The sequence below is a fragment of the Pipistrellus kuhlii genome, unplaced genomic scaffold, assembly GCF_014108245.1.
Source record: "Pipistrellus kuhlii isolate mPipKuh1 unplaced genomic scaffold, mPipKuh1.p scaffold_m20_p_117, whole genome shotgun sequence".
NCBI lineage: Eukaryota > Metazoa > Chordata > Mammalia > Chiroptera > Vespertilionidae > Pipistrellus > Pipistrellus kuhlii.
The window spans coordinates 55,803-123,891 of NW_023425424.1; the positions used below are offsets into that span (position 1 = coordinate 55,803).

The window sequence follows — 68,089 nt, forward strand, 5'->3', positions numbered from 1 at the left end:
CTGAGGAGAATCATGGACCAGCCGCCTCTTGCACGCTCGCACTGGGGGCCAATCCCACAACCCGGGCCTGTGCCCTGACAGGAATGGACCCGTGACCTCCTGGGTCATGGGTCGACCCTCAAGCTCTGAGCCACGCTGCCTGGGCCCCGTGACATTCCCCCAGATCACGGGTCCCCCACAGTAGATGTTAGTAACAATGTAACTAACCACCCAGCAATGTTGACAATGTAATAACTAATTAACCACCCTTGATGCCAGCAACAATGTCACACATGACTTGCAGGGGCCCTGCCCTTGGAGCACCTTTCCCATCGCAGTTACGTGGCCCGTGTGGGTGCTGGTAGGTGTAGGCCCACACACACGGCCCCCCGTGCTGTGGCTGCGGGTCACACCCTGACACGCCGGGCAGGCGCGTGGTCCGGGAGCCAGTGCATCCGGGCGTGTGCACATCACACAGCTGCCCGGCCACGCGTGTCCGGAGTGCGTGCCCACGTCAGTGACGCCGGCTGCACAGCTGTGCAGTCTCCACCGCGTTCTGGAGCTGCCATCAGCGCACACAGAACTGCTGGTAATTGGTGTCTAAAACGCGATAAACAGAGGGCAGTACACGCCCATGGGACCATCAGCACCGCCGAGGCCACCAGTACCTGTCAGCTCTAGCGGTTCCCTGCTGCCCGCTCTGATATAAGAGAGAGTGTGACTCAGCGGTGAGAGCGTTAGTCCTTGGGCTGCAGGGCCGGGCTTGTAATAGAGAGTGTGACTCAGCGGTGAGAGCGTTAGTCCTCGGGCTGCAGGGCCGGGCTTGTAATAGAGAGTGTGACTCAGCGGTGAGAGCGTTAGTCCTCAGGCTGAAGGACCGGGCTTTGATTTCCATCAGGGGCAGGGACGTCAGTTTCAGGATCGATGTCTAGCCCCAATAAGGTGGGAGGCAACCAGGTGATGTGTGTCTCCTTTCACCCTATCTCTCCCCCTCCCTTCTACTCTCTCTCAAAATCAATGGGAAGAAAATACACCTGAGTGAGGATTTACAAAAATAAAAATAAAGGACCTGCGGGCTGGATGCTGCCAGCACTCCATACATGTTTCCGTGCCCGAAACCCTCCCCTCATCACTGACCCTTCTACTCCCCCCCCCCCCCCCCCGTCCCCCTACAGGGAGGGCCTGAAGCATTAGCCGGGGCTCCCCTGCCCCAGGGGCAGACCCCTGCGCCCCTAACGGGAGCTTCAGCTTGAGTTGGGGTGACAGGCTGCGGCCTAGCCCAGGCTGGGGAGAGCCCAGCTCCGGGATGGGGAGGGGAGCCCAGGCTTGGGCCTGGGAGAGGTTCTGTTTCTCTGCGGGCAGCGCCCCCTGGCGGCCCATGAAGTCCCCGCGGCTCACTCCTTCCCTGGAGACTGGGGAGACGGAGGAGAGGGGGGGAACCAGGAGGGGAAGAGGCTTCTAGGTGGATCTGGGGGAAGGGAGGGGAGGGAAGCAGGAGGGGAGGAGGAAGGGGAGGGGGAGAGCGGTGAGGATCACGCACACCTGCCGCCCTCAGGTCTGAGGCCCTGAGACGCTGTGACCGGGGACCGCCCTCCCCCTGGCGGGGCCTCCCGCGTGGGGTCCCCACCACAGCCATGCTCAGCCCTGAGGCCTGCCCGGGCGTCACTCCGGGCCCGGCCTCGGGCTCCTCATTTGGGAAAGGGCCGGAGGGTGCTGGTGCCCTGGGACTGCCCCGGAGGCCCCAGAGGCCGAGCGGAGGGTCCCGATGGTTCTGCTTGTCCTGTCGGGTGTGGCTCAGTGGATAGAGCCTCCACCTGTGGACTGAAGGGTCCAGGTTCGATTCTGGTCAAGGGCACGTACCTCGGCTTCAGTTTCGGTGCCGGTTCCGCTCAGGTTGTAGCCAGGAGAATAAACATAAGTGGCTCTCTGCACTGCCATGTTTCTCTCTCTCTCACTTCTTCCTTCCACTCCGTCTAAAATCAACGGGAAAATGCCCTCAGGTGCGAATTAACCAAAAAATGGGAAGAAACAGAGGTGCCTGCTGTGGGTCAGTCGCAGGCTGTGAGAGGAACAGCTCCAGGTGAGCGGCAGGCAGCCAGGGGGCCAGGAGGCCGACCCCACACCTGCACCCCCAGCCCCGGCCCCACAGCAGCCCTGAGGGCGAGGCTGTGTTCCCGGACTCACATGGGGTCCCCCGAGGCCAGCACCCCACCCCACCCCACCTGCTTCCCAGAGGCTGAGGGAGCCAACCCCTACCTCACTGGCTCTTTTGGGAGAAACTCAGCCAGACCCAAGGCTGGGTGACCCCAGGCACAGGCCGCCCCGCACCCTCACCGCCCTCAGCCTCTCCTGGAGCGCATGGCAGAGCTTCACCTCCCTGTGAAAGCTGAGATGCTAGGCCCGGCGGCGGGGCTCAGGGGCTGAGCATCCATCCCTGGCCCAGCAGGTCAGGGTTCGATTCCCGCTCAGGCACATGGCCTGGCGGCGGCTCAGTTCTCAGAAGGGAGTGCAAGAGCCGCCGATGAGTGCTCCCCTCTCATCACTGATGTTTCTCCTCTCCCTCACCTGCCTCTGACATCAGTGGGGATCTATGTAAAAGGAACAAATAAACGGAGAAGAGAGCCTGCAGCCGCCGCGGTGGCCAGAGCCAGGCCCGGGCCGCTGCGCTGGGTCCTGGCAGGGACTGGAGGGAGGAGGGCCTCGGGGTCCTGAGGAGGCCCAGGGGGAGGTCACCGTGGGCCGCGTCCCGCTGTGCCCGCTGAGCGCTGGGCCTGAGCTGTGGCTTATGTTTCTCTTTCCCGTTCCTGGGGGGGGGGGGGGGGTCTGGGAAGCCGGGGCCGGGCTGAGAGGCGGCCTGAGGGGTGGGGTGGGGGGAGGCTTGTTTAGGGGGAGCACTTGGACAGACAGGAGGACCCCCCTCACCCACACCCCCTCACCCACCTGTGAGCCAAGCTCCCCACACTGTGGCCGAGGAGACACCCTGGGAACTGGGCCAGCGGGCGGAGGGGTCCGGCAGAGGTGCTCCCACTGGGACCTGGGCTGCAGCTCTCCCGAAGGGAAGTCTGTTCAGGTTTTATTTCCTCAGCGGCCTGCCCTCTCTCTGCCCTGATTGGTCAGGGCTCAGTGGAGCGGGAGGGAGGGGAGACCCTGGCAGAGACCACCCCTGGTGTCCCCGGGTGCTCCGGTCCCGGACTGTGGGAATCTTTTCTCCTCTGGCAGGTGTGGCTTCCGGCCAGCCCAGGAGCGGAGGCAGGTTGTCTTTTCCAGCGGTTGTTTTTTCCCCAGAGGTTTTTTTTCTTTTGTTTCCTCTTGGTTTCAGAGAAGAAAGGAGTAGGAAGAAGCCTTCCCCTCACACCCCACCCCTCACAGGGGCCACCTCGCCCCGGCTTCCCAGAAGCACCCCCTCTTCCCAGAACCACACTGTTCTCTCACAGCCTGCGACTGACTCACAGCAATACTTTCTGTTTCTTCTCATTTGGGGGTTATTCCCCACCTGAGGACATTTTCCCTTTGATTTTAGAGGGAGTGGCAGGGAGCGGAGAGACAAAGAGAGAAACATCCCAGTGGGAGAGACACATTGATTGTTTTTTCCAGTCTTTGCCCTGACCAGAACCCGGATCAAAACTGAAACAGGGATACAGAGACAGTAAAGCAACAGACTGTGAAATTCCAGTGTGGAGGGTAGTGAGATATGGGGGAGATAAGAGATCAACTTGTACGCATGCATATAAGCATAACCAATGGACAGAAAAACTCTGGGGAGGGAGGGCATGTTTGGGAGGGGGGGCAATGGTAAGATGTGTACACATATAATACCTGAATAAAAAAAGGAACTGAAACCGAGGTACGTGCCTTTGACCAGAATTGAACCCGTGACCCTTCAGTCCATGGGTGGAGGCTCAATCTGTTGTGCCCAGATTTTGTGATCCCCAAAGACGACCAGGGAGCCGAGCCAATGCAATTGCAGAAAGCCTGTATTTCGGACTAGTCCGAGCTCGGTCCCACTTACACAGACAACGGTGCTGTGGGCGAGAGAAGGAATTGAACATATCCCTGGGTTTTATAAGGGTGGTGATGTCACTGCTTTGGCTGACCCTGATTGGTTGGGTGAGGACTAGGGTCAGTTACACAAAATGGAGGATAGCCCCGCCCTGCCCCACAGTGCAACATGGAGTCAGGAGTTGCCCCGTCTGCCCTGCCTTCTCATTCCCCTCTGGTCTTGAGACTTGGGGGCCCAATCACGGGACCGCTTGCACTTCTGAAGGGTGCATAAAGTCCCTCCTTCCCGGTGCCCTGATCTGACATTTTGGGGAGTCCACTAGACATGTCCAGTGGAGACACAAGACTCCACAGTGGGGTCGGGAGTGTCCAGGGCAGAAGTGAGTCTTTCCCCCCCGAACCAGTGTGTGGGGTGTGGGGCTCCTGCAGCCGGAGCGGCCGCAAACAGAATTTCCAGTATCAGGCAGGTTGAGTATGCAGTAACTTGAGCTTGAGGGGGTTGTCTCGGTCTCCGTCGATGCTCCATCGGTTGGCAAAGTCTTCCCGGATCGCAGAGGAGTCAGCTGGCCGAACATGGGTGTGGCGGACCCAGGTCGCAATGCTGTCCACTTTGAGGGCGGTGGGCGTGGTCAGCACCACGATGTATGGTCCTTTCAAACGTGGTTCAAGCGTCTCCCGGCGGCGTCTTTTGACAAAGACCCAGTCTCCTGGCCGATACTGGTGGGGCGTCGGGATCGGGTCAGCCTCGTAGATGGCCTGTAGGTGTGGCCAAATGTCCTCATGTGCCCTCTGGAGCCTTCTTAAAGAAAAAGACATTTCTTGGTTGTCAAATTCAGTTAGCAGTTCTGCCTTAAGATGGGGACTGATAGGCAGGGGCCTACCACACATAATTTCATAGGGAGTGAAGCCTAGGGTATAGGGTGAGTTCCTCTCCCGGTAAAGAGCATAGGGAAGGAGAGCCACCCAGTCCCCGCCAGTCTCCATGGTTAGTTTAGAAAGGGTCTCTTTTAATGTTCTATTCATTCTTTCTACCTGTCCTGAGCTCTGGGGCCTATACGCACAAAGTAATTTCCAATTTGCCCCTATGGCCTTGGCTACTGCCGGTGTTACCTGTGAGATGAAAGCCAGGCCGTTGCCCGATCCTATCACAGCTGGTAGAATGTCCTCCAGTAGCTTCTTAGCGACCGTCTGGGCTGTTTCATGCTTCGTTGGGTATGCTTCTGCCCATCCAGAAAAGGTGTCTACAAAAACTAGAAGGTATTTATAGCCATACTTTCCCAGCCTTACCTCAGTGAAGTCAATCTCCCAGTGCACCCCGGGCTTTGTTCCTCTGAGCCGGGTTCCTTTTCCACTTGACCCGGCCCTTGCTTTTGTAAGCTGGCAAGTTTTACAAGCTGATACAATTTGATCTATTCTGGCGTCCAGCTGGTGAATTTTGATCTTAGCATGCCTGACCAGATCCTTTAGTTTCCGGGACCCTAGGTGAGTCGATCGGTGTATGTGTTTCAACATCGGGATCCCGAGCTGGTCTGGTAGCAGGAACTTCCCGTCTGGAGCATCCATACCACCAGCCTCTGACGTCCTCGTTCGAGGGGTGGCTTTTGATTCACTGTAGTTCTTCCTGGGAGTATCCGGGCTGATCTGGCAGAACTGGGTTCCCTGGCCTGGCAGTTGCAGGGCCAGTGCGGGGACTGCAGTGAGGGCTACTTCCTTGGCCACTTGCTCAGCCTTCTGGTTGCCCCTCGCTCCAGGATTGTTGGCTGTCTGGTGTCCTGGGCAGTGGATGATGGCTAACTTGGCTGGGAGCCATAAGGCAGCTAGCAAGTCGAGTATTTCTTGTTTATTTCTTATAGTCTTTCCTTCTGCAGTCAACAGCCCTCTCTCCTGATAGATTGCCCCATGGATGTGAGCTGTGGCAAACGCGTATCGGCTATCTGTGAAGACACTGAGTCGTTTCCCGGCCCCTATGTCAATGCCTTTGTCAGAGCGATGAGTTCTGCCCGCTGGGCTGACATTCCAGACGGCAGAGCCTCTGCCATAAGGTGCCAGTCTCAGTTACTACAGCTGCGCTGGCGAACCTGTGCCCCTTTCTCATGAAGCTGCTCCCGCTGGTGAGTCATGTGACCTCTGCGTCTGAGAGGAGCCCAGGCTTGGGCCTGGAAGAGGTTCTGTTTCTCTGCCGGCAGCGCCCCCTGGCGGCCCATGAAGTCCCCGCGGCTCACTCCTTCCCTGGAGACTGGGGGAGGGAGGAGAGGGGGGAGGACCAGGAGGGGAAGAGGCTTCTAGGTGGATCTGGGGGAAGGGAGGGGAGGGAAGCAGGAGGGGAGGAGGAAGGGGAAGGGGAGAGCAGTGAGGATCACGCACACCTGCAGCCCTCAGGTCTGAGGCCGTGAGACACTGTGACCGGGGACCGCCCTCCCCCTGGCGGGGCCTCCGCGTGGGGTCCCCACCACAGCCATGCTCAGCCCTGAGGCCTGCCCGGCGTCACTCCGGGTCCCGGCCTCGGGCTCCTCATTTGGGAAAGGGCCGGATGGTGCTGGTGCCCTGGGACTGCCCCGGAGGCCCCAGAGGCCGAGCGGAGGGTCCCGATGGTTCTGCTTGTCCTGTCGGGTGTGGCTCAGTGGATAGAGCCTCCACCTGTGGACTGAAGGGTCCGGGTTCGATTCTGGTCAAGGGCACGTACCTCGGCTTCAGTTTCGGTCCCGGTTCCGCTCAGGTTGTAGCCAGGAGAATAAACGTAAGTGGCTCTCTGCACTGCCATGTTTCTCTCTCTCTCACTTCTTCCTTCCGCTCCTCTAAAGTCAACGGGAAAATGTCCTCAGGTGCGGATGAACTGCGGTGGGCATTTTCTCTGTTTTCTGCGTCCCCCACGGAAAAGCAACAGGTTCCTGAGTGGAGGAGCTGGAGATGAAGAAATTAGAGAAAGAAAGAGACAAGAGGCAGAAATAGATTCATAAAGCTGGGCGCTAGGTGGGCGCCATCCCTCTGATGGAGGCATCCCCCACACTCACCACAGACAACACAGCATATTGATTGGTTTCTAAGGGGGAGTTTAAGGTCAATAGGAGTTTTGGGTGTGCCCAGGTCCTATTCCTCAAGATCTGGGTAAGCTCCTTATTTTTTTTTAAATATATTTTACAGAAAGGAGGAAGGGAGAGAGATAGAGAGCTAGAAACGTAGATGAGAGAGAAACACTGACCAGCTGCCTCTTGCACACCCCCTACTGGGGATGTGCCCGCAACCAATGTACATGCCCCTGACCGGAATCGAACCTGGGACCTTTCATTCAGCAGTCCGACGCTCTACCACCGAGCCAAACCGGTTTTGGCAGCTCCTTATTTTTTGGTACAAGATTTAGCATATCAAGTCCTGGGTGAGTCAAGGTCCTATTTGTACCTCATTCAAAGCACAGGGATAAAGATAAGAAATCAGTACTGATAACTTGATTGTGCCAGTGCTCTCGGGATCAGCTGATAAGAATTAAAAGAATGTCCATTTGTCTTCTCAGGCAGATTAACCAAAAAATGGGAAGAAACAGAGGTGCCTGCTGTGGGTCAGTCGCAGGCTGTGAGAGGAACAGCCTCAGTAATGCCCCAGGTGAGCGGCAGGCAGCCAGGGGGCCAGGAGGCCGACCCCACACCTGCACCCCAGCCCCGGCCCCACAGCAGCCCTGAGGGCGAGGCTGTGTTCACAGGCTCACATGGGGTCCCCCGAGGCCAGCACCCCACCCCACCCGCTTCCCAGAGGCTGAGGGAGCCAGCCCCTACCTCACTGGCTCTTTTGGGAGAAACTCAGCCAGACCCAAGGCTGGGTGACCCCAGGCACAGGCCGCCCCGCACCCTCACCGCCCTCAGCCTCTCCTGGAGCGCATGGCAGAGCTTCACCTCCCTGTGAAAGCCGAGATGCTAGGCCTGGCGGCGGGGCTCAGGGGCTGAGCATCCATCCCTGGCCCAGCAGGTCAGGGTTCGATTCCCGCTCAGGCACATGGCCTGGCGGCGGCTCAGTTCTCAGAAGGGAGTGCAAGAGCCGCCGATGAGTGCTCCCCTCTCACCACTGATGTTTCTCTCCTCCCTCACCTGCCTCTGACATCAGTGGGGATCTATGTAAAAGGAACAAATAAACGGAGAAGAGAGCCTGCAGCCGCCGCGGTGGGAGAGCCGGGCCCGGGCCACTGCGCTGGGTCCTGGCAGGGACTGGAGGGAGGAGGGCCTCGGGGTCCTGAGGAGGCCCAGGGGGAGGTCACCGTGGGCCGCGTCCCGCTGTGCCCGCTGAGCGCTGGGCCTGAGCTGTGGCTTATGTTTCTCTTTCCCGTTCCTGGGGGGGGGGGGGGTCTGGGAAGCCGGGGCCGGGCTGAGAGGCGGCCTGAGGGGTGGGGGTGCGGGGAAGGCTTCTTGCTTCTCCTTTCCTCCCTGAAATCAAGAGGAAACAAAAGAAAAAACAACATCTGGGAAAGTCAACCTGCCTCCACTCCTGGGCCGGCCGCCACGGGAAGACGCACCGGCCAAGAGGAGAAAAGATTCCAACATTCCCGGGACCCTACAGAGCAGGCCCTGGTGTCAGGGCAGATGGGACAGAGCGGGGCGGGCGGGCTCTGCCCAGGGTTACCCCTCCCTCCCTTATCCCCCTTCTCTTCCACCCTCCTCCCTCCCTCCCTCCCCTCCCTCCCATTATCCCCCTTCTTTTCCACCCTCCTCCCTCCCTCCCCTCCCTTCTCTCCGACCCTTCCCTTCCTCCCTTCCCTCCCTCCCTCTCTCCCTCCCTCTTTCCCTCCTTCCCTCTGTCCCGCTCCACTGAGCCCTGACCAATCAGGGCAGAGAGAGGGCAGGCCCCTGAGGAAATAAAACCTGAACAGACTTCCCTTCGGGAGAGCTGCAGCCCAGGTCCCAGGTGTCTCCTCGGCCACAGTGTGGGGAGCTTGGCTCACAGGTGGGTGAGGGGGTGTGGGTGAGGGGGGTCCTCCTGTCTGTCCAAGTGCTCCCCCTAAACAAGCCTCCCCCCACCCCACCCCTCAGGCCGCCTCTCAGCCCGGCCCCGGCTTCCCAGACCCCCCCCCCCCCCCCCCCCGGAACGGGAAAGAGAAACATAAGCCACAGCTCAGGCCCAGCGCTCAGCGGGCACAGCGGGACGCGGCCCACGGTGACCTCCCCCTGGGCCTCCTCAGGACCCCGAGGCCCTCCTCCCTCCAGTCCCTGCCAGGACCCAGCGCAGCGGCCCGGGCCCGGCTCTCCCACCGCGGCGGCTGCAGGCTCTCTTCTCCGTTTATTTGTTCCTTTTACATAGATCCCCACTGATGTCAGAGGCAGGTGAGGGAGGAGAGAAACATCAGTGATGAGAGGGGAGCACTCATCGGCGGCTCTTGCACTCCCTTCTGAGAACTGAGCCGCCGCCAGGCCATGTGCCTGAGCGGGAATCGAACCCTGACCTCCTGGCCAGGGATGGATGCTCAGCCCCTGAGCCCCGCCGCCGGGCCCAGCATCTCAGCTTTCACAGGGAGGTGAAGCTCTGCCATGCGCTCCAGGAGAGGCTGAGGGCGGTGAGGGTGCGGGGCGGCCTGTGCCTGGGGTCACCCAGCCTTGGGTCTGGCTGAGTTTCTCCCAAAAGAGCCAGTGAGGTAGGGGCTGGCTCCCTCAGCCTCTGGGGAGCGGGTGGGGTGGGCGTGGGGTGCTGGCCTCGGGGGACCCCATGTGAGTCCGGGAACACACCTCACCCCCTCAGGGGCACTGTGGGGAAGGGGTCAGGCTTGGGGTGCAGGTGTGGGGTCGGCCTCCTGGCCCTCTGGCTGCCTGCCGCTCACCTGGGGCTGTTCCTCTCACAGCCTGCGACTGACCCACAGCAGGCACCTCTGTTTCTTCCCATTTTTTGGTGAATCAGCACCTGAGGACATTTTAGAGGGAGTGGCAGGGAGGAGGGAGACAGAGAAACATCGATGTGGGAGAGACACTTGGGCTGGTTGTCTCCTGCCTTCGCCCTGACCAGGGCCGGGATCGATCCTGCAGCTGAGGTACGTGCCCTTGACCAGAATCGAACCCGGACCCTTCAGTCCACAGGTGGAGGCTCCCTCCCCCAGAACCTTCTCCAGATCCACCTAGAAGCCTCTTCCCCTCCTGGTCCTCCCCCCTCTCCTCCCTCTCCCCAGTCTCCAGGGAAGGAGTGAGCCGCGGGGACTTCATGGGCCGCCAGGGGGCGCTGCCCGCAGAGAAACAGAACCTCTCCCAGGCCCAAGCCTGGGCTCCCCTCCCCATCCCGGAGCTGGGCTCTCCCCAGCCTGGGCTAGGCCGCAGCCTCAGTCACCCCAACTCAAGCTGAAGCTCCCGTTAGGGGCGCAGGGGTCTGCCCCTGGGGCAGGGGAGCCCCGGCTAATGCTTCAGGCCCTCCCTGTAGGGGGATGGGGGGGGGAGCAGAAGGGTCAGTCATGACCGGACAATTTCAGAATCACGTCTAGAGTGCTGGGCAGCTTCCCGCCCGCAACTGGCTCTGCTGCTCCAGGCACTGAGACTGGAAAGGGGGGGGAACAGAGAGAAATGTGGATGTGAGAGACGTGGACTGCTTGCACACGCCCGGAGTGCACTGTGGCTCCCGGGCCACGCGCCTGCCCTGCGTGTCAGGGTGCGGACCCCGCAGCCGCCGCAGCACGGGGGGCCGTGTGTGTGGGCCTACACCTACCAGCACCCAGCACAGGCCACGTAACTGCGATGGGAAAGGTGCTCAAAGGGCAGGGCCCGGGGCAAGTCATGTGTGACATTGTTGCTGGAATCACGGGTGGTTAGTTAGTTGTTACATTGTTACATTGTTGCTGACATGCACTGTGTGGTTAGTTACATTGTGGCTGACATCAGTGTGTAGTTAGTTACATTGTTACATTGTGGCTGACATGCACTGTGTGGTTAGTTACATTGTTACATTATTGCTAACATGCACTGTGTGGTTAGTTACATTGTTACATTGTTGCTAACAGGCACTGTGTGGTTAGTTACATTGTTACATTGTTGCTAACATGCACTGTGTGTGGTTGGTTACATTGTTACATTGTTTGCTAACGTGCATTTGTGGTTAGTTACATTGTTACATTATTGCTAACATGCACTGTGTGGTTAGTTACATTGTTACATTGTTGCTGACATGCACTGTGTGGTTAGTTACATTGTTGCTGATATTCACTGTGTGTGGTTAGTTACATTGTTACATTGTTGCTGACATGCACTGTGTGGTTAGTTACATTGTTACATTGTGGCTGACATGCACTGTGTGGTTAGTTACATTGTTGCTAACAGGCAGTTCAATTCTTTTCCAGATGGAGCCTCTGAGCGTGAGGACAGCGGTCCTCCAGAAAGAGGAGGAAGTGCCATTGAGGGCGGTCCCCCGGGAGCAGGGGGAAGAACTGGCCTTTCGCAGGGCACACAGAGCCCGGCCCAAAACCAGCCGCTGCCCCAGAGGGGAGAGCCTGAATGAGGACGGCTTCCTTTTCGAATTCAGGTGCCTGTGTCCACACACACCACCCCCCCCCGCCCCCAGTTCACCTCAAACCCCTCCTGGCAGGCAGACTCATCCGCCTGATGCCGTTTTGCAATTTCTGACTCGAGGACGGAGTCATGGACGCCGGGTCCAGGTCAGGCCCTTGGGTCTTGTCTCCCCGGTGCTGCTGGAGACCCCCTGGCTCCTGCGAAGGCAGCGACCCCCGCCAGGCTGCTGGCTGACCTGACCTTCAGGGGCTGTGCCCTTGGGGACCCTGATCTGGGGAATGTCCCGGGGCCCGGCCGGCGTGGCTCCAGTTGGAGGGTCGACCATGACCCAGGAGGTCTCGCTGAGCGGGTCCGCCTGGACACGGGGAAGAGCGAGCTTCGGGCGGGAGCACTGACCCGTGGGCACCCTCCTCCCGCAGGCCGGCCACCCCCGCTCCGTCCGCATCCCAGGAGGAGGCTGTCCACCTGCTTTTCTACTCCGTGTGGAGAGTGGCCAGTGTCTCCTGGGACAACCTGCAGTGGATCATAGCCCTGATGGTTATCAAAGCCAGGGGTGCAGGCCCTTGGCGGCTGGCCGTCGGTGAGTGCAGGGCCTGGGGGAGGGGGAGGGGCGGGCACAAAGGCCTCTGTCCACAGGGGCCTCGCGGGAGGGCTGGGAGCTGAGTGAGACACGGCCTCTGGACAGACGTGTGCGGGCACACACATGTCCTGTCTCAGCAGCACGGGCTCCTCCTGCGGGGCTGTGGGTGCGGCCTGGGGGGCGCCCTGCCCGAGGTGTGTGCCTTTGCCCCCCTGGGTGGGCCGCTCCTGTCTGATTGCAGGGACAGGGGAGCTTGGACCCAGGCCTCTGGCTGTCACGTTAGCTGCTCAGAGAGCGCCCCCTGCCCCCCACTCCCACCCCGGGCCCCAGGCTGTGCAGGAGAAGCTGCCCCTCGTCTCCCACAATGCACCTGCCCTGGGCACAGCCCTCCTCCCATCTGGGGACCAGAGTGTGGCAATGGGGGAGGTGTGGCCGCTTCCTGTGGTCCCTGGGAGGTCGAGTGAGTTGCTCCCTCTAGTCTGGGAGCAGGAGGGTGCCCGGGTGACCCCAACCTGGGGCCGGGACCCAGACCAGCGTTAGAATCCATGGCTGTGGCACGGGCCCTAAATCCTCTGAGGAGCTCCCAGCGACCTCCGAGTCCAGCACTGTGGACAGCCTCACTCACCGAACCTCCCATCCTACAGGGGGCGCCGTCGGACTTTTTCTACTGGCATGGATGTGTTGGAGGGCATTTTAAGTCTGTCCCTCAGAGGGTCAAGGAGCTGATGCCCACTGAGCAGGAGCAGCTACGCAGCCAGGTCATGGCCATCGCCATCAAGCCCCTGACAAGCAGGCCATGGCCAGCAAAGCCGAGCAGAGCAGGAGAAGCTGCTGGAGCTGACCATGGGCTTGGTCACCAAGAAGCTGGAGACCGTCCCGCCTTCGATTCCGGTCAAGGGCATGTACCTTGACTGTGGGGACATCCATCCCCAGTGGGCTGTGTGCAGGAGGCCCTTGATCAATGATTCTAACTATCCCTCTGCCTTCTACTCTGTAAAAAAAAAAAAAAAAAAAAGAATGAAATGGAATTAAAAACAAAAGCAGCAGCTGGGGACCGGAGTGAGGTGCGGAGACCAGGCTGGGCAGGTGGGCGGGCACAGGACTCGGGGCGGCCGGGTGCTGGTCCCGCTCTGGAAAGGGAGAGGGTAGAGAACAGAACGGTTAGAGACACTTCCTGTGCTGAGCAGATCCCTGCAGGCAGCCTGCGGCCTTGAGGCCCGCCCAGCCCAGGTCACCAGAGGCCACGCCACCATCTTGGCGGGCTGTGGGGGGCGCAGAGGGCACCCGGGAGGGACCACACTGCCCGCCCACCTCCGTCCCCTCCGTGCCCAGAGGCAGAGCCTTAGAGGAGGCCTCACTGGGAGGCGAGGGGAGTGGGGAGTCAGCTGGGAGGATGGGGACGTGGGGAGCATCCTGGGGTCAGAACAAGGGTCACGTGAGCTCCCTCCTACGTGGCATCTAAGGGACAAAATAAAGGGATGCCCGGTGGGCGTGGCTGAGCATCCGCCTGCGGACCAGGAGGCCACGGGGTGTTTCTGGGTCAGCACTGGGGGTCCCCTCGGGCCAACGGGAAGCGGGGGCTGGGGCACCGCCCCGCAAGAGGCTCAGCCCAGTCCCTGAGCGCTGGCCACCCGCCCGCAGCCTGTGTGTGCCGCACGCAGACCTCGCTGCTGCTCCGACAGCCCTGCCGGGGCCTTCGCTGAGCCTGCCAGCGCCCTGGCCACCAGCCGACGCCACCCCACAGCCTTTCAGCTGAGCTGGGGCCCTGGGTGGGAGGCGGCAAGCCCTTGGGGAGCTCAGGGAGCAGCTGAGGAGACACGCCAGCCAGTGACCAGGTGCCCACAGCGAGGCCCAGGGTGCTGCCTGGCAGGGGAGGGCGTGAGGACGGGCTCACAGGTGGGATGGTGTCTGCGGCTGCCCCTGCCCTGACCTCGCAGGTCAGCAGGAAGGACACCAAGTGCTGAGAGGCCCGGGGGTGGGCACAGTGGTTAGGTGTCATCCTAGGATCCAGGAGGTCACGGTTCGATTCCTGGTCAGGACACAGGCCCGGGTTGTGGGCTGGACCCCCACTGGGGGGCGTGCAGGAGGCAGCCAATCCGTGATCCCATCATTATGTTTCTACTCTCCCTTCCTCTCTGGAATCAATAAAAAGATGTTTATCCTGCGGAAACCGGGTTGGCTCAGTGGTAGAGCGTCGGTCTGCGGACTGAAAGGTCCCAGGTTCGATTCCAGTCGAGGGCATGTGCGTTTGTTGCGGGCACATCCCCTGTGAGGGGTGTGCAAGAGGCAGCTGGTCGGTTTCTCTCTCATCAACGTTTCTGGCTCTCTATCCCTCTCCCTTCCTCTCTGTAAAAAATCAATAAAATATATTTTAAAAAAAAAGATTTATCCTAAAATCACTGCCACTTCTGAACCCAACAGCTTCACTTGGAGGGATCTCCCTGGAGACTGTCTCTCAGGAGCCAGAACCCAATTGGATATGAAAGCAAAAAGCCTGCGCGGCCTGTGTGATGCTGAGACTGTCCGGAGGCAGCCGCTGGGCGGGGCCCGAGCCCAGGACCGTCACTGACGCCACACACGTGGGCGGAACTCCAGCTCCAGCCCAGGCTCATCCGGGGAAGGGTTCTAAGTGCCTAACAGCAACGATGGAAACAGGATAGAAACACACACACGCATGCACACATGCGCACATGGGCACACGGCATGACAAGGTGTGCATGCAATATACCACGTGTCATGTTGCGTGCTGGAATTCGTAGTTTATTACACACCCAAGTCTTCGGCAATCGTTGACAAATGAAGGGGAAGGAATCCTTTACAAAGACCATGGTTAAACCGTTAACTGAGTGGATGCACATGACATTGATTGACAAGAGGGGCGGGGCAGGGGCAGCCGAGGGGAAGGCCTCTTAGGCTGGTACCTGGTTGAGGACCAGCTGGGGAGGCCTCTTCAGACATAACCAAGTGGAGGTTTTTACGAGATGAGCCCAGGGGCTGAGCAGCTTCAGGCCCGAGGGGGCCTCTGGGGCCCAAAGCCACTGCCCCCTCCCAGGACTGGGCTGGTCATGGGCGACAGCTCAGCACTGGGTGGTCCTCCAGCCCCAGGGTCAGGGGTGGGGCCTCCCGCCCCTGAGGTCAGGGGTGGGGCCGTCTCCTCCCCATGCTCTTTCCCCAGAGAAAGGCAGGCCGGCCCAGGAGAGGGGACCTTCGGTGGGGTGGGACCTCTGACCCCTGGGCCCTGACAGCTGCAGGGCAATGTCTCTGAGACCAAAGGCTCCGTCCTTCCTGACGCACCAGGTTCCATCCACCCAGTTTTCTGTGCACATGGAAGTGGGGCTCTGACATCCTGAGCAGGAGAACTCCCCTCCCTGGAGGCGGAGCAGCGCCCCCTGGAGGCACGGGGAGGCCGAGCAGTCAGCGCCCCCTGGAGGCACGGGGAGGCGGAGCAGCCTGGAAAGGGGCCTCAGGCAGGCAATCCCAGCTTCCTTCCACGCTGACAGCCCCAGGCCCTGCCTTCCCTTTGTCCCTGGCGGTGGGTGAGCCATCCTTTCCGGAACCCGAGGGGTAAAGACTGGTCAGAAGCGTGTGGGGCCGCGGACGGGCCGTGCGGTTCAGGAGGCAGGACAGTGTGGGCCTTTGGGGCGGTCGCTGCTCAGAGGTCGTCCTGACCCCCAGGCCACCAGGAGCACAGCTCTTCCCGCCACAGGGCTCCTCCCGGCTGCTGGGCCGGTGCCCCTGGCGCCCCCCTGCCCCCGTGGGGCCCCCGGAAGGGACTGGGGGACAGGGGGTGGTCTCAGGGGCTGCGTGATTCCAGCAGTGCCGGCGGCCAGGCCCCGAGGGGTCCCAGTCCTGCCGGGGCCGCCAGAGCCACCTCCACAGCCCAGGGGCCGCCCCCTCCGCCCTGCGCGTCAGGAGCGCGGACGCAGAGCCTGTCCCCGCGGCCGCCTCAGGCCTCTGCTCGGCAGCTTCCCGCGGCGTCTTCGTCAGCATCTCCAGACCATCAGGACCAGCCGGGCCGCGAGGAGCCCCAGGCAGGAGCCCCCCCTAGTGCCTAGTCTCCGTACTGCACCTCGGCCTGCAGCTCCTTGGTGACGTAGCCCACCAGCAGCGCCAGCAGCTGCTCCTGCAGCGCCTGGCTGCCCATGACCAGCATGGTGAGCTGCACAGCGTCCGTCCACTCCAGGTGCCTGACGATGGCCGTGACCTGGCTGAGCAGCTTCTCCTGCTCGGCCGGCGGCAGCTCCATGAGGATCTGGGGGACCGGCTTAAACTGCCCGCTGGTCATCCAGGCCCCGAGGAGCCCCCCGACGGCGCCCCCTGGGGGACAGGACGTTCCGGTTAGGGGGGCTGTTCACAGGATTTAGGTGGCAGCCCATGACCCGGCCCATAGCCCACTGTTCAGGCCACGCCCGTGGTCTGGGTCCCGGCCCGAGGTTGGGGTCACCCGGGCATCCTCCTGCTCCCAGACTAGAGGGAGCAACTCACTCGACCTCCCAGGGACCACGGGAAGCGGCCAAACCTCCCCCATTGCCACACTCTGGTCCCCAGATGGGAGGAGGGCTGTGCCCAGGGCAGGTGCATTGTGGGAGACGAGGGGCAGCTTCTCCTGCACAGCCTGGGGCCCGGGGTGGGAGTGGGGGGCAGGGGGTGCTCTCTGAGCAGCTAACGTGACGGCCAGAGGCCTGGGTCCAAGCTCCCCCCCCCCATCCCTGCAGTCAGACAGGAGCAGCCCACCCAGAGGTCACAGGGCACATCCCTTGGGCAGGGCGCCCCCCAGGCCGCACCCACAGCCCCGCAGGAGGAGCCCGTGCTGCTGAGACAGGACACGTGTGTGCCCGCACACGTCTGTCCAGAGGCCGTGTCTCACTCAGCTCCCAGCCCTCCGTGGTGGCAGCTCCCGTGAGGGCGCTGTGGACAGAGGCCTTCGTGTCCCCCGTCCCCCCCCCCCAAGCCCCCCCCCCCCCGGCCCTGCACTCACCGACGGCCAGTCCCGGCGGGCCCCCGACCAGGCCCCCGACAAAGGCCACAGCGCCGGTGAGCAGGGCGCCCCGGCCCGCGTGCTTGACGGCCGCCTTCATCTTCCTGGCCTCCGAGAGGGAGCACAGCAGCCGCATGGCCTCGTCCACCATCAGGGGCATGGCGCGCCCGCCGCCCGAGGGAGGGTGCCCACGGGTCAGCGCTCCCGCCCGAAGCTCGCTCTTCGCCGTGTCCAGGGCGGACGGACCTGCTCCGGGAGGACCGTCAGGTGACCAGCCCTCCGTCACCGAGAAAGCAGCGGCCGGAAGTCAGTAAACAAACAGGCCCGGCCCGTCACTCAGGGATTGAGCGTCGACCTAGGAACCAGGAAGTCAGGGTTCGATTCCCCGTCAGGGCACACACCTGGGTTGCGGGCTCCATCCCCAGTGAAGGAGGCAGCCAGTCCATGATTCTCTCATCACTGATGTTCCTCTTGCTCCCTCCCTCCTTCTCCTTTCCGCTCTGAAGTCAAGAGAAAAAAAACAACCCCGGGGAAAGACAACCTGCCTCCACTCCTGGGCCGGCCACGGTGGGAAGACGCACCGGCCAGAGGAGAAGAGACTCCAGCATTCCCGGGACCCGGGCACACGGGTCCCCACGGAGCAGGCCCTGGCCTTTGGACCGGGTGACAGCGCCTCTGGGGTCAGGAGGCTGGTTGCCCAGCTGGCAGGGCAGGGAGAGGTGGGGCGGGGCAGGGCGGGCTCTGGGAAATAAAACCAAAGCTGAGCTATTTCCAGCTGGAGCTGAGGCCAAGCCCAGCTGGCACCTCCTTCCCGCCCCCTCCAGGGGCACTTCCCCCCCCCCCCCCCCCCCCCCCCCCCCCCCCCCCCCCCCCCCCCCTCTCCCTCCCCCTCCCCCTCTCCAGGGCTGACTCATGCTGACAGCTGCCAAGGAGGCCACAGGGCATAGGGCAGCCTCCAGCTCCGCCTGTGGGTCGATGACGGTTTTTGAACCCCGGGCAATGCGGACCCGTCTCCAATGTGCAACTGTCCTCCCGGTCCCGGGGGAAAACGGGGAGTCCTCAGATCAAACTCGGACCTGCCCCCCCCCCCCCCCCCCCCGGCAGGGTTTCGGAACTTCTCGCAGGCCCAGGAGAGCCGAGTCCCTGTGCCAGTGCCTGGGACCTTCTGTGTGTTTTATATTCATGTACTTTCCATCGGTGTCCGAGGGGAAGCGGAGGGAGCCAGAGAGACACCCTGAGAGAATCATGGACCAGCCGCCTCCTGCACGCCCTCACCGGGACCTGTCCCACAACCCGGGCCTGTGCCCTGACAGGAATGGACCGTGACCTCCAGCTGGAGCCACGCCCGCGGGCCCGGGACATTCCCCAGATCAGGGTCCCCCAGGGCACAGCAGCTGGCGGGGGACGCTGCCTTCACAGGAGCCAGGGGGTCTCCAGCCGCACCCGGGAGGCAAGACCCAAGGGCCTGACCCGGCCCCGGCGTCCATGGCTCCGTCCTCGAGGCAGAAATTGCAAAGTGGCATCAGCCCGAGGAGCCTGCCTGCCAGGTGGGGCTTGAGGCAGCGGAGGGGGGCCCTGGGGCTGGCCAGGAGCTGGGGGAGGGTCCTGGACTCCCCTGCGGCCCAGAGAGCTGTGCGTGTGCGGAGAGAACAGAAAGCAGTCTGTCCTGGCGGGGGACCAGGGGCTGGGAACGGAAACGGGGGTCCCGGGACCAGTGCCCTGCACCAGCGACAGCGTGCCCTCCCGGCTCAAAGCTGCCCGACCCTGGTCCCTCATCGCAACGCCATCTGGGGTTCTGCCGGAGCCGGGCCTCCCCGGGAGCTACCTGTCCCGCGCAGACCCTGCCTGGTGCTCCCCGTGAACGGCCGTTCCTTTCTAGGGGGACAGCTGCTGGCGTTTACAGGGGGGTGGCCCGGCCCCTCGGAGCCGTGTCTGGAAAGCCAGGAGGGAAGGCCGCAGGGAAGGACCTGCCTTCCCCGAAACCCGGGCCGCAGCTGAGCATGCCCTCCCAGCCCTCTTTTTTTTTCTTTTTTCTATATTTTATTGATTTTTTTAACAGAGAGGAAGGGAGAGGGATAGAGAGAAACATCGATGAGAGAGAAGCATCCATCAGCCGCCTCCTGCACACCCACTCCTGGGGATGTGCCCGCCACCAAGGCACATGCCCTTGACCGGAATCAAACCCGGGACCCTTCAGTCCGCAGGCCGGCGCTCTAACCACTGAGCCACACCGGCTTCGGCCCGGCTCTCAAGAAGCTTCCAGGCCCGGCCCCACCGCACCCTCCTCCGGCGCTGACAGACCTCGGGGTCCCCCTCCCGGGTCCCCCCCAGCCCTCCTGGGGGCCCCGCCGCGGAGCTGGCCCGGGCCGCGCCGGTTCGCAGGTGCCGCCGGGACCCCGCGCCCGCGCCCCCACTCGCACCCGGGGCCGGGCCCGGACCCGGTACCTGGGCTGCGGCAGGAAGAGGCGCCGGTGTCCCGGGAGGTCACAGCCGCCTCCCCGGCCCGTGACGGGCGTGGCGCCGGTCCCGCGGGCCGGGGTCAGGGCCGGGGTCAGCCACCCGCCGGCGCTTCCGCTTCCTCCGGCGCCGCCCGCCGGCCCCTCCCGCCGGAGCCCGAGCCGGAGCCGCCGCCTCCCGGACCGGGGTCACCCGGCGGAGCGCTCCGCGCAGGCCCCGCCCCGCCCTCCCCCTTCCGCTCGGGGCGCGGGACCTTCCGGTCGCCCCGGAGCGCGGAGCTGCGGGACCCGGTCCTCAGCCGCAGTCGCCGCAATCGGGGCCCTGGTCGCCGGCCTCCCGGGAGGACCGCCTGCCCTTCGACCCGGCCCGGCCCCCGTCCGCTGTGAGGCCCCAGGCCCCCGCCCTTCGGCCCGCCCCACACGGCGCCCCTGTCCCCCTGGGCTTGGGCCTCGGGCCCAGGGACCCACCTCCTCCCAGCCCCACGCACAGAGCACAGGGCCTGGGAGGGAGGGAAGGGGCTATGGTAGCGTTTGGTGACTTCCAGGCCGGAGCCTGAGGCCAGGGGCTGGGGACCTGGGGGCGTCAAAGGCCAAGGGCGGCTTCACTCCTGGGCCCCAGGACCAGGTGATGTCGGGGAGCCTGGAGCAGGCAAGGGGCCTGAGGGTTGTGGGGTGACAGGGCCCCCCAGATCCCCTAATCCCCAAATAGAGATTGCTCGTCATACCAGCACCCCTCAGTGCTGGGTGAACAGCGGTCACATTGTTCCCTCAGGGAATCCTGGCAGGAAAACCAGGTCTGCACCTGCTCCGTTGGGGCTGGTTTAGGATCAACTACACATTACAAGTCAGCAACAATGTAACTAACTACACAGTACATGCCAGCAACCATGTAACAACTACACAGTAATGCCAGCAACAACGTAACCAACCACACAGTGCATGTCAGCAACAATAATGTTAGCAGCAATGTAACAACTAGCCACCCGTGATGCCAGCAACAATGTCACACATGACTTGCAGGGGCCCTGCCCTTTGAGCACCTTTCCCATCGCAGTTACGTGGCCCGTGTGGGTGCTGGTAGGTGTAGGCCCACACACACGGCCCCCCGTGCTGCGGCGGCTGCGGGTCCGCACCCTGACACGCCGGGCAGGCGCGTGGCCCGGGAGCCACAGTGCACTCCGGGCGTGTGCACACCACACAGCTGCCCGGCCACACGTGTCCGGAGTGCGTGCCCACGTCAGTGACGCCGGCTGCACAGCTGTGCACAGTCTCCACCGCGTTCTGGAGCTGCCATCAGCGCACAACAGGCTCGGTTTCTCTGCGGGCAGCGCCCCCTGGCGGCCCATGAAGTCCCCGCGGCTCACTCCTTCCCTGGAGACTGGGGAGACGGAGGAGAGGGGGGGAACCAGGAGGGGAAGAGGCTTCTAGGTGGATCTGGGGGAAGGGAGGGGAGGGAAGCAGGAGGGGAGGAGGAAGGGGAGGGGGAGAGCGGTGAGGATCACGCACACCTGCCGCCCTCAGGTCTGAGGCCCTGAGACGCTGTGACCGGGGACCGCCCTCCCCCTGGCGGGGCCTCCGTGTGGGGTCCCCACCACAGCCATGCTCAGCCCTGAGGCCTGCCCGGCGTCACTCCGGGCCCGGCCTCGGGCTCCTCATTTGGGAAAGGGCCGGATGGTGCTGGTGCCCTGGGACTGCCCCGGAGGCCCCAGAGGCCGAGCGGAGGGTCCTGATGGTTCTGCTTGTCCTGTCGGGTGTGGCTCAGTGGATAGAGCCTCCACCTGTGGACTGAAGGGTCCGGGTTCGATTCTGGTCAAGGGCACGTACCTCGGTTGCAGGATCGATCCCGGCCCTGGTCAGGGCGAAGGCAGGAGACAACCAGCCCATGTGTCTCTCCCACATCGATGTTTCTCTCTCCCTCCCTCTCCCTCCCTCTCTGAAATCAATCATATTTGTTCTGGAGGCTCCAGGCACAGTATTCGTGCCAGAGCAGGCTTCCTGCCCCGGCTGCGGGCACGGCTTCCCTCCGGCCCCTGGGACCCGGGCTCCCTCCCAGCCCCGTCTCCCAGGAAGGTCGTCCGGTCTAATGAGCAGGTTACACTTTTATTACTATAGATTATTATTACAGGTAATCTACTGTTAGGTTGGAGGTGGCAAATAAAGTGTGGGTCTCAGGGGGCCGCGCGGCCACGCTGCTGCAAAAGAAACTGTAAAAGTCTGCGGGTGCCGCCGAAGCCGGTGTGGCTCAGTGGGTAGAGCGTCGGCCTGCGGACTGAAAGTTTCCAGGTTCGATTCCGGTCAAGGGCATGTACCTTGGTTGTGGGCACATCCCCAGTAGGGGGCGTGCAAGAGGCAGCTGACTGATGTTTCTCTCTCATCGATGTTTCTAACTCTCTATCCCTCTCCCCTCCTCTCTGTAAAAAATCAATAAAATACATTAAAAAAAAAAAAAAAAGGTCCGCGGGTCCCGAGGGAGGGCTGGCCGCGCCGGGAAGCCTGGGTCTCGGGCGGAGAGAAGCCGTGTCCGTGGGTGCGTGGAACACGCCATTCTCACGCGAGTATGTCTGTGTCTGCCCCGTGTCCCGCATACCGCAGTGCTGGGACCATGGCTTTCACCAAATGGCGGTGTCTGCCCTGGGAGGCTGCACACAGGACCTCGCGGAGCCGCGGCTGTGATTCCGGAAGGTTCTTTCCAGCCACGGGGGGCGGGCCGCACCTCCGGGGTTGGGGTCCCTGTGGGGAGTGGGGGGCTGCGGTCAGTTAGGGGTTTGGTTCAGGGGGTGGGTTTCCTTGGCTGAGGCCCCCCCCCCATGCTCCTTGCTGTAGGCACCAGTCTAGCAGGTCCCTGCTTACCGGCCTGTGGGCTCACACCACCGACATCGCCCCTCATCCCCGGGCTCTGGAGGGGTGAGCTCCCGAGGCCGCCTCCGGGGCCTGCGGGCGGCCCCCTCTTCTCTGTGCGCGGGGAGCAGGGTGTAGGGGCTCCGGCGTGTGAACTGGGGGCAGGCAGTTCAGTCCAGAGGGCTGCAGAGCGTCTGCTGAGATTGCCGAGGCCCGGCCGGTGGCCCAGTGGTTAGAGTGCCAGCCCACAGGTGAAGGGCCTTGGGTTAGGAATCCAACTCCTCTGGATCCAAATCCAATGCCCTTCCCCTCTGACATCCATGAAAGCACATTTTAAAAAGCAAAACAGAACAGCGGCCATCTTCTCAGTCCGGTGGCCCCTCCTGCTGCCGGAAACCTCACGGCCGCGCTGAGCGGTCACCACCGAGGCCGCGGGGGCGGCCGGTCAGTGCAGCCCTTTTGCCCCAAATCACTAGAGCAGGCGCGACCCCGCGTCTGTCCCCCGGGGGGGGGGGGGAGCCTGCGTGGGGCGGGGCACGGGTGGCGGGTGTCTCCCCGCCCACGCCCTCGTGGACAGCGGCCTGACCCCCTCCTTCGCGGCCGCCGTGGGAGGGAGCGCCCGTGCAGACCTGGGCTCGGCCTGCTGTCTTTTTTTAATAAAATGTGTTTTTATTGATTTTACTGTTTTTAAAATATATGTCATTGATTTTTTACAGAGAGGAAGGGAGAGGGATAGAGAGCTAGAAACATCGATGAGAGAGAATCATCCATCAGCTGCCTCCTGCACCCCCCACTGGGGATGTGCCTGCAACCAAGATGCATGCCCTTGACCGGAATTGAACCCGGGACCCCTCAGTCCTCAGGCTGACGCTCCATCCACTGAGCCACACCGGTTTCAGCTCTTTTTAAAAAAAAATATTTTATTGATTTTTTTACAGAGAGAAAGGGAAAGGGATAGAGTTAGAAACATCGATGAGAGAGAATCATGGATCAGCTGCCTCCTGCACCCCCCACTGGGGATGGAGCCTGCAACCAGGGCATGTGCCCTGACCGGGAATGGAACCCTGACCTCCGCCTGCTGCCTCCCACAGACCACACGGACGCCAGGTGTTTGCTGGAGGGGAAGCTGGGCGTGAAGCACGCCGCCTTCTTCCGGGCGCCGAGTGCCTCAGGGTCACCTCCGAGGAGCCACTGCCGAGGCCCCTCCTGGGAGAACCCTCCCCTCCCGGCACCAGCCGGTTCGCCCCGAGGCGGGGCCAGGCTGCTGCTGCGCCGGGCGGGCTGGGAAGCTGCCACCAGGGGGAGCTGGAGGCCGGGAATCCAGCGCCCAGGCCGGCCGCCGCTCTGTCTGACTTCACACCCCGGCGTTTAGCCCTGTCTTCCCTGATGCGTCCTGGGGCGCCCGCGGCGGCACTGGGGTCCCTGTGGTGACGAGGAACGCAAGGCGGGCTGCCGTCCCCCAGCCGGGCCTTCCACACGCCGGCTGCTCACCTCGGGAGCCGCACACGGGCAGACACCCCACGCCTCTGCCTGTGGTTGTTGGTTTTTTAAAAATATTTTTTAGAGGAAGGAAGAGAGAGGGAGAGAGAGAGAAACATCCACAATGAGAGAGAATCAGGGACCGGCTGCCTCCTGCACGCTCCACACGGAGGATGGAGCCCGCACCCCGGGCCTGTGCCCTGCCCGGAATCGAACCCTGACCTCCGGGCTCCTAGGTCAGCCCCTGAGCCCTGGGAAGTGGGATGTGGAGACACAGGGAACTGGGCCTTTCCCCAAGCAGAGCCTGAGAGGCACGCCGGGCCCAGGGAGGTGGGTGCAGGGTGGTCCCCGAACGGGGGCGGCCCTGAAGGCGGGCGAACTGAGGCACGGCAGTGAGAGCAGGTTTTAAAGACACACACACCCCCGCGCTGAGACCCCGTAAGCGGCTGCTCTCGGGGTGGGTGCGGGGGGCTTCGGTGAGGACGGGGTGGGTGTCACCGGGTCCCGCGCTGAGACCCCGTAAGCGGCTGCTCTCGGGGTGGGTGCGGGGGGCTTCGGTGAGGACGGGGTGGGTGTCACCGGGTCCCTTGGGGGCCCAGGGCCGGCGCTCACTTCCTGTCCAGCCTCCAGCTCGCAGGCCCGTCTCGGCCGCGAGCCTTTTCTCCGGCGCCTTCATCCACCGACGCCGGCCACTCCTGCCACGGCCCCCGGCCCCCCGCAGGGCTGAGCGAGAGCCACAGAGCAAGGCCGCTGGAGAGCGGCGGCCAGGGAGAGGCGGAAGGGAGCTCAGATAACCATGGAGGAAAGGAAGAGAGAGCAACGAGGTGACATTCCAATGAAGATATAGATAGTGGATGGATGGATGGATGGATGGATGGATGAGGGAGGGATGGATGGACAGGTGGGTGAACTGATGTATTGATAAATGGGTGGATGGATGAATGAATGATGGATGGGTGGGGGGTGGATGGATAGATGGATGGATGGGTAGATGGATATTTGGATGGATGGATGGATGGATGGATGGGGTGGGTGGGTGGGTAGATGGATATTTGGATGGATGGATGGATAGATGGATGGGGTGGATGGGTGGGTAGATGGATATTTGGATGGATGGATGGATGGATGGATGGATGGGGTGGGTGGGTGGGTAGATGGATATTTGGATGGATGGATGGATGGATGGGGTGGGTGGGTGGGTAGATGGATATTTGGATGGATGGATGGATGGATGGATGGGGTGGGTGGGTGGGTAGGTAGGTGACAGATGGGGTGGATGGGTGGGTTGTGGAGGGCAGGGACTGAGCAGTTTGAAAGGGTGTGCTACCCCAAAGCCACCCAGGGCCCGTCGCGTATGTAAATAGCCTCCGAGGGTCTGTCCGCGCACGGGAGCATGAGTGGGAGGCGCTGGGTGCACAGGGGTCCCCGGACATCATGGTCTCTGTGGGACGGACAGGCTGGTGGGCCCAGCGACCCCGTCCCTCCATCTCCAGCCTCAGGGCCTCTGCCGGGCGGGGCCTCGGAGGACCAGGCCCTGGGCCCTCAGAGTCCGGGACCCTCTGAGCGCTCCCCTCCTTTCTCAGCGACAAGGCCACGCCACCGACCTCGTCCGCGTCCCCCCACAGACCCGCCCCCGCCCCCCAGGCCTGGTCGCTGCCCCTCCAGTGGGACCGAGAAGGGGCCGTCGTCCTCTGAGGGCATGGGGCCCCCCCCCGCCCCCCGGGGCCCTGCGCCTCCTCCTCGGGGGCGTGGGGCGGGGCTGCAGGGGTGCGGGCGTGGGGCCGGGGCTGCAGGGGGTGCGGACACCTCGGGGCCAGGGCTGCAGGGGTGCGGACCTCGCGGTCAGGGCCTCGGATTTCTGTGCCGCGTTTTCACATTCTGATTATTTCACGCTCGGCCTTCTGATGGGCTCGTTGGCCGGGAAGCTCAGAATAGACGCGAGCTGCTAAAAACACAGCTCTCCCCGCCCACCAGCTGGGCCGGGGCCGGCTCCGCAGGCCGGGAGCCAAACGGATTCACAGCGAAAACACGGGGCCCTCTCACCTCGCCCAGACATTGGGGTGGGGGTCATTGAGCTGCTACTTCCCCCTCCCTCCCTCCCTCCCTCCCTCCCCCTTCCCCTTCTCTCCTTCCCTCCCTCCATTCCTCCCTCTGTCCTCCCTCCCTCCTTCCCTCCCTCCCTCCCTCCCTCCCCCGAGCCCAGGTCTGTCTGTTGTTTAGGAAAAGTTGGTCCAGACACAGGTTCTGCTCCCTCCCTCGGGCGCCGGCACCGAAGGGGGCTCTGAGGAGGAGAGAACCCCGTGCCGCCTGCAGGGGGAAGGGCCCCCCTAACCCGCCATGGCCCAGCCTCCGTCCCAGGAGCCTCCTGTGAACATCGGCCCCAGAAACAGATCCGATGGGTCCATACCCCCCCCCCCAAGCCAGACCGGAGGGAGATGCCATGGGAGCAGCCAACAGCAGAAACCTGTGGCAGAAAGAAACCTGCTCTGCACCCGGCGCACTGCAGGGGGCGCCTCCGGGCCAGCAGGATGGGCCCCGGACGCCAGGCCTGGCCCCCAGCCCCTCCTCCCTCCCTGCTTCCCAACACTAGCTCCCCGGCCCCCGGGCTCCGGCTGGGACCTGGCCAGGGCGGCCCCAGGCCCAGCTGGGTGGGCGCCCTGCATGCCGCCCCCACGCCCCAGGGAGGGCCTGAGCCTGCCTGCCGCTGGGCCTGTGAGCAGGGCCCCCACCCCCTATCGAAGGCAGAGTGCAGCCGGGCCCCGTCCTCTCCCAGACCCTGCGATCGAGGCGCTGGCCTCCGGGCCCCAGGGGGAGGCGGCACTGTGGGCCAGGGCTCGGGGCGGGAGTGGGGGAATCTCTAGGGAGTCCCCCACGTGGCCCCCTGCCCCCTGTGCCCACCACGGACGTCTCCCCTTCCCCGCCCAGCAGCACCCTGGGGAGAGGGGCCCTGGAATCTGAGGCCACACGCACACAAAGTGGCGCCCACGTCACAGATAGGAAGGCCGAGGCTGGATTTGCATGAAGAGCCAGTGCACCCATTTCACAGATAAGAAGGCCGAGGCCTGATTTGCATGAGGAACCCGGCTCAGCCAGACCAGCCAGTTCCCCTCGCCGGCCCGGCGCCCTCGCCTGGGGCCTGGGTGGGGAGGGAGGAATACGGGCCTGGAATCTCCGGGTCTGGCCCTGGCTCCCGCCAGTAAGGTCCCGTCCCAGCTGGGCCTGTGTCCCGGCCCCCACGGACCTAACCCAGAGGCTGCGGGGACGAGCCGGCAGGGGCTTGGGTATCGGGTGGGCGGCCTGGTGCCCGCCCGCGCCCCACAGAGGCCCTTCCCCCCCGGCGCTGGCCAGAGGGCCCTGGGCAGAGCCTGGCTGCACTACCGTCGCTGACCATCAGAGGGCGCGCGGGCCGGAGGCGGCTGCAGAGGGGCCTCCGGGCCCGGGTTCAGGGAGGGCCTCCCCCCAGGAGCCTGGCCCAGCACCTCAGGGGAGAAAGCGGGCCGGGCGGGCGGGCGGGCGGGCGGGCGGGCGGGGCTCAGTGGCCGGGCGGCGACCTGTGACCCCGGAGGTCAGGGCGCAGCCCCGGGCTGCGGCTCGGTCCCTGTGTGGGGCGTGCAGGAGGCAGCCGGTCCAGGATTCTCTCCTCAGGGATGTCTCTCTCTCTCTTCCTTCCTCTCTGAAATCAATAAAAATACATTTTAAAAAAGAAGAAGGAAGCAGGACCCCAGGCCTCCGGGTGGGCCTCCCCGCCCCCACGCTGGGCTGATGGGAGCCGGGGAGCCCCCCAGAGCACCCTCAGCGCCTGGTCCTCGGGAGACAGACGCTGCTCCCAGCTTGTCAAGTGGCAGAGTCGAGGCGGGAAGAAATAGCAATATTTTCGCGTTTTCGGATGCTATTTTAACACAAATACCGGAGCGGCCCGCACGCCTCAGCGAGCCCGCAGCCGGTCTGTGCGGCGCAGCTGGTGTGAGAGGCAGCGAGGGTGCAGATGGGGGAGCGGGCGCCCGTGCCGCTGCCTCACCAGCAGGCCGCCCGCCTGGCACTGCCTGCTGCTCCCCCCGCCCACACCCCCCCAAGGACAGGGCCTCCAGACACACACACACACACACACACACCCGGGAAGGACAGGGCCTCCACACACACACACACACACACACACACACGGGGAAGGACAGGGCTCCAGACACACACACACACACATACACAGAGACACACACACAGAGACACACACACACACAGACACACACACAGACACACACACACACGGGGAAGGACAGGGCTCCAGACACACACACACACACATACACAGAGACACACACACAGACACACACACACACAGACACACACACAGACACACACAGACACACACACACGGGGAAGGACAGGGCTCCAGACACACACACACACACATACACAGAGACACACACAGACACACACACACACAGACACACACACAGACACACACAGACACACACACACCCGGGAAGGACAGGGCCTCCAGACACACACACACACACACACACACACACACAGGTGCACACACACACACCCGGGAAGGACAGGGCCTCCACACACACACACACACACACACACAGACACACACACACAAACACACACACACACCCGGGGAAGGGCAGGACTTCCAGACACACACACACACACACACACACACACATGCACACGCACACACACAGAGAGAGACACACACAGAGACATACACAGAGACACACACACACAGAGACACACACACACACAGACACACACACACGGGGAAGGACAGGGCTCCAGACACACACACACACACATACACAGAGACACACACACAGACACACACACACACAGACACACACACAGACACACACAGACACACACACACCCGGGAAGGACAGGGCCTCCAGACACACACACACACACACACACACACAGGTGCACACACACACACCCGGGAAGGACAGGGCCTCCACACACACACACACACACACACACACACACAAACACACACACACACCCGGGGAAGGGCAGGACTTCCAGACACACACACACACACACACACACACACATGCACACGCACACACACAGAGAGAGACACACACAGAGACATACACAGAGACACACACACACAGAGACACACACACACACACAGACACACACACACACGGGGAAGGACAGGGCTCCAGACACACACACACACACACACATGCACACGCACACACACAGAGAGAGACACACACAGAGACATACACAGAGACACACACACACACAGACACACACACAGACACACACACACGGGGAAGGACAGGGTTCCAGACACACACACACACACACACACACACATGCACACGCACACACACAGAGAGAGACACACACAGAGACATACACAGAGACACACACACACAGACACACACACAGACACACACAGACACACACACACACATGCACACGCACACACACAGAGAGAGACACACACAGAGACATACACAGAGACACACACACACAGACACACACAGACACACACACACGGGGAAGGACAGGGCTCCAGACACACACACACACACATGCACACACACAGACACACCGGGGAAGGACAGGGTCTCGAGTGGCCGGCACTTTCTCTGCTTCATCTGCTGGCTTCACCGTCGCCGTGGTTGGGGGGTTCGCATGGGAAAAGGCAGCTCTCTCCCCCCTTTCCTCAAGCTGCCGAGGCCCAGAACCTCAGGGGGGGTCTAGCAGCCACATCCCCTCCGGGCTCCCCCGGCTCCCGGGTTCCGAGCCGGCCCAGCGGGAACAGAGTCCCTGAATGCACCGGCCGCCTGGCTCCGGGGCGGAGCGCTGACCAGAGCCAGGAGGTCAGGGTTCGATTCCCGCTCAGGGCCCAGGCCCGAGTGTGGCTCCATCCCAGGTAGGGGGCGTGTGGGAGGCAGCCGGTCCGTGGTTCTTTCAAACGATTGATGTTTTCCTCCCTCTCCTCTCCTCTCCGAATCAATAAAAATGTCTTCAGAAATTAAAAAGAATCCCCCTCAGTGCCAGCTAAGGGGCCGCCCCATACGTTCCCAGAGGACGGTGAGGGAGGGGAGCAGAGCAGGTCTGGGCCTCCCCGCCCCCCAGCCCCCAAGTGGAAGAAGCATAACCGTCCTCGGGCTGGTCTCTGGGGGTCTGCGCGGGCCCCGGCCCCCGGCCTCCAGCACGTGGCTGGGGCTGGGCCCCAGGAAATGTCGGGGACACGGGCTGGCGCCCAGAGAGTCCTGACTCCCTGGCATTGCTCAGGCCGCAGGCCCCGCCCGGCGTGAGGGCTGGGGTCTGCCCGCTGCCTCCGTGCCCGGCCCTGGTGCTGACCCCCACGCGGCTGCCACCCCACCTGCCCTGTCCCTGCACCCGCCCCCACGATCCCGGCGGCGAGCAGGGGCGCCCAGAGCCTCCTGAGGGCCCGGGCGGCAGCCAGGCGGGTGGGGGTGGGGCTGCGGTGGCCACGGGTCCGTGAGGGCGGCCCTGGGAAGGGGGTGTCTCCCCCTCCTGACACGGGGCCCCCAGCCTCTGCTCCCCAGTCCGTGTCCCGGGCCCAGGCTTGGCCTCCAGAGTGGGTTCAGGCGGCCTTACCGCTGAGCGAGCTCATGGCCCCCCCCCTCCTCCCTCTGGAGTCAGTAAGCACACACACATATATGTGCCTCCTGCGGTGGGGCTGGTGGGACGTGGCAGCCCCTCTGAGAGCCGGCGGGCACCGCCAGGCCCGCACGAGGCCGGCGCGGCAGCAGGAGGCCATCCGCCAGGGAGGGGGCCTGCGGGAACCCCCCCTCCCGCCCGGGCCTCAGCTCCCTGCCCCGCCCGAGGCCCAGCCCCGATGCCAGTGGACGGGCTCTTCAGGGGCACTTTCTGTGCGGCCGGACGAGGGGCACAAAGCCGCCCGCTCGGTGCCTGTCCATTCTGTGCCTGTCCCGCCGCCCAGGGCCTTGCTGGCTCCCGGCCGGGCACGCGGGAGCCCGTTCCCCAGCAGCTGCTGTTGACACGTCCTCTCCCCCAGCTGCCCAGAAGCTTCCATGAAAACAGATGGAGGTAATCAGACTTCCCGGCCCTCACGCTGTCCGGCACTTCCGCGAGAGGCTCCTCACGGCCGGGCGCGGCCCGTCCTCGGGCTCCAGCCCCCTCCCCAGGCCCAGCCCCCTCCCCGGGCCCCGGGCCCCTCCCAGGGCAGGGCGCCCTTGGGGCTGCGGATCCGGGCTTCCCTGAGTTCTGTGTCAGAAGCCGGAGGGAATAGCAGCCTGGCCCCGGCCTCGCCCAGGCCCCTGGGCACACGTGGCGGCCAGCGTGGGGTCCGCCTCCTGCAGCAGGGCTGGTGGGAGGAGGTGGCAGCCTCAGGGCCCGAGGCAGCAGCAGGTCCCCATTTTGCAGATGGGAAGGAGGAGGCCCCGCTGAAGGGGTTGCCTGGGTGCCTCCTGCCCCACATTCCGGACATTCCAGGGAAAAGGTGGGCACCATCCTGTCCCCAGTCTGTGCCCCTGTGCCTTCTGTGCGGGGCTGGGAGGGGCTCATGCCCTGGCAGGCTGGGGGGGGGAGGCCAGGCTCAGGGTGTCCCCCTGTGCTCCCCACGCCCCACCAGGCACAGCCCATGGGAGCTGAGCAGAGCTGGCAAATGGTGTTTAAATCGTTTTTAGTCCGGCAGGTGTGGCTCAGGGGTGGAGCATTGACCTATGACCCAGGAGGTCACGGTTGGACTCCCGGTCAGGGCATAGTCCCAGGTTGCGGGTTCGATCCCCAGTGGGGGGCGGGCAGGAGGCAGCCGGCCCAGGATTCCCTCTCATCACGGATGTTTCTCTCCCCTTTCCCCCCTCCCTCCCTCTCTGACATCAATACAAACATATTTTTAAAAAACACCCACCGGGGCCTCTGCATGCCCTGAGGTTGTCCAGGCTGGCGCCTCCGTGGCCCCGCTCGGCCCCTGCCCTCTCCCCTCCTCGCTGGCGCAGCCGCCCGGCCTGTGCTCTTATCTGGAAACAAACGGCTCCTTCACCTCCCGCCTCCCACTTAGCTCCCGGGAATGCACTCACCCGCAGGACTGCCCCTCCCGGCTGCTCCTCTTGGGAGCTGCTCCCCTTGGGAGCTGCCAGCACTCCCCTCCCCTCCCCTGGGGGCTTCCCATGGCCCCTTCAGACACTGTGACCCCCTCCTTCCCTTTGCCCCGTCTTGATCGCTTGCTTCTCCCCACGAGAACAGATTTCAGTGTGGCTGTGCCCACAGGGCCTGGTGGAGACGGGCCCTACACGTTGAATGAATGGATGGGTGGATGGATGGATGGATGGATAAATGAATGGGTGGGTGGGTGGGTGGATGAATGATGAATGAATGAATGGACGAATGAATGGGAGAATGGATGAATGAATGGGTGAGTGGGTGGATGGATGGATGAATGGTGGATGAATGAATGAATGGGTGGATAGGTGGATGAATGATGAATGAATGAATGAATGAACGAATGTATGAATGAATGAATGGATGAATGGGTGGGTGGGTGGGTGGGTGGATGGATGAATGGTGGATGAATGAATGAATGGGTGGATGGATGAATGAATGAATGGATAATGAATGGGAGGATGGCTGAATGAATGGGTGGGTGTGTGGATGGATGAATGGTGGATGAATGAAGGATGAATGAATGAATGGGTGGATGCGTGGATGGATGGATGAATGAATGAATGAATGAACAAACGAATGGCTGGCCCAGCATCTGAGCGAATGCGGGGCGGCCTGGGAGCCCCTAAGCAGAGCCAGGCCTCGCCGAGGGCCAGGTGCCTGGTGGGTCCTGGGGAAGCGCCCCGGTCGGGGCCTCCTCTGGGGAGAGGCCCTTCGCTGAGACCCTCCTGGGTCTCCAGGGCTGTTCCCGGCCTCGGACACCAGGCGCCAGGACAGGCCTGAGGACGGGGACGGCACCGTCGCCGCTCTCTGAGCCGCAGGAGCGGACAGGGCGCGCTGAGGCCTTCGCTGCGGGACTCACAGGACGCCACCAGGGCCCGGGGGCGGGGCCAGAGCCTCCGGGAGAGGAGGGGGGCTCTGTCATGGGGGAGCCCCGGGAAACGTCATTCCTGAGAAGGAAAGCTCGTACCCCTGGCCGGCGGGCTCAGGGGCTGAGCGTCCGCCTGGGAACCATTCAGGGTTCCATTCCCAGTCAGGGCACAGGCCCAGGATGCAGGCCCCACCCCCAGTGTGGGGCGTGCAGGGGCAGCTGGTCAGTGATTCTCTCTCATCATGGATGTTTCTCTGTGTCTCTCCCTCTCCCTTCCTCTCCGAAATCAATAAAGATATGTTTGCTTGTTTTTTAAAGTTAAAATAAATTAAGGAACAAACATCACACACAATGTTCTACCATTTACATATATTTTTAACCTATGGAACTATGCTGCATACTGTGACCAGGCACACACAGGGGCGCGCGCGCACGCACACACACACACACACACACACGCACAGCACTCCCACCACACACACACACACACACACACACACGCACAAGTATGTGAAATATGCAGAGAAAGCCGGGGACCGGAGCACTCCACACCGGCAGCCACGTCGCCTCTGGAATGAGGGGTCTGGAGCCGGAGGGAGGGGGACGTTTGTCTTACCGGACAGGTCCGCATTCCCGCCCGCGGGATGCCTCGCGCATGCGTCTGTCATTAAAAAGTAATAATTATTTTAAAGGAAGGAAAAGCAGCATAAGCTGGAGTTCGCTCCCGCCTCCCAACCCCACCATGCTGAAGCCGGGCTCACTTGTCCCTCTCATTCACTCATTCACTTAATTCATTAGTTCATCTACTCACTTATTCACTCATTCACTCACTCACACGTTCACTTAATTCATTAATTTACCTACTCACGTATTCACTCATTCATTCATTCACTCATTCGTTTATTCACTCATTCATTCACTCACATTAATCCATCTACTCACTTATTCACTCATTCATTTATTCATTCACCCATTCTTTCACTCACTCACTCACTCATTCACTCACTCATTAATCCATCTACTCATTCATTTACTCATCACCCATTCTTTCATTCATCACTCATTTATTCACTCACTCATTCATTCACTCACTCACTCACTCAATAGGCACCTTCTCCTGTTGTTCAGCCAGTATTTACGAGCACCCAGTGTGGGTGCCACGCTGCAGTAGTGAACACACAGATGAGACCCGGGCCCAGGGTTTCCATTCATGTGTGTGTATCTGTGCTCACGTGTGCACATGTGTGGGATCCTCCAGAGTCCCACTGGCACCTGGAGCGAGGGGAGGAATGGCAGTGGCTGTTGGAGGGGAGGAGGGGACAGGAAATAAAGCACCAGAGCATACAAACCTGGCCGTGTGGGGCTCCTTCTCCTCGCCACACCCCGGCCCTGGGCGTGTACTTTACCTGGTCTCAGGACCCACTCAAACGTCGCCTCTTCTTGGAAACCCTACGTAGCGCCCTCCCTCCCCGCCCACCCGCACGGCCTCACTCCCGTGTCTGGCAGCCTCAGCCTGGACCAGATTGGCTGCCGCGGTGAGCAGGAGGAGGAGGTGTTTGCGCTGGTGGCTGAGGGGGTTAAGGGGTCCCATGCCTGTGCTGGTACTATGCCTAGCTGTCCTACACCCCGCCTACTTCACTTCCTGCCAGCGCTGAATCTGGGGTCCCCACGTCACAGTACATCTGGGTGTGCATTGTCTCATCCCTCCAGCCATGGCCCTGTACTGTGTCATCCATCCAGGGCCAGTCCATGCCCATGGATGGAAGGATGGATGGATGGATGGATGGATGGATGGATGGAAAAATGGATGGAAGGAAGGATGGATGGATAGATGGATGGATGAAAGGATGGGTGGAAGGATGGGTGGGAGTATGGATGGGAGGATGGATGGATGGAAAGATGGATGGAAGGATGGATGGATGAAAGGAAGGAAGGAAGGAAGGAAGGAAGGAAGGAAGGAAGGAAAGATGGATGGATGGATGGATGGATGAATGGATAGATGAAAGAATGGATGGAAGGAAGGAAGGAAGGAAGGATGGGTGGATGGATGGAAAGATGGATGGATGGGTGGATAGAGGGAAGAATGGACCAATGGTCAGCTAACAAGAGGGCAGGGCCCCAGGAAGCTCAGCTCTGTCACTGCCATCGCAGGCTCCCTGCTTTGGCGCCATTGGTGGTTCTGCTGAGAACTGGGTCTTGAGGTGCCTGACCTGGAAGGAGTCATTTCTCTTCTCTCTGATCAGCCTTTGCCGCACAGGTAGGGTCCCTGGAGGCAGAGGGCCACCAGCCTAGGGGGACTTCCTCCAGGTGGGTGCCAGCCCCTCAGTCCGGGAACCATGATGATTCTTCCCAAAGTGGGCCAAACGGGAGGGTCCTGGAGCCATCCCTCTACTGAGCAGGCATGGGCTCCTTTGGTGTGGGTGCTGTGCCAGCCCGGGTTCTCCTGCCAGCCGGTGTGGCTCCGTGTTTGAGCATCGACCTATGAACCAGAAGGTCACAGTTAATTCATTCTCAGTCAGGGCCCGGGTTTCGGATTCCATCCCCAGTGGGAGGCATGCAGGAGTAGTTGATCCATGCTTCTCTCTCGTCATTGATGTTTCTCTCTATCTCCCTCTTTGAAATCAATAAAAACATACATTTTTTTTTAGTATACTTTATTGATTTTTTACAGAGAGGAAGGGAGAGGGATAGAGAGTTAGAAACATCGATGAGAGTCATTGATCAGCTGCCTCTTGCACACCCCCTACTAGGGATGTGCCCGTAACCAAGGCACATGTCCTTGACCGGAATCGAACCCGGGACCCTTCAGTCCGCAGGCCGGTGCTCTATCCATTGAGCCACACCGGTTTTGGCTGCTTACTTTATTATTACTTTCCTTTTTGTTGATCCCTACCCGAGGATAATTTTTCCATTGATTTTTAGAGAGTGAAAGGGAAGGAGATATGAGAGAGAGAGGGAGAGATCAGTAGCCTGTGACCCAGGTACGTGCCCTGAACTGGAAATGGAAACCAAGACCCTTCATGCATGAGCTGATGCTCTAACCACTGAGCTCCACTGGCCGGGCTGAATTGCTCACCACTGGCCGGGCTGAATGGGTGACTATCTGGTATGCATATCATATCTCAATAAAGCTGTTTTTTAAACAACAAGAAGAGAGCACAAGAATTGCAACCGCCAGGCAGATCCGGAGCGAATGATGTCCTGGAAGATAACTGGGCTGGACTTGCCCAAAGTGCATGGCGGGTGGGGGCGGGGCTGCTCCATTTGAAAGAGACCGAAAAGCAGGGGCTGGACGGGATCCTGTGACAACCACCGCGGGACAACGGGCGCCTGGCTGCGGGTGAGACCTCAGGCGGTGTCATGGATCATCGTGAACGTCCTGGCGGGCAAGCCCTCTGTTTATCGAGGGGAGCATTCCTCTGGGGGCACACGGAGGAGAATCTGGGGGTGGCGCTTCCTGATGTCTGCGCGTGCACAGCAACAGTGTGTGTTTGAGTGTGTGAGTGTGTGAGTGAATGTGTGTGCGAGTGTGTGTGAATGAATGTGAGAGTGTGTGAAAGTGAGAGCATGTGTGAGTGTATGAATGTGAGTGTCTGTGTGTGAGTGAATGTGTATGAGTGTGTGTGTGTATGAGTGTGTATGTGTGAAGAGCAACAAAAATCAAACAGCAAAATATCAGCACCTGGTGGTGCAGGTGCCCAGGAGCCGCCCTGGCTATGTGGTTGGTGCTGGAGAGGGAGTCAGAGAAGGTCACCTGTCCTGGCATTGATCCTCAGTTGTCCCTAGGATCTCACCCCCGAGGGTGACATGAGAGGCAGACCCTCGCTCCCCACGGCCAAGTTCATCTACTCCCAACAGCCGACCCGGTGCTCCCACCAGGCCTGGGTCCCCCACCCTCACCCCGCCATCCCCGCCCTCCAGCCCCGGCTCCCCGTGCTCCACAGGCCAGGCCGCAGGAGGCCTCTCTCCCAGACGCACCCTGATGGATGGCCTCCTGCACCCCAGCCGGAGCCTGGCCCAGACCACCAGGCTGCGGGGGACGGGGTGGCCGACACCCCGGGGCAGGGCGGGCTCTGAGAAGGGCCCTCGGGGCCGGTCCCTCTCCAGACTTCTCCGGGGAAGCAGAAGTGCGTCTGTGACATGACCTGTCGCTGCTCTCATGACCGGGAGGTGAGGGCTCTGGAAGCTGGTCTTGACTGGGGAGGTGAGGGGTTAGGAAGCTGGCCTTCCCCGAGGAGGAGAGCGGACAGGAAGTGGCCTTTGAGGAGGTGAGGGCACAGGAAGCTGGCCTTCCCCGAGGAGAGACGCAGCCGGGCACCTCGCCTGAGGGCAGGGCGCTGTGTCTCCACGTCCCGCGCTGCCAGCCTCCCTGCCCGGCCCCGTCAGCCTCCAGGCCCAGTGCCAGTCTGCACTCGGGCCTGCTGCGCCCGCTTGTCCCCTGAGGACGTGAGGGGCTGGGGGCTCCTGGGCCCCGCGCGGAGCGGCTGCAGGCGGGTGGACAGGCGCACCCCCAGGTGAAGGAGGCTGCCGCGGGGCAGGTCGGGATTTCGGGGCATGAAGCTTGACCGGCCAGGCCGCTCGACGCTGCTGAGGCTGTTTCTGCTGCCCCACGGGGGCCTGCGGGTCCGAGGTGGAGGGTCATCACGCTGTCACTCGCTCGTGACCCACTTGGATCCAAGTCACGAGAAACCCAGCCCCCACAGGCCCAACAAACAGGAGGCGCTCATTCCGGGCTCCAGCATCCGGGAACTTCGTCCTTCGCAGGACTCCAGGCCCGAGCTTGAGTGGAACTCAACCAATCAGAAGCCCGCTTCCCATCACCCCAAGCGACAAGATGGCGTCCTGGTACCAGAACCACTTCTCTGTCCGCTTAGCAGCACTTGGCGGGGGGGGGGGGGGGGGGGGGGGGGGGGGGGGGGGGCGTTATTGGCCCAGCTCAGGTCACGTGTCCGTCCCTGAACCAATGGCAAGGTCAGAAATGTGGTGCTCGGATTGGCCAAGACGCCCTGCCCATCAAGGTGCCTACAGGGAACCCTGAGCCCCTGACTGCAGGGTGGTGCCAAGGTCTCCTCTCTCAGACCGCCCCACCCCAATGTCTCTTCTCTGGAAATCTCTCGTCTACCGCTGTGCTAAGAACGGTCACTCACGGAGCCGTTCCTCTGTGCGGGGCCTCACTTCCTTACCTCGCCGTAGGAAGGTAACTGCCTTCCCAAAATAGGACCATCACGGTCTCAACATTATAGGCCCGCGGTCGGCAAACTCATCCGTCCACAGAGCCAAATGTCAACAGCACAACGATGGACATTTCTTCGGAGAGCCACATCTTTTTTTTTTTTTTTTAAAATATATTTTATTGATTTTTGTACAGAGAGAAAGGGAGAGAGAGAGTCAGAAACATCGATGAGAGAGTCATCGGTTAGCTGCCTCTTGCACACCCCTACTGGGGATATGCCCGCAACCAAGGTACATGCCCTTGACCGGAATCGAACCCGGGACCTTTCAGTCCCCAAGCCGATGCTCTATCCATTGAGCCAAACCGGTTCCGGCGAGCCACATCTTTTTAAACTTAAACTTCTTCTAACGCCACTTCTTCAACAAGGACTCGCCCAGGCCGTGGTCTTTTGTGGAAGAGCCACCCACAGTCAAGGGGCCAGAGAGCCACATGTGGCTCGCGAGCCACAGTTTGCCGACCACGGTTATAGGATTCTGTACCTGGGAGAACACTTTGAAGGGTTAGTCCAAAGCTGCCACTTTGGAGTTCTCATTTATGATACCTGTTACCGTTATGACTGAAGGACACCGGGTGGGGAGGCCAGGAGCCTGGGTCCCATGCCTTCCCGAGCCGACCTGAGCCAGTCACCTCCGCGCCTTGACCTCTGAAAGGCCAACCACCTGCTAGCAGGGGACTCCTGGAGGTGGCACAGTTAGTCTTCAACAAGTCCCAGGCTCGAACTTCAAGGAAGCTGCAGGGGAACGGAGACGCTGCAGGAAGGGCCTTGGGCGGGTTCAGAGCCCTCTGCTAGCTTCTTTCAGAAGCCGAGTGCAGGTGCTTCCCAGCTGCGATTGTTCTAGACCTTCTTCTCTCACTAACGTGTAAGCTCCTCAAAAGCTTGATCTGAGAATATTTTTTCAGGCATTCTCTCCCAGATAGGATTTAAGCGTCTCCCTTCCTCGGGGCTCTAGGCCAAGATCCGGGGGCATACCGCAGGGAAGGAGACAGACGAGGCAGGGAGAGGGACTCCCAACAAGGCTACAGCCGAGGAGCGGGAGACATCGGGTGTGGGGGAACCACAGCAGGACCACGACGGGGAGAGGACTCCTGGCGAGCAGGGTGCTCAGAGTCAATGGCCCCTGAAACCTCCTGGTTCTCGGAAGGAGGGGGAGCCCCGGGGGCCAGAGCTGGGGACAAGCTCCAGGGCCCTGAGCTGAGAAAGGGCAGAGGGTGGGACAGCTGAGGGAGGAGAAGGGAGGAAAGGAGGCTCAGGGGCCGGGAGCCAGCTCCCGGGGATTCCTGGAGGCCCAGGCAGGGAGTGTGCGTGGGATCCAAGGGCGAATGGAAACGCTCACAGTGCTTCCCGCTACAGAGGGCCACGTGGAATCCCACCGGGCAGCGAGGGCTGGCGATGCTCCGCTGGCGGGAAGGGCCGCACGTGGAAGGTGTGGGACTACGGCCGAATGAATGAATGAATGAATGAATGGATGGATGGATGAAAGGATGGACGGATGCACACGTGCGGGGAAGGGGAAGGGGAAGGGCGGAGGCCTGTCTCCCGCGGGAGGCCCTGGCTCCAGGCCCAGCGCCCTGGCGCGGTGACCTTGGGCACCTCCCGCCCCAATCCCGGGCCCGGAACCCTGCGTCTCGGGGGCGGGAAGGACGTGCGGGGAGGGACGGTGCGCGCGCGCGGGCCCGGCGGACGGACGGGCGGCGTGTCGTTCGCGGACCGGTCCCGGGCCCGAACCCGAGCCACGGGCCGAACCCGCAGGACTGCGGCCGGGCCCCAACCCCGGCCGGCCACCCGCCGTGTTTACAGGACCCCCGCGCCGGCCACGCGGCTCCTGGCCGCGTCCACCCGGCGGGCCCCGCCCTCCGCCCTCCGCCGCGCGCGCGGGCCAGCCGGCCTCCCGCGTCCCGCCCCGCGCAGGCCCTGTCACGGGCCCCGCCCCCGGCGCAAGACACGCCCACATAGCCCCGCCCGTTCCGCCCTAGCCACGCCTCAAGACCCGCCCCGACCCGCAGACACGCCTACATAGCCCCGCCCCTTCCGCCCTAGCCCCGCCTCAGGCCCCGCCTCGCGCCGCCCACGCCCCCGGCGGCCGGGCACCTCGGCCAGTGTGCGCGGCGGAGGGCGGCGCGGGCGGCGGGCTGGGCCGGCCCGGGCCCGCGGGGCGGGGCGGAGGGTGGCGGGAGGGCGCGAGGGCGGGCCGGGGGCCGGTTCCGCGCGCCGAGATTTTTAAATGTCCCGCTCGCGGCCGGGCGCAGGAGCAGCCGGCTCGCCCGCCAGCGCGGTGTAGGGGGCAGGCGCGGATCCCGCCGCCGCCGCGCGCTCGCCCGCCGCCGCCTCCGCCGCCCGCCCGCCGCCCGCCGCCCGCCGCCCGCCGCCTCGGCGCGTGCCGCCCGCCTGTCGCGGACCCGCTTCGGGTGAGGCCCCGGCGGCGGGCGCGGCGGCGGGGGCTCCGGGTCCGGGGGTGGGGGGGTGGGGGTGGGGGTGGGGCGCCGGGGCGCGGGTCCCGGGGTGGGTGCGGGGCGAAGGCGCGGGGTGCCGGGCCGGGGGCTCCGGGAGGGCCGGGGAGGTGCTCGGGGGGAGACTGAGGCAGCCCGGGCCCCCAGCGCGGCGATCGGCCGGCGGAGCTCTGGGGGGGTGTCGGGCCCCCCCGCCGCCCCGAGCTCGGACCCGGAGCCGCGGGTGCTGGGGGCGCACGGGTGACAGGCCACCCGGCCCATCGGCCATTTTCCGGCGGCCGGCCCGGGAGGGAGGCTCCCGCCGCCGCCTGTGCCGCGCGGGCGGGGGAGGGGAGTCCGGGCCGCCGCCGCCCGGGCCCCTGGCGGCCGCCTCACCCCGTGCCCGCTTCGTGCCCCAGGCCCGAGTCTGACCGAGCCCCGCCATGCCGAGCGAGAGCCGGGAGAGCCGGGAGAGCAGGGAGAGGTGAGTGCGGGCCGGGGGTGGGGGGTGGGGTGGGGTGGGGATGGGGTGCAGGGGGGCTGCTGGGGCAGCGCCCTCACCCCGCCACCCTCACCCCCGCCCCGCCGCGCAGGGATGCCAAGGAGCCGGACCCCTCGAAGGAGGACAGTGGCGCGGACGCCTCGGCCCACTCCAGGAAGAGGAAGGCGAACGTGGCCGTGGTGAGTACAAAGGAGACAGGTGGGGGTGCCCGGCCGGCCCCCACCTCACCTGGTCCCAGGCTGGGCCCCGGCCACGTGTGTGCGGAGAGGGGGCACCCTGCGGCTGCTCCCAGCCTGACCGGCTTCCTCTCCCCTCTCCCGGTGCATCTCGGTCCGCTCCGCTCGGCGTGCTTCCTCGGGGTGGCTTGGTCCCCCCTTAGTTCCTGCAGGACCCCGATGAGGAAATCGACAAAATCGACAGGGCTGGGCCGAGCCGGGAGGACGATCAGGTAGGAGGGCCGCCCCGAGTGGGGGGGTGGGGGGAGGGCTGGCCCACCGGCGGTCAGCGGGTCCCATGCTGTCCGGCCGCCGATGGCCCAGGCTTTGTCGGCCGCCTCCTGGGGCCGAGCAGTGCCTGCTGTCAGGGGCCCGGAAGGGCTTGTGTTTCTCGTGGTGCCACGTGTGGAAGAACCAGGATGGACGTGGAGCGGCCGGTCCTCCCCTTTCTGCCCTTGAGGAAACCGAGCCTCAGGCAGCCTCCCCAGGGCCCTGTGCAGCTGGGGCGGGCGGGCGGGGCGGCCTGGCTGTCTGTGGGCCCGCGCCCTGGGGGCCGTGATGGCGGTCTGCATGGGCTCACCCATGGCGTCCCCCTGTGCTTGCGCCTCCGGGGGCTTGAGGGCCTCCTGCTGCCCGTAGGCCAGGTTTAAAGTGCGACCCCATCCAGCCATCGCCTGCCGTGTCCCTGCAGCCGGGGCTGGGCCTGGCCGGCGGAGGCCAGGGGTTAGGGGAACATCGTGTGTACTAAGTGTGTCTCAACACATATTTGTTATTGACTGGCCGTGTCTCTGCCCCTCCTTCGTGGACTTCCCGCCAAATCGCCTGATGCTCATGATATCACCGTAATATCAGAAGTTCCTGGCAGGACAAGTGCGCACTATCTCCCCGCCTCAGAGATGGCTGCAGACGGCAGTTATGGCCGCTCAGCAGGGCTGTCTGTCTCCACACAGGCCGCCGGCCTCCGACGCCCCCCCAGGTGGAAGCGGGGCGGGAGCCCACCCTGGCCAGTGAGCCGCAGGCAGCGCATCCTCTGCGGCCAGCGGCTGGGCGGGGGAGAGCGGGGCCACAGTGCCCGCAGGGCGCCCGCACGCTGCCCTGCGCAGGAGGCCCGGGGCCGAGCGTTTCTGGGCTGGCTCATGGAACAGTGAGCCAGGGGGTGGAGGCATCCTTCTCTGTTAGAAGAAGAAATAGGCCGTCTTAGGTCAGGCAGTAACAACGTGCATCCCGAGATCTTCCCTTCGTTTTCTCCCCTTAGAACACAGCTTCACGCTGGTTGGCGTGTGTGTGTGTGTGTGTGTGTGTGTGTGTGTGTGTGTTTGTTTGGGCTCTTTTTTGGTTAATCCTCACTGGAGGATAGTTACCCATTGATCTGAGAGAGAGTGGAAGGGAGGGGAGAGGAGGAGAGAGAAACATTGATGTGAGAGGGCCACATCAGTGGTTGCCCGAGGCACGTGCCCCGGAAACCTGCAACCCAGGCTCGCGGCCCTGACCGGAACGGAGCCTGCCGATCTTCAACTTTATGATGAAGAGATCAGTCGTGTACAAGCAGCAGGATGGGGGCTCCCCTAGGGGGGGTGTGGGGAGAAGGACAGGAGAGAGGGGCAAGCACAGGCCCTGACGGGGTGCTGGGAGGGTCCAGACCTCGGGTGGGGAGCGCACACGGCCATGCAGGTGTCAGAACATTGCACGCCTGAGGTTTACGTTGTATGACTAACCAGCGTTACCCCAATACGTTTAACAAACATTTAACCGGTCATAGGCTTTGTGAGAATAGGATGATTGCTTTAAGGAGAAAATCCCTAAGTGGCGGAATGACCTGAGTGTTCCCCAGGCACTGAGAGCTGGTAAAACCCCATACCTGGCACCTTTAGAAGCAGCGCCCGTTGTTTGGGGTCTAACGCTGGAGTCTTCGCTTAGCCCAGGAGCGGGGCCTGCGGGGTCTCTGGGCCCCCCGTCTCCGCGGCTCCGTGGGTGTGACGGGCAGGCAGCCTGTGTGCTCCGTTCTGGATGAGAACGAGGTCCCGTGACAGATGCACTCGGAGGGCCCGCAGCCCGGGGAGGGGTCCCGCTTGGAATGGCGGGGTATAGATGCATTTACACTCCGTCTTCGTACTGTGGATGGAGTGGTCATGGCAGAACGTCCCATCGGAAACTACCTTCCCCCCGGGAGACGTTTTTTGTGGATGAGTTGATCTTGTTAAAAACGCACCTGCCTCCTGACGGAGGGACCTCAGCCCTGGGGTCCTTGCCGTGGCCTGGGTGCTGCACTGGTCCGGGTGCTTTTCGCTGGGGGGACTGAGAGCCGCACGTCGCTGCTCAGACCCTCGTGCGAGGAGGCGGTCGGAGGATCGGTGCGGCTCCTTTTCTAGACACGGATCCGTGTCCCAGGCCCCTGGGCCGAGCGAGGGACAGACGCCGGCCTGGCGGGCGTGTGCCCTGCGCCCTGAGCTTGCTGTGTTGGGGGTGAGACGTGTGGGACGGCGCCCTGCCCGGCGAGGTGGCGTGCCAGCAGCTGACAGTGCCTCTCCTTCCCAGCCGTGGGCGGGCGGCGCAGCCTGTGGGAACCCCTGTGCCCTGATGCCCACGCCGGACAAGGACGACAACGAAGTGGCGTACCCCACCTCCGCACACAAGCACCCCTGCGCCAGGCCCCCCCGGGCCTCACCCCTGCCTCTGCTGAAGTGAGTGCCCGCCCTGCGCCCCGCGGCCCGCGCAGTGCAGCGTGGCGTGGGCCCGCTGACCCGGCCTGTCCCTGCTGTGGTCCCCGCAGCTGGGCAAACCGGGAGGAGGTGTGGATGATCATGCTGAAAAAGGAGATGCGGTACCTGCACGACCAGCACCTGCTGCAGCGGCACCCGCTCCTGCAGCCGAGGATGCGCGCCATCCTGCTGGACTGGCTGATGGAGGTGAGCTGCTCGCCGCGGGCTTCCCCCGGCACGTTCAGAGGCCCCGCCGCTGGGGGCGGCCGGAGGCGAGGCCCCCTCGGTCCGAGGCTGTAGTCTGTGTCCCAGTGAGAGCCTACCCGCAGCCTGGGGCCTTCACTCTGCTTCCCAGAGCTCTGCCTCCCCTGGAGGAGCATTTGGGCATGGTGGTTGCTTTTATTTTCTTCCTTTAAATGTATTACTGATTTCAAGAGAGAGAGAGAGAGAGATGATGTGTTTGTTGTTCCGCTGATTTACGCATTGACCGGCTGGTTCTCGTATGTGCCCTGACCGAGGACCCGGCTGCACCCGTGGTGTCTGGGGCTGACCTCCCGGCCCCGGGGGGGGGGGGGGGGGGGGAGCTGTATTTACCAGGCGCGCTGCCCGGCGGGAGGAAACGGCTGGTGCTCCCCGTCGGAATGACGCTCACAGGGGGCGGCACCCACAATCCTAGCATTTGAGCGGTCGCAGCTCGCTCCTCGGCGTCCACTTCCCGGGTCTGCCGGGGGCCGGCGGGAGTCCTGGCAGGAAAGCGCTTCCCCGCGGCCTGTCCTCCTCAGCCCGGCGGCCTCCGCCCCTGCTGCCCCCGCAGGTGTGCGAGGTGTACAAGCTGCACAGGGAGACCTTCTACCTGGCGCAGGACTTCTTCGACCGCTACATGGCCTCGCAGCACAACATCGTCAAGACGCTGCTGCAGCTCGTCGGCATCTCGGCCTTGTTCATCGCCGCCAAGCTGGAGGTGCGTGCCGGGCCCGGGTGCGTGCTGGACCCGGGGCGCATGCCTGCTGCCCGGGGCGTGTGCCTGCTGCCCGGGGCGCGTGCCTGCTGCCCGGGGCGCGTGCCTGCTGCCCGGGGCGCGTGCTGGACCCGGGGCGCATGCCTGCTGCCCGGGGCGTGTGCCTGCTGCCCGGGGCGCGTGCCTGCTGCCCGGGGCGCGTGCTGGACCCGGGGCGCGTGCCTGCTGCCCGGGGCGCGTGCTGGACCCGTGGTGCCTGCCTGCTGCCCGGGGCGCGTGCCTGCTGCCCGGGGCGCGTGCTGGACCCGGGGTGCCTGCCTGCTGCCCAGGTAGGGCTCATGCTGCCCCGAGTGCCACCGAGATGGGGGCGAGGCCCACTGTGTACACCGCACACCCTGCATCTCCCACGTGAGGCCCCTAGCACTGAGGCACACACAGACCCTGAACAGGAGTGAGAAGGGCGAGAAGCCGTGCGTGCGTGAACGCTCAGGGTCACGTGTCTGACAAGTGGGGAAGGTGGGCCTGACCTCAGGAGTGCAGCTGCCGGACGAGAGCATCCAAAGAGGCTCTCCCAGTGCTGGAAGAGGGACCTTTCAGACTCCCCCCAGCGAGGAGAAGTTTGATTGATTGATTGATTGATTGATTGATTGACTGGTTGGTGAGGGTGGGTGTTTCATTTCTTTCCCTTCACGCAGTGTGAACCCCTGGAGTGGGCCTGCATGTATCCCAGCAATGTACCCCCTTCCTTCCCGGCCACGCCCCCCCCTTCCCTGGCCGTGCTCCTCCTCGTACCCGCCGCCACCCTGGGAATGCGTCCGGTTAGTAGCTCTTTAGGAGGTGGATGGCGAGGGGCTCTTGCCAGTAGCTCTGCTCCTCCAGGAGATCTACCCGCCGAAGCTGCACCAGTTCGCGTACGTCACGGACGGGGCCTGCTCGGTGGAGGACATCCTCACCATGGAGCTGATCATCATGAAGGTGACCCGCTCTGCCGGGGCGTCCGCCGCGCCCTCCCGACCGCGGCCGGGGCGGCTGCACCGTCAGCTCCCTGTTCCCTCCTCAGCCACAGCCTCCCTCCCTCTCCCGCAGGCTCTGAAGTGGCAGCTGGGTCCCCTGACCATCGTGTCCTGGCTGAACGTGTACCTGCAGGTGGCCTACCTGAACGACATGCACCAAGTGCTCCTGCCCCAGTACCCGCAGGACGTCTTCATCCAGGTCGCAGAGGTGGGTGCCCGCCCCCGCCCCGCCCCCGCCCCCGGCGGCCCGGCCGCCCGCTCAGCACTGTCTCCCGCAGCTCCTGGACCTGTGCGTGCTGGACGTGGGCTGCTTAGAGTTCCCCTACGGCGTCCTGGCCGCGTCCGCCCTGTACCACTTCTCCTGCCCCGAGCTGACGCACAAGGTCTCAGGTGCGCCTCCCCTCCCCGCCCCCCTTCCCGCTCGCAGGCTCCGGCCGCCGCCCCCCCCGGCGCTGACGTGTGTGTCCCCCAGGGCTGACGTGGAAGAACATCGAGAAGTGCGTCAAGTGGATGATCCCCTTCGCCATGGTCGTCAGGGAGACGGGGAGCTCGAAGCTGAAGCAGTTCCGGGGCGTCCCGCCCGAGGACGCCCACAACATCCAGACCCACCTGAGCAGCCTGGACCTGCTGGTCAGTGCCCGGCTCCCCCGGAGGGCCGGCCTGCGCTGAGCCCCGTGCGGCCGGGCTTCTGGATTCTTCTCTGCTGTTCCCCCTCCCTCACCCCTGGGAAGCAGCACACCCTCTCCCCGTAACACTCTGTCCTTGTCTGCAGGACAGAGCGCAGGCCAAGAAAGCCATATTGTCGGAGCAGAATAGGGCTTCTCCCCTCCCGTCCGGGCTCCTCACGCCCCCGCCGAGCAGCAAGAAGCAGAGTGGCGAGCCGGAGCCGGAGTGACCGCCAGCCTCCACCAAAGACAGTGGTGCCCAAGTGCCTGCCCGCCCCGCGCCGGAGGCCGCCCCAGCTCCGGGCGCCGAGCACCCTCTGTGGACGGCACCGGACGGAGCGCCGCCCGCGGCCTCGATGGTGCGACCAGCGGGTCAAGTACACCAGCCACCTCCGGACACGACGCGTCTCTGCTGCTAGGAGGGTGCTGCTTGACCGGATGGCTCCCGGGCCGGAGCGCGGGGCTGGGGCTGGGGCTGGGGCTGGGGCCGCGGCCTCCGGTCGGGGCCCACGGTGCTGGGGGTCCGCCCTCCACTCTATCATTGGTAACTTACATGCCTTTTATGAACTTGTTCTAAGTGCTGCTACGACTCCTGTTTTAATAAAGGTCACCCTGTCTGAGCCGCTGGCTCCACGCGGTGTCTCATTGGCCTCCGGCGCCGGCGGCGAGTGCGGCTGCGGGCCGCTCCGGTCCAACGCCGCTTCCTAAGCTCCAGGCTTCCCCCGGGGGAGCTCGGGCCAGCCGCCCCGCCCCCGGCCCCATCGAGTGCGGCTCCCCAGCCCTGCTCCCACCACCCCGCCTGCAGGGCTTCCTTCCGGAGGTCTCAGCACAGAGGCCTGAAGGTGCCAAGCGCAGTTACACGCAGCTCTGATGTCCTCTGCCCTCTGACCCCGGCCACCGACACGGTCACCGCGGTCGGCTCACGCCACGCGTGTTGGCTGTCCTCGACGTGGCGGCCTCACAGCCTCTTCCTTCCTCAGGATTTGGTGTGTGACTGGGCTCGTAAAAGGGAGGTGAACGGGCGAATAAACCCACTTGTTTCCAACGTGGCATCCTTATCTCGTTCTGTACAACATCTGCCCGACGCAGAAGGAAAAGCAGCCGTTTCCAACGTGCCCTGTTTGTAGAAGCTGGAGAGAGAGCAGGCCTAGGTTCTGACAAGTTTAATACCGTTTCCTGAGCCTCCAGGCCATGCCGTGCAGCTGCGAGTGACACCCCGACAGCAATTCCTCCATTTCAGCTGGAAAAATGTTTATTTTTTGTTGATTTCAGAGAGGAAGAGAGAGAAACATCAATGATGAGAGAATCGTGGATCGGCTGCTTCCTGCACGCCCCCTACTGGGGATGGAGCCTGAAGCCTGAGCATGTGCCCTGTCCGGGAATCGAACCCTGACCTCCTGTGTCATAGGCTGACGCTCCACCACTGAGCCATGCCGGCCCGGCCGTTCCAGCTGAATTTTTAGCGTTAGCGTTTGCAGGTGGCTTGCAAAAAAAAAAAAAAAATCCTAAACATGGTTCGTTTCCACTGGGCACTTTCTATGCAGAAGGATGGCAATGAAACCATTCCTATTTTCAAGGTTTTCTTAGGAGTCTGGGAGCTTGGCACGGGGGAGGTCACACAGGTCGGAAAGAGGTTTGAGGTGCATGTTAATTTCCAGGCTGCCGGCAGCCGTCAGGCTGTGGGGGTCACTGAGTGTGAGGAGCTGAGGCCGCCGTGTGTGTGTGTGTGTGTGTGTGTGTGTGTGTGTGTGTGTGAGAAGTGGCTGGAATGCTGCACTTCCGGAAGTCCCTCTTTTTTTAAATGAAAGCGGTGCCACGGGCAACTCTGAACCTGCTAGTGAAGGTCTGTCCTGGTGGGTAAGTGAACTTGGAGTAATCGATACGGCCCGTGGCTCAATGGTTAGCGCGCCACCCCACGGACTGAAGGGCTGTGAGTCCGATTTTGGTCAAGGGCATGTACCTCAGTTACAGGCTTCATCCTCGGCCTGGTAGAGGAGCGTGTGAAAGGCAACCAATCCATGGCTCTCTCATATTGACGTTTCTCTCTCCCCCCCTCCCTTTCACTCTAAAAACCGATAGAAAAATATCCTCAGCCCTGGCCGGTGTGGCTCAGTGGATAGAGCATCCGCTGCGGACTGAAGGGTCCCAGGTTCGATTCCAGCCGAGGGCACAGGCCTGGGTTGTGGGCTCAATTGGCAGGAAGCAACCCATCAATGACTCTCATCAGTGATGTTTCTACCTCTCTCTCCCTCTCCCTTCCTCTCTGGAATATGAATATATATCTAGATATATATCTATATATATATATTTTATTGGTCACGTATATATATGTGACCAAACGTTCCGCTTTTGGAAAAATCGGGACTTTTAAAACACGGCGGGACGAGGGACAAATTGTTAAAAATCAGGACGTCTGGTCTCTTTACCTTGACTGGAATCAAACCTGGGACCCTTCAGTCCGCAGCGGATGCTCTATCCACTGAGCCACACCGGTTTCGGCTCAAGTCACATTTCTACCTTGTTTGTTGTTGGAAGACCATCTCCATCCCCGCCACGACCCTCTAAGTTGCTGGTTATGGGTCTCAGATTGCCACCAAGGGCTCAGTTTGGGGAAGAATTGTCCTGTTGCATCACATGCGCCATCCAGGCCACGCGGTCCTTGGTCCCTCCAGGTGACGTGCCAGCAGGGTGGGCGAGGAGTAACGGCATTAGGAGCCTGCACGCCAGACCTCGAGGTAGCTAATCCGCGGTAGCTAATTCCCAGGCTTCTGGGCTGTTCCCCGAGCCTCAGACGGGGCAATGGCATCCTTCAGTGCGCTGGTCGGCAAACCGCGGCTCTTTGGCCCCTTGAGTGTGGCTCTTCCACAAAACACCACGGCCTGGGCGAGTCTGTGTTGAAGAAGTGGCGTTAGAAGACGTTTACGTTTAAAAAAATGTGGCTCTCCGAAGGAATGTCAATCGTTGTCCTGTTGGTATTTGGCTCTGTGGACGAAGGAGTTTGCCGACCACGGGCCTAGCTGGTTTGCTCAGTGGATAGAGCGTCTCCTGCGATCAGAACCGTCCTGGTTTGTTTCGGGTCAGGGCACAGGCTGATCCCCAGCGTGAGGCGTGCAGGAGGCAGCCGATTCCTGATTCTCTCTCATCGTTGATGTTTCTTCTCTCCCTCCCTCTCCCTTCCTCCCTGATATTTAATTGATAATATATATCAATTAAAATATATATTTCCCCCTTTTGGTGCACTGGTGGGGGGGTGCCCTCTCCGATTGCTGTGGAGTTTTCTCTGGGGGGATGAACCCCGATGTATATCATCTCTCCACGCCGGCCCAGGGCCGGCCGCCGCCATGTGCACCTGTGTGCGCAGGTGCGGCTCACCCCCGCCCCCCACCAGCAGGCAGCTGCCCGCACCTTTGCCACCTGCGGCCAGCTACTTCCCCAAATCGTGCCGCTTTCCGCCCGCCCCCACGCCTGCTCTGACCCCGGCGTGCCACCCCTCTCCCCAGGAACATGGCTGCGGTGCGGCTCGACTGGCTTTTCTCTGATTATGAAAGTGAAACACCCGTTTGCTATAAGATTTTTAAACAACGAGGACGAACACAACACAGTCTGAGAATCCCCAGAGATGGCTCTCCCCGTCCGCTCCAATACTGCTCGCTGCGCACACCAACATGCAGAGGAGCGAGCGGGAAAGCCTGCTGCAGGCTGCGGCAGCCATTGTCTCCTCTCAGCGCTTTTAAAGGCACACACAAGCCCACTCCTGCGGTCACTTTTTCTTTTTTTTCTGAGTGCCCGCCAATTGGTTTCCTCGCTCAGCTCAGAATTCCATTGCCTGGCATGTATCAGGTGCTCATTAAAGGTGTGCTCCATGCCGAAACCGGTGTGGCTCAGTGGATAGAGCATCGGCCTGTGGACTGCAAGGTCCCAGGTTCGATTCCAGTCAAGGGCATGTACCTTGGTTGCAGGCACATCCCCAGTAGGAGGTGCGCAGGAGGCAGCTGATGGATGTTTCTCTCTCATGGATGTTTCTAGCTCTCTGTCCCTCTTTCTCTCTCTTCCTCTGTAAAAAATCGATAAGATATATTTTAGAAAAAGAAAAAGAAAAAGGTGTGCTCGTGAACGGAGGGGCGGCTGGACGGATTCCATTAAACTTCTTATTCTTCCGGAAGAATACAGGCCCCTCCCGGCCAAAGGCAACCTGAAGGTGGAGAAGCCAGCCATGGGCAGGCCCGGGGCAGGCCCTCCTGAGAGGAGAGGTGCCGCCCACCATCGCATTCCGATTCCTGGGGGGATCACAGGCGGGGAGGAGGGGAGGAGGGCAGACTTCCGCAGGCCCGGGCTCCGATGTGTCCGATGGGGACGGAGCTGGATGCGCAGTCCACTCACCAGGATGGTGAGCCCGCGGGGGGGCCCTCACCGCCTCCGAAGGAAAAGCCCCAGAAACCCAGAGTTACCATGTCCCAGCATCGGAGTCTTCCAGAAAGTTCCGTGTCTCTGTGTGCGACGGCGGTGGGTCTGAGGAGCCTGTGTCCTCTGTCCCTGTCTGTCTGCCTGTCCCTGAGGCTGTCTGCTGTGCGGAGCGTGTCCGTGGGGGCAGTAAAGCCGCCCGCGGGCTGTGGGTGGGCCCCGCCAGGCTTTGGGCTGCAAAGTGGTTTCGCGGATTTATTTTTAATCGTATTTCTGTTTCAGAGCGAGAGAGGAAGAGGAAAACGTCCATGTGGGGGAGAAGCACCGGTCAGTTGCCTCCAGTACCGGGGATCAAACCCGCAGCCAGGGTCTGTGCGCTGACCAGGAATCGAACCAGCGGCCTTTCCAACGGAGCCACACCTGCCAGGCACGGGGTCTGAGCCACGGCTCCCACCTTTCCCGCGTGGGGGAGCTCACGTAGGGACAGGGCTCCCAGCTGGGGGGGGGCGGGGGGCAGGAGGGCAGTGCCCACCCCGGACAGAGACCCAGCGTCCCACCAGGTCCCGGCTCTGTCCCGCGTGAGCGCCCCCTCGTGGTGAAACCAGGTGACAACACCGGTGAGACGAGAAAAGGAAGGCCTGGACCGGCCGGCGGGTCCTCAGGGGTTGAGCACTGACCGAGGAACCAGGAGGGCCGGGTTCCATCCCCAGGCAGAGCACAGGCCCGGGTTGCGGGCTCCATCCCCAGTGGGGGGCGGGCAGGAGGCAGCCGGTCCACGGTTCTCTCTCATCGCTGATGCTTCTCTCTCTCTCCCTCTCCCTTCCTCTCTGAATTCAATAAAAATATAAAAGAAGAAGGAGGAAAGGAAGGTGCCGAGGGCAGTGGCCAAGGAGCAGGTTTTCCCAGGCGGCAGGCACCTGAGCAGGTTCACACGCCCACAAAGCTCCTGTCCCGGGATGCGCCCCCCGCCCCCCCCCCCCCGGCTCCCACGGGGTCCGTGTCAGGTCGCGGGGCGGGACCTCTGTGGCTTCCAGCTCAGCCTGAGGACCCAGAGCCTCGGTTTCCTCCTCCGCTGCTGAGTGGCGTCAGCGCCGGGGGAGCCCAGCCTCCGGACGCAGGGCTGCTTTCTGTTTCTCTGCACCCCCTCCCCCCCACCCCTTCCCCCGCCTTCCAGGTGGCGGGGAGACAGGTGGGGTGTGGGGCCGCAGCCACACTCTAGGAACGCCCCTGCTTCCTGTCCTGAGAAGGTTTTGTTTCTCTAGAAGCCAGGAGGGAGGGAGGGAGGGCGCACCCGAGACTGGCAGGCAGGGGGACCGAAAACCTGGGGGGGTCGGGCGGCTGCCCCTGGGCAAGGTGACCTTTGACCCTCCGGGCTAGGGCATGGCAAGGCCAGAGGCGGGGCAGATGTGGCTCCAGGATGTTAGGGCTGCTCTACCCCCAAATGGTCCCCCAAAGGCTGCAGCCTGGGCCCCCGTGGCCCTGGCCTGGCCTGGCTCTGGCAGGGGGACGCTGGGCTGCCTCGGAGCGGTCGCCCGAGGACCAGACCACGTCTCCCCAGTTCTGCCCGTGACCCAGGACTTCCCAGCCGGCACCTTCCATGGCGGCCTCTCCCGATGCCCCCGGTGCCCCTGCTCCTGCCAGCCTCCTCCCAGCCCACCCACCTGCCGCCAGCCCCAGCCCCGCCCCCACGAGGGGCCCCGCCTGTGGGGAGCCTCAGCCCGGTTCCCCTAAAGAGGACCAGCTGCTCAGAGGGGCCGTCTGGGAGGCAAGCAGGGGCTTCAGGTGTGAGGGGCCTCCCGGCCTGTCCTCCCCCAGAGCAGGCTGGGAGACGCCGGCGCCCGCCTTGGGGAGAGAGAGGCAGGAGGAGGGAGGCAGCGGCGGCACAGAAGGAGCTCCCAGATGGGGCAATTCTGTGCTGCTCCTTAGTCCGCCCGCCCGCCCGCCCGCCCATCCGTCTGTCGGGGCACCAGAGCGATGGCTCGTCGTGGCTGGACCTGTGCCGTGGCCAACGAAGGATCGACAGGCCGCACAAAGGCGGGGGGGGGGCGGGGTTACTAATGACGAGCGTGTGGTGGGCGCTCTGGAGGGCAGCCTGTGTTTCCGTTGAAATGAGAGAAGACAAGGTCTGTCTTGACTTCTTGGCTGCGTCCTGGCATCGGTGCCCGCTGCCCGCAGTGCCGGCCCAGCCTCGGCACTCGGGCATGGCTTCGTGTCGGCGAGGGCGGAGCCACAGTGTGTGTATGTGTGTGCGCGCTCGCAGGTGTGTGTGGTGTATGTTTGTATGTGATGTGTGTGTGGTGTGGGGTATGTGTGGGCTGTGTGTATGTGATGTGTGTGGTGTGCGTGATGTGCTGTGTGATGTGTGTGTGTGTGTGTGTGTGTGTGTCCGTCCAGCAGTGTTTCAGACCCAAGGCCCCTCTCGATGCAGCTCCAGCCACACTCCCCACTGAGGGTCTCCTTGAGGGAGGACAGAAGAGGCGACGGCCCCCACCCGTCCACCGCCGTTAGGTTCTCTCTGGCACACAGGAGACCAGGCTGTGCGGCGGACAGGGCGATGCCGGAGCCGTCACAGCCATGGACCACACCTGTCACCGCTCCCACCCACAGCACGGGGCCTGTCAGGGGCGGCCTGCGGGGAAGCCCCCGAGCTGACAGCCACCAGGACCCACCAGGAAGGGCCTTCAGACGGGGTTTCCATGACCCTCTGCCCTACTTCGCACCAACACGTGCCCCCCCAGCCCGGGGTCTGCGGGGAGATCCTGGAGGGGCCGCAGCCTCAGAGGCCGCCTGGAATTCCTGCAGCTGGCAGCGGGGCCCTGGGCACGGCCTGAGGACGCATCTGCACTGTGGGCGGGCCCCGCTGGCAGCCTGGTGAGCTGTGGCCGAGAGAGAGACTTGGCAGAGACCCCGGCCCAGGGGAGGCCCCGGGCTCACTGGTCCGAACAGCTGCGGGGACCTGGCGCTCGCTGCTAGAACATACCAGCCGCCCGCCCCTGGCTCCAGAGAAGCCGCGGCCCCTGGCCTGCGAGGCGGCCCTGCGTTTGAATTCATCTGCAAACCCAGGTCCCCGCAGGCGAGCTGGCACCGCACAGATGGCCCGGCACCGCGGGGTAAAAATAACGGCAGCCCTGTCTCCGGGCAGATGTTGGGCCCGCGCGCGCCCCTCGGGAGCGTTCGCACCCCGTCTGCTGTGCTGGTGGGCGCCGCGCCGCGGGGTGCCCCTGGCAGTGTTGGGGAGCCGTGGCCGCGCTGTCAGCATGCAGCGGCGGAGGGGCTGGGGCGAGGCCTTGGGTAGCGTGACACGCAGAAGTCTGTCCCACCCGTAGCCCCCGAGTTCCCCTCTGCCGCCCCCCACGTCTCCCTGGGTGCCAGCCGCCACCTCTCTCCCCCCAAGGCGGGCGCCGGCGTCTCCCAGCCTGCTCTGGGGGAGGACAGGCCGGGAGGCCCCTCACACGTGAAGCCCCCGCTTGCCTCCCAGACGGCCCCTCTGAGCAGCTGGTCCTCTTTAGGGGAACCGGGCTGAGGCTCCCCACAGGCGGGCCCCTCGTGGGGCGGGGCTGGGGCTGGCGGCAGGTGGGTGGGCTGGGAGGAGGCTGGCAGGCGGGCATCGGGAGAGGCCGCCATGGAAGGTGCCGGCTGGAAAGTCCGTACAATGTGGCCCAATGTGGCCGGAGGAGGACCGGGTCCGGGTCGGGGGCTGGGCTCAGGCAGCAGGAAGGGCAGGTCCCGCCACCTGAGCCCTCAGCGGCAGTGCTCCCGGGGGCAGCCTGGTCCTCCAATTCCCCACAACCCCCTTTTATTTTATATATCTTATTTTTTAAAAAATATGTATTTTATTGATTTTTTTACAGAGAGGAAGGGAGAGGGATAGAGTTAGAAACATCGACCAGCTGCCTCCCGCACAACCCCATCGGGGATGTGGCCGCAACCACGGTGCATGCCCCTGACCGGAATCGAACCCGGGACCCTTCAGTCCGCAGGCCGACGCTCTATCCACTGAGCCACACCGGTCGGGGTCACACAACCCCATTTTAGAGAAGAGGCAACTGAGCCGAGGGGAGGCTCGGGAGGGTGCCATGTCACGTGGTGGGGATGGCCCGGCGCACGCTGCGGGAGCCGCCCACGCCTGGAGCCCCTTTACCCGCCTCGCACGGACCCCAAGTCCAGTGAGGGCCGGGGCTGCGTCTCCAGGCGGCCTGGCCGCAGGCCCGGAGGCAGCGCCTTTCCCGGAGGGAGCCGGCCGCTGGGCTCCGGGCCCCGCACGGCGCCCCAGCCTCGGGCCGCCCCGCCGCGGCGCCTCCCGGTCACGCGGCGGCCGGAGGAGGAAGAGGAGGAGGAGGAAGAGGAGGAGGAAGAGGAGGAGGAAGAGAAGGAGGAGGAGGAGGAGGAGGAGGAGGAGGAGGAGGAGGAGGAGGAGGAGGAGGAGGAGGAGGAGGAGGAGGAGGGCGGCCAGCGGAGACGTCCGCCCGGAGAAGGAGCCGGAGGGCCCGGGCGCCGCCCCGCCGCCGGGGTCGCTGAGAACCGGGGCTCCGGGCAGAGACAGGCGGGCCCGGAGGAGGGGCCGGCCGGCCAGCGGGCCCCCGAGCCGGGCCCCTCCGGTCCCGGGACCGTCACGCCCGGCGGAAGCTGTCGCGCCTCCGGAGAGCGCCGCCCCTCAGCCTGCGCCGGAGGCGGGCGCCCGTCACCCTCGCACAATCGGGTCCTTCAGGCCCTCCCGGCGGGTCCCGGGCCGGCCCAGCCCCGAGGGGCGGCGGCGGGACGCCCGAGCGGGACCCCGGCCCCGCAGGGAGGAGCCGGGCGGCCGGGGCTCCGACCCAGAGCGCGCTCTTCCTGGCCACGTGGCCCCGGGCGCGCGTCCTCGCCGGCCCAGCCCCGCCGCCCGCGCCCGGGAGGGGGTGCGCTGCGCCCGCCCGGAGGGGCCCCGGTCCGTTACGTGCCGCGGGGCGCGGCCTGCGGGGCTGGGCCCGCCTCTGGCCGCCTTTCCGGGGGGCTGACACCGAAGGGGGGGCTGGGGCTCCGCGGGGCGCACGGGGTCCTCGCCCGCCCGCCCGGCCGCCGCCCCATCCCGGCCGCCCTCCCGGGCCTGCGGGGCGGGCGCGGGCCGCGGGGCCGCCGGCAGCCTCCTCCGCCCGCCGGCGCCGCCCGCCCTCCCTCCGCGCCCGGCCTCGGCTCCACGTGCGCGTGTTTACCCACGTGACGCCGTCGCCCCGCCCCGGTCAGGCCACGCCCCCGTCGCCGCGTGCGCCCGCGGAAAGGGTGGGGCCTGGCGGTGGGCGGGGCCTCTCCCGCGCACGCGCACTGGCCTGGGGGCGTGGCCGGCGCGGTCCAGCCGCCCGTCCCGCGTGCGGTGGGGCCGCGGAGCCCGGTGGGCGTCCGCGCGTCCGCGTCCCGGGGCCGAGCCGGAGCCTCTGCCTCGTGGCCGGGCCCCGCCCCCCGCCGGCGCCCTCCGGCTTCCGCGGCCTCTTCCTGTCGTGTCCTCCCGCCCCTTAGCGCCCGCGCCGGTGCGGTCCCCGGGCGGGCCCGCCCCTCTCCGCGGAGCCGTGACCTTGGCTGGTGCCCTGTGGGCTCCTTCCGCCTGATCCCGGCCCCGGCCCCGGCCCCTCTCCTCCCCTCCCCTGCGCTCCCGCCATCCGGGGCCTTCTGGATCCACTGAGAAGCCCGCCCGTGGTATTGCTCCCTCATGGGTGAGGTAACGGACTCACTGACGTGAGTGTCAGACAGCCCAGAGCTCCTGAGAGAAAGCCGGCTTCTGTGTATGCGGGGGTTTGATGGGCCCAGGTTTGGGGACGGCTTTGGTGTCTTAGTTCAGGGGGTATCGGTTTGAAACTCACCTTCTGTGGCTCTCTCTCTCCCTCTCTCTGAATCCCCGCAGTCACTTTTATTTGCTGTCATTGCCCTGACCCCTGGTTCTCCAAGCCAGTAGGACCTTCTATGCAGAGTTTTCTTTCTTTTCTTTCTTTTCTTTTTTTATTTTCTTTTATTTATTTATTTATTTATTTATTTATTTTTAAAAATATATTTTATTGATTTTTTTACAGAGAGGAAGTGAGAGAGATAGAGAGCTAGAGACGTCGATGAGAGAGAAACACCGACCAGCTGCTTCTTGCACACCCCCTACCAGGGATGTGCCCGCAACCAACGTACATGCCCTTGACCGGAATCGAACCTGGGACCTTTCAGTCCGCAGGCAGACGCTCTACTGCTGAGCCAAACCGGTTTCGGCTATTGATTTTTTTTATAGAGGAAGGGAGAGGGATAGAGAGTTAGAAACATCGATGAGAGAGAAACATCAATCAGCTGCCTCCTGCACACTCTCTACTGGGGATGTGCCCGCAACCAAGGTGCATGCCCTTACCCAGAATCCAACCTGGGGCCCTTCAGTCCACAGGCTGACGCTCTATCCACTGAGCCAACCCCGTTAGGGCTGTGCAGAGTTTTCTACCCAAGTGTCAAACGCCCTGCGTGGGGCAGAGGAACCTGCCTGCAGGCTTGAAGCCACACCCATGAGTCGCTCACCCAGCGTCCCCTCTCCCCCATGCTCTGCCCCCTGTCCCTCCCCGTGCGTTCAGTTCAGTTCCTGTGGGAAGGCTGGCAGTTAGAGAGATTTGGCCGGGACCGGAGCAGAGCCTCTGAGGAATGACACTGGGGAGGGCAGCCAAGAGCTCTCTTCTGCCCGTATCCCCACCATCATCCCTCTGGAAGCCCGGATGGAAAAATTGTTAAAAATCAGGACTGTCGCGCCAAAATCGGTATGATCTGGTCACCTTATATTTTGTGGAAGGGCTATACTCCAGGGGCCAAAGAGCCGCAGGTGGCTCGAGAGCCGCAGTTTGCCCACCACGGCCTCTAGACTCTCCTGTTACTAGGTTTCTGCCCAGGACTAGGTTGGCCGCGTGCTCCAAGCTCCCAGCCCAGCACTTTGGGAAAAGAGAGCCTCATTCCCAGTCTCGCCAGCAAAAGTCTCAGGAGTGGGCCTCATTGGTCTGCCTTGGGTCATGTGACCACCCCGAACCAGTCACAAGACCAGTGAGCAGGTGCCCCGGCTCTGATTGGCCAACGGGACTCTGATTGGCCAGCCTTGGCCTGGACCACCCTGGACAGAGAGGCAGAAAGGGGCATCGCAGGAACAGGTTGGGGCCCTTCCCAGGAGCTGGCAGGGGGGAGGGGGGAGGAGAGATGCTAGCTGAGGACACAATCAGCAGACTCTACAACAAGTTCTCCAAATCTCAGACCCCCTTCTTCCCCTCGGCCTGCAGGCCTGACCCAGGAGACGGTTCTTGTTTCCAAAAAAAAAAAAAAAAAAAAGGAGAGAGAGACTTGGCAGGTGTCCGCGTGCAGATGACGCGCTAAAATATTTCTTGTTTTCTCGAGTTTACATCGACCACGTCTTCACTGTTGCTATGGGGTGGGCTGCCAGAGAGGTGAAATAAATCTGTGTCGTTTCTTTTTTCTGCACAGCGCGTCTATTCCCGTTTGCTTTTCTCACGCATGCACACACACACACACACACACACACAGGCTTTAATAAAACACTGCCGCCCCTTGAATGCTGTCTGTGGAAGGGATAAATATGTGCTGTACTTTCAACTTCTGTTCTTTGAAGCGCCATATGGTCCGCACTGTGAGCTCAGAACACTCTGCCGAGCGTCGGCATTCACGGAGCCGGCGGCCAGGTGCAGCCTCCCCCCATCTCCCTCGGTTGATTAGTCCCTTAATATGCAGCGTGGAGGCCCCCTGCGCGGGCGGGCGGGCGGGCGCTGTCCCGCCAGGCGGCTGTGGCCTGCGCTGGGAGAGGGTCCAGAGGCACGCCGGCCAGCGAGGCGGGCTGGCCGGGGCCGCTGGCGCCTTTGACGGGCTCTGCCCTCGGATTCTCAGTCTGCCCCGCATGATCAGGGCAGCAGGCTGGTGGGCTGCGTGAGTGACGGCATGTGTCATTGTGGTTGGTTTTTCCTTCGGAAAAGAGGCCCCGCCTCTTGGAGGGGATGCGTATTTATATGGGGCGTGGAGATGAGGCTGAGGAGGCTGGCGGGATAGGGGTGTGTGTGTGTGTGTGGGGGGTGTCTGGGAGGTGGAAGGGGTGTCGGCACCCTGAGGGGAAGGGGCCTGGCTTGGGCCGGTGGCCGGCCCTGGACTGGAGCTCTGTGGACCCAGGGGAAGGAGCTGCTGGGGGAGGAGGGCCTCGTCCTCGCTGTAGCCGCTGGCCCCAGGCCTCAGGGGCCCCAAGGACCGCCCTCTCCCAATGAGGCCGCCCCGAGCCAGCGGCGTCGCACCCCTCCCACACCTGTAGTGTTGGCGTTTAGAGAGATTCATGAAGGTTCTTGTGGAATCATCCCTGTCCTGTCTGTATTTCGGTATTAAAAAGTGTTAGATTGCCTTGGCCAGTGGGCGCAGCGGTTAGAGCACATGTGTCAAACACAAGGCCCGCGGGCCAAATCCGTCCTGCCAGGCCTTGCAATGTGGCCCGCACCACGCTGTCATCACTGCACTCCGCTGCGTTTCCATCACAATGACAGTTTATGACTGTTCAGTAAACCATTCGGCCCGCGATTTAGGCTGGATTTTAGATTTTGGCCCCTTCTCTGATTGAGTTCGACACCCCTAGGTTAGAGCATCAATCCGCCTTTGCACAGAAGGGTCACAGGTTCGATTCCCATCAAGAGCACGTACCTGGACTGCAGGTTTGATCCCCAGCCCCACTCAGGTGCATGCACGAGGCAATCAGTGTGTGTGCTTCTCTCACGTTGATCTCTCTCTCTCTCTCTCTCTCTCTCTCTCTCTCTCTCTCTCTCTCTCTCTCTCCCACACACCCTCCCTCTTCCCCTCTCTCTCTAAAAAATCAGTGGAACAAATATCCTCTGCTTAGGATTTAGAAAAACATCCCAAGGACAGGACGACAGAGGCAGTGCCCCCCTTTCTCCTGGGTCCCCCTCCAAAGCACCCCTGCCCTCCTGGAAGGGAAGCCCAGGACCCGGGGTGCAGCCCCGCTGGGGGGAGCCCATCGCTGCCCCCCAGGCCCTCGGCCTCTCCGTCTCCGGAACCTGGGGGTCCGTGCCTCCTCTCTGGTGCCCAGAAACCAGAGGGCTGGTCCCCGGTGCCCTGGGGGCACGGCCATCCCCTGGGTGAAGGGCAGACACGGCCCAGTTCCCACAGCTGCCCACACGCCAGGTGCCCGCAGCCCGGCCCCAGGGCTTGGTGGCGGCTTCGGAAAGCCGCTCGCCGCTCTAGCTGCCGGTGAGCAGCCCTATGCCGGGCAGGCCGGCAGGTGTGCGGCCCGCGCCCTGGTCTTACCTGCCGGAGAGAGGCCTCCACTCCACCAGCGGAGAAGTGGGCGGGAGTTGGGATGGAGCCTGACGTCCGGGGGAGGGAGATTCTGGCCGAACCGACCGGACAGGATTCCTGCCGGAGGCAGCAGGTAGCAGACCCAGGGTGGGGTGTGTGTGAGGGAGATGGAGAGCCGATTAGATACCGTGAGATCAGATACAGAGGACGGGGGGAGAGAGGGGGTTCTGGTTAAACCGATACAGCTAGATTTTTGCTGAAACGGGACCGTGTGGGACAAGCTCAGAGGCGCCTGGAGAGGTCAGGGGTCCGAGTGGAGTTTGGTGAGGACAGGGTCTCTGTCAGCTGGTGTCTGGGGACCCCCCTCTCCCCCCCTCAGCCATGCAGAGCTGGGAAACGGGGACAGGGCCTCCTGGGGAAGCCAGGCGGCCTCAGCCACGGTCTGAACGTTCCTGAGCTGACGGGCGGCCTGGGGAGGAGGGAGGGTCAGCCGGGAACTAAAGAAATAAACCCTTTTCTCCATTTAAATAGTCAGCCCCTCAGGGGACAGGCCGGAATCCGGCTTCCAGGAACTCCTCAAAATCTTTCCATTTTAGCTGTGTTTAGCATCTGGATGGAAAGACGGCTTTATTCTTTTTAAAACGTGTTTTTATTGATTTCAGACAGGAAGGGAGAGAGAGGGGATGGAGATATCAGTGTTGAGACAGAATCACAGACCGGCTGCCTCCGTCACGCCCCGCCCTGGGGATGGAGCCTGCAACCCCGGCCTGGGCCCTGACCCGGGATCGAACCCTGACCTCCTGGCTCCTGGGTCAACGCTCCAGCTCTGAGCCCCGTCTGCCGCTGCCTGGACACTGGGACACTGTGATGCGCGATGCAGTTAGACATCCGCGCAGCTCGCCTCGAGGCCCTGCCTGTGCCTCCTCCCTCCCTCCCTCCCCAGCTGCAATGCCGTCCTCCTTTGGGATTTGTCACCCCTGGGAGGCGCCGGACCGTCCGGGGGCCGCGCCGTCGCCGGGGCAGCCCCTCAGGCTCCGGGAGGACGGGCCGGGCCGGGGTCCGGGAGCTGATGGCCGGAGCGCCCCCCGCCGGCGCTGCCGGGGACGGGCTGCCGGGCGGCCGCTCTGCGCTGGGCTCCCCGGCCCGGCCCGGCCCGGCCACGCGGGCTCCTCCGGCGGCGATCGCGCAGCGTCTGCTGCCACCTGGCGGCCGAGCGCGGGTTCGCAGGTGCCCCAGCCCCCCACGCGCGCCCGCCCCGCATCGCCCCGCACCGCCCCGCATCGCCCCGCATCGCCCGGCAGAGCGGGTCCCGGGGTGGGGGGTGAGGGGGTGGGGGGTGACGGGGAGAGGGAGGGGGTGGGGGTGAGGAGGGGTGAAGGGAGGGTGAAGGGGGAGGGGGCGAGAGGAGGGAAGAGGGTGGGGGTGAGGAGGTGAAGGGGTGGGGGGTGAGGGGGTGAGGAGGGAGTGAGGGGGTGAAGGGGGGAGGGGGGAGAGGGGGTGAGAGCGGGTGAGGGGGTGAAGGGGGAAGAGGGTGGAGGGTGGGGGGAGAGGGGGTGGGGGGTGAGGAGGGGGGTGAGGAGGGGCTGGGGGGTGAGGGGGTGAGGAGGGAGTGAGGGGGGTGAAGGGGGAGGGGGAGAGGGGGTGAGAGCGGGTGAGGGGGTGAAGGGGGAAGAGGGTGGAGGGTGGGGGGAGAGGGGGTGGGGGGTGAGGGGGTTGACCCCACCCCCAACCGAGAGGCACTGCCTGCTGGGGCCCCATTCCCACATCCAAACACTGATGATCCTCTCAGCAGTGTTTCTCCACCCCCCCCCCAAGTCAATAACAACCTTTTTAAAGAGGGACTTCAGAGAGGAAGGGAGGGGGAGGGGTGAGGGGGAGGGGAGGGGAAGGGAGGGGAGGCGGAGAGGGAGAGGGAGGGGGAGAGGGAGAGGGGGAGGGGGAGGGGGAGGGAGAGGGAGGCATCCACGCTGAGAGAATCCCGGACCAGCTGCCTCCTGAGCCCCCATGAGGCTGGAGCCCGAACCCGGCCTGCGCCCCATGGGGATGGAACCCTGACCTCCTGGGTCATAGGTCAAGGCTCAAGCACTGGGCCACGCCGGCCGGGCGACAATGTCTTTTTTAAAAAAGGGAAAGAAAAGAGTGTTTGGATCCGTTCATGCCCGGGTCTGTGCACGCTGTGTCTTACACGCAGTTCCGCCCTCATTACCTCTCAGCAAGCTGAAGGGCGGGGGCAGGAGCCACGGGACCCCAGGCGGAGGGCGGGAAACCCGCTGCAATCCCGAGGAACCAAATATTTGCCGAGCTGTTCAGCACCTTCAAACAGCGCGCTCCCGGCTCGCTCTCATCTCAGCGGCCGGCCGTCCTCATGGCTGCCGCCTCCTCCCGGGCCCCAGGCGGGCACCTGCCACGTGGGCCTCCGTCCTCTGGGGCGGTGCCAGGGAGCCAGAGGCACACCTGGGACACAGCGGGAGGCGGGGGCAGGAGGCTGGGCGCCCTCAGACTTCCTGGGACACAGCAGGAGGCGGGGGCAGGAGGCTGGGCGCCCTCAGACTTCCTGCTGCTGCCGCGCCCCCCCCCCCCCCCCCAGCCTCAGCCTCCTCTCCCGTTACACAGCCCGCTTGGGGTGCTTGCTGTCAGTGGCAGGGACCCCGGCCCGCCCTGCCACGGCGGTGAGAAGGCGGCCTCCCAGGTGGGCCTCCGGAGGGCGGTGTGCAGCTGGGCCTCCGGCCTCAGTCTGGGTTTAACCCGGATGAAGTCCCCCCAGGACTGTGGCCCTGGGAGCCGGGGGGGGGGTACTGCGTGCCCCTGGCCGGCTCCCGGGCCCGGCCTGGAGCCGAAGGTAAGCGTCATGGGCACCCACTTCCCCTGCGCTCTGGGGAGAAGCCCCGTTCTCACCCACCGGCCGGCTCAGGCGGTGAGCATCGACCCAGGAGCCAGGGGGTCAGGGTTCGATTTCGGGTCAGGGCACATGTCGGGGTTCTGGGTTCGATCCCTAGTAGGGGGCGTGCAGGAGGCAGCCGATCCCTGATTCTCTCTCATCATGGATGTTTCTCTTCTCTCTCTCCCTTCCTCTCTGAAAGGAATAAACATATATGTTTTTTAAAAAGAACACCCCAGCCCTAACCGGTGGGCTCAGTGGATAGAGCGTCGGCCTTCAGAATGAAGGGTCCCGGGTTCGATTCCGGCCAAGGGCATGTACCTTGGTTGCGGGCACATCCCCGGTGGGAGATGTGCAGGAGGCAGCTGATCGATGTTTCTCTCTCATCGATGTTTCTAACTCTATCCCTCTCCCTTCCTCTCTGTAAAAAAAAATCAATAAAAAATATTTTAAAAACCAACACACACACAGCTTAAAAAATAAAATAAAAACAACACCCCGGTCTTACTTTGTTTCCTTAATCCTTGCCCGACGATATTTTCCCATTGATTTTAGAGAGAGTGGGAGAGAGAAACAACGATGGGAGAGAAACACATCCATCGGTCGGCCTCCCACACAAGCCCCACCCAGGGCCTGGGCAGGGGAGGAGGCTGCAACCGAGGGACGTGCCCTTGGCCAGAATCGAACCCGGGACCCTTTGGTTCGCAGGCCGACGCTCTACCCACTGGGCCTCAGGGGCCGGGCAAAGCTTATTTATTTATTTATTTATTTATTTATTTTTGCCAGTTTGGCTAAGAAGCCAGAGGGAACAATAGATTTCAAACCGAAATAATTTGCATTTGTGATGAATCCAAGGGATATCTACCTTGCATTTTCCCAAAAAAGAAAAATTAAACCCGTTTTTAATTAACTGATAAACTATTAATCAAATTTCTGCAATGTTAGGTGACACATTATTCATTTAGATGGAATGACTGCGAACTTACACTAATCAGAGCTGATTTGCCCACGCCGGCGTGATTGAGATCCATGCCGCCCAGCGCAGAGAGCAAGCCCGCGCTCACCTGATCCCCAGCCGCACCGCTGCGTTAATAAGGGCAGTTTTTTTTTTTTTAAATAAGAAAAAAAAATGAGACCATCCTTTCTTCATCTGCATATCGAAATCAAGAAGAACTTAATTGCAAAACACATATTCCTGAAATCTAATCATTACACGGCTTTAGGGTATTTTATTGAAGCATGTTAAATTATGGGCAGAATATTAATGGGGAGAGCTAATCAAACCCAATTAGCCACTTCTAACAATAGCCACATAAATATACAAGGCGGTCCCGGGGCCTCGGCCGCAGGGTGACTCGGGAAGGCAGCGAGCCTGTGGGGTGTTTGGGGGCCTTCAAAGCCCAAGGTGACTGGCTAAGCCACTTCCACGGACACCAGCCAGGCCGTGCCCCATGGGGTGTGACAAGAATTCACAATAGTTTCCACCCATTTTTTCAGGTGAACTCAGATCCAGTCAATCAGCAAACCCTAATAGGGTAGCTCACCATATCAACGACTCCGTCTGTTACTCTTTAAAAAAAAAATTTTATTGATTTAAAAAATACTTTTATTGATTTCAGAGAGGAAGAAAGAGGGATTGAGAGATAGAAACATCAATGAGGAGAGAGAATCATGGATCAGCTGCCTCCTGCATACTCCCCCTCCCCCTGACCCCCCACTGGGGATGGAGCCCACAACCCAGGCATGTGCCCTTGACTGAGGATCAAACCTGGGACCCTCAGTGTGCAGGCTGATGCTCTATCCACTGAGCTAAACCAGGTGGGGCTTTTATTGATTTTTTTTACAGACAGGAAGGGAGAGGGAGAGAGCGTTAGAAACATCGATGAGAGAGAGACATCCATCAGCTGCCTCCTAGACACCTCCTACCGGAGATGTGCCCACAACCAAGGTACATGCCCTTGATTGGAATGGAACCCGGGACCTTTCAGCCCGCAGGCCGACGCTCTATCCACTGAGCCACACCGGTCAGGGCACATCAGTCTGTTACTCTTGCATCCGAAGCCTTTGCCTGCCTTTTGTTGGAGGAATTTTTTGGGGCCTGGCAGCGATGCAGGGCTGAGGGTGGAGGGCGGGGCACTGGGTGCTGGGCCTGGGGCTGCTTGTCCCTGTGACTCCTCCCGCCCCCGGGGCAGTGAGGCAGGGTCCTCGCCACCTGCTGGCCTCCCTCCGTCAGACTGAGGCTTGGGAAAGAGGGCTAACGGCTCCGGAAGTCCCAGCCTTCCTGTGAGGAGTCTTAAAAAATAATCTATCTATCTATCTATCTTTCTATCTATCTATCTTTCTATCTTTCTATCTATCTATCTTTCTATCTATCTATCTATCTATCTATCTATCTATCTCTATCTATCTATCTTTCTATCTATCTATCTATCTATCTTTCTATCTTTCTTTCTATCTTTCTATCTATCTATCTATCTATCTATCTATAGAGAAGCATTAATAATGAGAGATGTTTGCACATCCCACACTGGGGATCAAGCCTGCAACCCGGGCATATGCCCTGACCGGCGTATTGAACTGTGACCTCCTGGCTCCGAGGTGGACACTCAGCTAACCCCTGGGCCGCACTAGCCGGGCCTCTGAGGGTCTTGGTGGGAGATTTCAGGTCAGAGAGCCAGGCCGAAGCAGAGGTGCTGGGAGTGCCCCTTGCACAGAACGCCTCTGCTTCTTTACTTTTCTTTCTCTGAACGTGTTTTTATTGATTTGAGAGAGAGGAAGAAAGGAGAGAGAGAGAGAGAGAGAGGGGGAAAGAAGACATTGATGTGAGAGAGAAACATCGATCCTGCCTCCTGCACATACCCCTACGGGGATGGAGCCCACAACCTGGACATCAGGACCGGGAATCAAACCGGTGACCTTTTGGCTCATGGGACGATGCTCAAACAACTGAGCCACACCTGCCTGGCCCGTGGCTGTGCCGCGGAGTGGGTCCCCGCCAGCCCCACCCCTCGGCCAGGAGGCCGCAGACCTCACCGTGCCCGTCCGGAGCCCTCTGTGCCTCTCCTGTCCCCGTGGGACCGTCCCACAGCCTCAGCCTCCACACCGTGTCTCCGCCGGCCTCTGAGGGGGGCGGGTGGCCATCCTTCCTGTCCTCCTCCCCTGCCCCTCCCTCCAGCTCCCCCTTCACCCCCCAAACACATGATCCACATCCAAGTTCAAGTCCTCGGTCTGCTGGCCACCCTGCCCCCAGGCCCCGCCCCCAGGGCGCGCTGGACCCTACGGTGCCATTTCGCTGTGTTTGTGAGGACACAGACACACACACCCGGATGCAGACGACGCGGTGGAGGTAACAGAAGCACGCTTTTAAAATAACTTATTTGTTATCAACACAATCTTCTCGCTCTCACCCAAATATCAATCACCGCCTCCTCGGTGGGCGGCCCTGTGATTACCCGCGCTGCATCATTCCGGAGGATCCTGATTAACGCTCTGTGATGCAGCCCTCTGAGGAGCCCGGCCCGCCTCCATGTCATCATGTCACCCGGTTTCATGGTTTCGACAGGAAAAAAGTCGTTTCAGAAAGATGCCCGGGTCCGGCTGGCTGGAGAGCGGGCACCCACCAGCCACGTGCCCGCTTCCAGGCCACCCACAGACGCACAGAGGTGCCCATGGGTGTCCCCCTCGCCGCGGCCAGCAGAGTTCTGGCTCACTGGCTGGAAAGAGTCACAACGTGGTGTGTTCTAGACATTTTATCTCCAGCACAACGGTACGGTCGAAGCGTTTGTGCGTTGAAAAAATTGGATGAGCGCTGGCCGGTGTGGCTCAGTGGATAGAGCCTCGGCCTGTGGACTGAAGGGTCCCGGGTTCGATTCCGGTCAAGGGCACGGACCTTGGTTTTTCTATAATAGAAGTGTCAGAGATGAAAGAAAATGAGAGAAACGTATATGAAAATCTCCCTCCTGTCGGAGTCTGGGGTGTGCCACGGGACCCAGAGTCAAGTCCCCGCCCACCTGTGTGCGCCTCTAAATTGTGTGAGACCCCAACCCGGCCGGCCCCACCCCCCGTCAAGCCCCACAGACCAGGGGGCACAGCCTGAGGTCCTCAGGCCCAGCGCGGGGCAGGGGCCTCCGTCTCCGGTCCCCCATGGGGGTGTGATGGCGTGACGACAATTTGCATATTAGCTCTTCATTGTATAGGATTTGCCTAAGAATGCTCTTCCCACCCCAAAGCACGTAAGAACTCTAGATTTTGCTCTTCTGTCGTGTTTATAATACTTTGTATTGTTCTGAGTCTTTTTAAAAAGCAATGTTTTTATTGATTACAGAGAGAGGAAGGGAGAGGACAGCCACTGCTTCCCCCCCACGCCCCACGCCCAGGGATGGAGCCGAAACCGGGGCCTGTGCCCTGACCCGGAGTCAAACGGTGACCTCCTGGCTCGTAGGTCGGCGCTCAGGCCCTGAGCCAGGCGGGCAGACACTCGTGTGGGGTGATTATTTGGAGTTGGGTATGTGGTTCTCTTTCAAAACAACGGGCGGTCCCTCCACCGGCGTCTATCAAACCCGCACTCCGTTACCACCCCCTCGTTCACTTCAGATGCTGCGTCATCGCCCTTTATTTTCTTCCAGGTGGTTCCCGGAGCTCCCGTCCCCGCTGGCGACTCTCTCAGCCGTGTGTCAACACCGCGCTGTTTGCCAGCCGCGTCCTCGGCCGTAGCCGGGGATTTGCAGGCAGAGAGCTCCCGACGGCTCTTTCCACACGTGCTTTATGCGTGGCATTTACACTTCGGATGGACTGGAGAACGTTAACGAGTTCATAACCAGGCCTGCGTGGCCGATGTCTGGGGCCGGTCGAGGAGGGGGATGCGCTTGCAGAGGATCGAGGTCTGGCCGCCCAGCCTTCGCGTGGGATTTGTGTCTTGGTTTTTAGAAAGCCTCACTGCGTCGTCAGCGACGGCCGTCCGGCTTCCCCCGTGGGCTCCGGTTGGCTGCGGTCGAGACTCTGGCTTTGTTGTTCTGAAATGAATCTATTGACGTGATGCCCCTTCCCCTGAGAGACGAGGCC

General features: G+C 62.6%; 2 protein-coding genes and 1 long non-coding RNA gene across 4 annotated transcripts; 2 read left to right on the top strand and 1 right to left on the bottom strand.

The window, feature by feature from the left end:
* The first annotated feature begins 11,115 nt into the window (after positions 1 to 11,115).
* Positions 11,116 to 14,072, top strand: LOC123652108. Its single transcript, XR_006741210.1, has 3 exons — positions 11,116 to 11,451; positions 11,858 to 12,018; positions 12,663 to 14,072. It is a non-coding gene; the product is annotated as an uncharacterized LOC123652108 (long non-coding RNA).
* A 717-nt stretch (positions 14,073 to 14,789) lies between these two features.
* Positions 14,790 to 19,623, bottom strand: LOC118716046 (protein C19orf12 homolog). The gene is made up of 3 exons (XM_036432730.2): positions 19,442 to 19,623; positions 16,997 to 17,351; positions 14,790 to 16,335 (listed from the first exon to the last, which is right to left on the bottom strand). Exons 2-3 carry the CDS (start codon positions 17,154 to 17,156, stop codon positions 16,070 to 16,072), a joined length of 426 nt encoding a protein of 141 aa, XP_036288623.1. The 5' UTR covers positions 17,157 to 17,351; positions 19,442 to 19,623; the 3' UTR covers positions 14,790 to 16,069.
* Positions 19,624 to 40,142: 20,519 nt separating this feature from the next.
* On the top strand, positions 40,143 to 46,931 carry CCNE1 (cyclin E1). 2 transcript variants are annotated; one of them, XM_036432731.2, is made up of 12 exons: positions 40,146 to 40,397; positions 40,838 to 40,902; positions 41,012 to 41,099; positions 41,300 to 41,368; positions 43,671 to 43,816; positions 43,906 to 44,041; positions 44,649 to 44,795; positions 45,672 to 45,767; positions 45,879 to 46,013; positions 46,084 to 46,195; positions 46,278 to 46,435; positions 46,578 to 46,931. In XM_036432731.2, the coding sequence occupies exons 2-12, from the start codon at positions 40,862 to 40,864 to the stop codon at positions 46,698 to 46,700; spliced, it is 1,251 nt and encodes a 416-aa protein (XP_036288624.1). In that variant the 5' UTR covers positions 40,146 to 40,397; positions 40,838 to 40,861; the 3' UTR covers positions 46,701 to 46,931. The 2 variants fall into 2 exon arrangements, with proteins under 2 accessions (XP_045435776.1, XP_036288624.1); XM_045579820.1 differs by lacking the exon at positions 46,578 to 46,931 and having other exon boundaries at positions 40,143 to 40,397; positions 46,084 to 46,199; positions 46,292 to 46,435.
* Positions 46,932 to 68,089: the final 21,158 nt, after the last annotated feature.

Bases quoted from the DNA above. Each gene is read 5' to 3' on its own strand.
- LOC118716046 (XM_036432730.2), bottom strand. From the start codon at position 17,156: ATGCCCCTGATGGTGGACGAGGCCATGCGGCTGCTGTGCTCCCTCTCG. The intron at 16,336-16,996 runs GTGAGTGCAGGG...CCTGTCCCCCAG, and splicing joins CCCGCCGGGACTGGCCGTCG to GGGGCGCCGTCGGGGGGCTC.
- CCNE1 (XM_036432731.2), top strand. From the start codon at position 40,862: ATGCCGAGCGAGAGCCGGGAGAGCCGGGAGAGCAGGGAGAG. The intron at 41,100-41,299 runs GTGAGTACAAAG...GTCCCCCCTTAG, and splicing joins GGAAGGCGAACGTGGCCGTG to TTCCTGCAGGACCCCGATGA. The intron at 43,817-43,905 runs GTGAGTGCCCGC...TGGTCCCCGCAG, and splicing joins TCACCCCTGCCTCTGCTGAA to CTGGGCAAACCGGGAGGAGG.